We start from the raw sequence: 72,089 nt of genomic DNA, 5'->3' as shown, positions 1-72,089 counted from the left end.
GATATTAGAGGCCCTTCTCTTCCCATTTGAATTCCTCTTAAGTTACCTAGATTTTCCTCCCTATTTATCAACCTTGAGAGAACCTCACTTCCTATAATAAATAGAAAGGTAGAGAGAGGATCACCTTGCCTTAAACCACGCTTGGGCAAAAGATAGCCACAAGATTCACCATTGATTAAAACTGAATAAGTAACCAAAGAGATGCTAATTCTTATCCAATTAATCCATTTGTCATGAAATCCAAGGCAACTAAGAACTTTTAGAATATACTCTCACTCCATAAAATCAAAGGCTTTCTCCATGTCAATTTGTATAGCCATCAAACCTTTCTTTCTCCTAGATTTTTTCATTTAGTGAAAGATTTCTTGGGCTATTATTGTGTTCTCTTGGATCATTTTCCAGGGTTGAAAGTTGATTGATAAGGTGAGATAAAGGTACTGAGAACCTTTTTGAGTCTATTAGCAAGAATTTTGGCAATGATTTTATAACACACGTTGGAGAGACTGATTGGTCTATATTGATGGACAGTATTGGGAGAATAAGTTTTTGGAATAAAGTCAATGTGTATATGATTCATCTCTTGCAAGAATTGGCCATGAATAAAGAAATGTTTGACAACCCTAATGAGATCCACCTTTATAATCTCCCAAAAATGTTTATAAAAGAAGCCCGTGAATCCATCTGGGCTAGGGGCTTTGGAGGAGGGGATTTGCTTAATGGTCTCCAAGATTTCCTCTTCAGTGGGGATTTTACAAAGATTTTCATTCTCTTCAAAAGAGATTTTCTCAGAAAATAGATTCTCAAGGTCATTTGGGAAGATTGGATGGGAGGATTGATAGATTTGATTGAAATTATCTAAGAACATTGTTTTGATGACCTAAGGGTTTATCCATTGGTTCTCAAAGTTCTTTAGATGAGAAATGTTGTTTCTTCTTCTACGCATTGTAGAGGTCATATGGAAGAATTTCATATTGAGATTAGTGGTTGTCAACAACTGGATCTTAGATTTTTACCTCCACAAAATTTTCTCCCTCTTCAATTGCTCAGAGAGACAAGCTTTTAAGTTCTCTTCTAACTAAATGGAATAATCAGAGGGATCATCAGATTGAATCTGAGATAGTTGGTGATTCAGGTTTATGATAGAGGTCTGTATGTGGCCAAAGTTTAATCTATTCCAAACTTTGAGGCTTTCCTGACAATTTTCAACTTTTGAGACAGAATGAAGGAAAGGGAACCAATACCCTATTGTCCCAACTGTTCTTAACCACATTAAAACAACTTGGGTCCCGAGCCCAAAACTCCTCAAATTTAAAGAAATGACAAGCTTTTTTAGAGGTGGCAGTTTTAAGGAGTAAAGGGGCATGATCAGAGGAGTGCATGGGCAAATGTAGGATTTTTGTATTCGGAAATAAAAGAGACCAATTTGAATTAGCTATTCCTCTATCTAACCTTTCCCTAATATGACCAAAACCAATTCTGTTATTGGTCCAAGTAAACTTAGAACCACCATACCCGAGGTCCCCTAACCCATGTTGCTCCATGAAAAGCCTAAGATTAGTAGGATGAGAGGGGGACGCAAAGGACTTACCACCAAACTTTTCTGATTGACTAATAATTGAATTAAAATCACCTAATCCTAATATAGGACCTGAAAAAGTTGATGCTGTAGAGTTAATAAGATCCCAAAATTTCTGTTTATCAATTGGTTGAGTTGGGCAGTAGAGAAGTAACAGCAACCAAGGTGTATGCACTGGGTCCAAATACACTAACAAAACCATAATATTGCTATTAACATAAACAGGTTCAACAACAACCCCAGGTCGCCACATACGTAACAAGCCTCCCCATTTTCTCGGGGGAGGGATATGCAAATACAAGTGAAAACCTAGCCTATTAACAACACTAGCATTATTATTATCCAAGAGAAGAGTTTCATAAAGGAAAATTAAATCAAGGTGGTGAGACCTGATTTGTGCCATCAAACTACACATTGCAGGAGGCCGGACAATGCCTCTGCAATTCCAGACTATAAGTCTCATGTCTGGGGTGGTGGCAGGTTAGGGCCTGCCACCTTAGCCACATCGATTACAGTCTTATCTTTCTGAGAAGAAATTTTTTTTAACCGGGATCATGTTGACGATCTGCAGATTTGATTTACTTCTGCTGCTCCATCTTTTCTTTTTTTTATACCTTTCCGAAGACTTCTCCCTTTAGCCATCACAAAAAGTTTCTCCCCTGCATCTTCAATGTCCCCAATGTCAGCTTGAAAGGGGGAGCAAGATAAAAAGGGACGCAGAATAGTAGCTCTCTTTTTAGGGGGAATCTCATCCTTTGCATGAATCAAATTCCTCTTGTTGATTCGAATTTTTGTTTCCACTGGGTTGAGACAGGTGAGGTTTGGTTTAGGTTTCAGAGGGTTTCCAGAGGTTGCTGCTAGGTCCAAAGGGATGATTGTGGAGACTAATTTGGTAGAGATTGATTCCAGACTGCCAAAATCTCCATCTTTGTTAGAAGGATTAAACATTGTTTAATCATGCATCATGGTCGCCCACCCTTTTGGTATGCCTCTATTACTTCATACACTTCTACAACTATTTAATTTGATAGCATAATACTCATTCTTCAATTACAATAACAGTCAGTACTGACCATCCAAAAAAAATTTCTCACAGTAAATTAAATTTGAAAAAAGCTACTTTGCCCACCAAGTGTTACCACTCTAGTCGATTGCCCGGTCAACAATTTTTTTTTTTTTTTTTTTACACTTACTGATTAAGAAAGTGATTTTAAGTGTATTGGTGTATTTTTTTTAAAAAAAAAATTAAATATCTTAAAAAATGTGAATAGAAAAATGAAAAAAAAAAAGTTGCAAGCTACTATCGGTCAAGTGGAGCGGTACTACTCAGGCGGTAGAGTAGCACCACTCATTAAATTTTAGTGCTATCTCAGCCACATAATTGTAACTTGTTATTACCTATTAATAAGTGATGGTATTATATATGACTGCATATATATAATGATAATACCATCACTTATTAATTGCTTGACATATTTATATCTCAAGTTAATATATCTAGATTTTTCATTATAGACTTTACTATAGCCCCAGACATAGTAGCTTCACTATCACAATCAAAGAAATTGGCTCTTAGCCATTCTAGCTCTTTGCCAAGGCGGTAGCTGGCAAAGAGGGTGAGAAGTTAACCATTGTTTAGCCATTCAAATTCCATTGTTGAATATGAAATACACGTATGTTTATTATAAGTCCATGAAACAACTCCACTACCAAGGGTGAAAACCTAACCAGACGTAGCATTGTTACCACTTGCATTAGTCATACAACTAGCATCATAATATCCTTCTAGTACAACACGAATATTGGTCTAATACAATTCTAACAAACTAGTTCTTTTAAGGTACCCAATGGCTCAACCAATTGCTTTCCAATACTTCGTACGAGGATTACTCATATATCTAGAAAGTTTGTTTGCATGCTGCAGAGGAAATATCTCACTTAGTGCAATGCATTGCATATATTAAACTACCAATTTCACTAGCATATTCTAACTGTGCAACCACTTTGCCAGCATTCTTAATTAATTTAAATCAATAATCATATGGAGTGTTTGCTTCTTTAATTCTTAGGTGTTAGAGAAAATTGTAATAATTAGTAATGATTAGATGAAAAAGTAAGAAAGAGAAATTCAAAATTATTTGTGTTTGAAGAGTATTTAAATGTTGAGATGTAGGGTGAATTCAGTCTGATCCGGTTAGTCCAGAGAGGCATTTTAGGACAGGACCGAACACCCATAGGGACCGAACCAGGCCAATAGCTGTCGGTTCAGTCAGTCTGGGTCAGTTATTTTGTTAATTTTGTTTCATTCTTTTTTTTCAAACAAATTAATAAAAAAAATTATTTAAATTACTAAAATTAAAATTAAGTGAATTATGTAACTAACTCATTAAAAAATATGTCTAACTATAATTATATTTATGTTGTTGATAGTTACTACTTACTAACTTAGAATTTACTTTTTAATATGCATAATTATTAATAATGTTTCTACATTTTATATATAGTTAATGAGTACAAATAATTTCTTTGTACATAGATTATTCATATTTGCTTGCAACTTAGGTATTTAAACAAAAAATACTTAATTAATTTAATTAAGTGTAAATAGTAGAGCATGTATAAATGTATTATGTATATGCATATATATATGATTTATGATAGTATATATTATTTAACATTTTATATAGTCAATGATAATAAATTAAATGAAGATTATATAATTAACTTATACAACTACTATATTACTATATAAAATAATATATATTAATTCGGTTGGTTTCAATCTGGTCTAGTCCAAAAATCACAGATCTCGAGACTGAATTGAACCCCTCGAGTCCCATAAACGGTAGACCAAAACCGATCACACATTTTCAATCGGAATAAAAAATTCTTCAATCCTATTGAGATGACGAAACCAACTAACGGGCCTAAGCCAAGTTAGATAGGGCCGCTAGCCTGCCCATGGAGGCCACAAGTACGCGACATCATTGAGGCTCCAAGTACGCGATATTATCGAGTAAATCTATACATCAGCCCACTATTCACTAACACCGCATACCTGGCTTTTGTGTTTTATTTTTTCTTGTGAAATGTGCATTTTACTTCAGAAGGAAGAGCCCATTTTCAAAATTGATCAAACCTCCCACTCCCCGCGTTCATGGCTTCTTCTTTCCCTCTGCCCAGTGCCCCACCGTCTCGAGTTCGTGGATTCTCTTCCGCAGATTAGTACTCCAGTTCGTGGCTGATGATCACCTTCTCGCCTCCACTCGTGCTTCTTCTTCCCCAGTTGGTGAGATTTGTTTGGCCACCCCTCTGCCCAACTTCCTAGGTAACATTGGAGATATTTTTTTCTTATATTATGGTTATGGTTTCTACTTGTGTACTGAGGGAGGTGAAGAGAGGCTACGGTATTTTTGTGTTATGGGTTTTGGTGAGATGGGTATTGAAAATTTTGGGGCTTAGGATATTTTTCCTTCATGTAATCCAGCTCGCAGCTTCTTTGAGTAGTGTTTGTCGCATTGTTTGAGCACTAAGTTGGAAAACCCACTGGATATTGGTTGTAGTCTTCATCATAGCTTCTGACCTGTGCATTTGGATAGATTAATCTCATACCGTCAGTATACACATGGTTGTTGAACAATATAGATAGAGATGATTGAAAGAAGCATCAAATAAGATATATCCCTCTGATAAGCTTTCCTCTCGCACTCTCTCACCTGATAAAATAGACTTTGCAAATTTAAAAGCAATACAAAAACATGGCAAGAAGTTTTCTTTACCGTGTAATTCTGTACAAAACAAAATTTCATTAAAACATTCTTAACTCACTATCTACAACACATTAAATCATGAAAGTCCAAGGTTGCCTTCTCATACACATACAAATCACCTGCAATTACCCATGCAACACTAGTGCAACAACTGTTGAAAAGAGACAAGGTTAATCGAACCAGACATTTAGACTACTTGAATAAAAATAGTAACTACAAAAGGTCATGCGTGTGTGCAAGCTATTAGATACCAAATCACTTTTCATTTTTCCAACCTCAATGTCAGGGGCTGCGACAGTAGTGAAAAGAAAGGTTTCAAACTTAAGCTTTGCCTGGTATATGGAGCATACATCCAGAATTTACTAGTTGAAAGTTGTTCTATATATGTAACTACGCATGCATGTATGTGTATGTACGTACGTACGTATGTATGTATGTAAATTTTGACAGACTGATTTGCATACCCACACAAAATCAAGCAGTTATTTTTGAGATAGGATAAGAATATTTTTCTTGGATTATAGAATATTAAAATCCCTGTGTAAAGGCATTGTGAGAATTTTGAAGCAGGGTGAAGAACTGCATATTATCTCAACCAGATCAGAAAATGCATATATACAAGATAAATAAATAAATAAGAAACAATTGTGCATCCAAGAACTATACTAAACAAATACCGCCTGTGGAAGTAAATAATGATCATCCTGGGATAATCCTGAGGTGAGTTCCAAAAATTTAGTGGAATCTACCAACTATATCAACCAAATAAAAATCAGTGCATGGAATACATAGAATAATCCATAATATAGATTACATATAGCATTTTACTAAAGCATGGTTAACCTCAAACACTTCCTTTTTTTCTTTTATAGGTATATCCCTCAAACACTTCCCTGCAATATATCCAACTAAATTGAAATTTGATGTAGATGATTTTTATATTCATAAATAATACAAATTATACACAATACAATCGAAGAGACGTTTTCTTCAACACGCAACTGACTGGGGGATTGTCCAAAAATCAAGGAAATGCAGCCAGACTCAGCCGAATGTCTCTTGGTCAGCGCAAAAGGTTCACATAAGTGCACACTTCACCGCACACAACCTTGCTAGTTGGGCCGCTTCCCCCCCACACACACAAACACATATTTACCTCATTGCCAATATGAATAAATCTACTCAGCCCCCGGTTCTCTAACCGCACGCCACACTCCTAACGTGGTGAACCGGGTTCGTCGTCACATCACGGTTGAGTCATTCATCCCGAGCTGCTGCTTCATTCTCCCTCTTCTCCCTCGGACCTATTCTCTCCCTCAGACTCGACGCCAACCTTCATTCTCCCCCTCAAACCTCTCAATTCTCCCTCCTCCCTCTCGAACCTCTCACTCGAAGCTTCTGATATGACTATAAGCCTTAGACCCGTCTCTCTGACGCCTTCTTTCTCACCCCGACGCCCTCACCCCCTTCAATCCCGAACCCTAGAAAAATAAACGTGGAATTCAATGCTGCTAAAAATTATGTACGAGGTTCTTGGATGGTCACAGATAGAGAGAGAAATGCCTTCGTGGAATTCGATTCCGAAGTGATGTACCAAGTTCTGGGATGGACCGCTTGCCTATCATGGACTACGGCTGCCTATCCTCAAGTCATCTCCAATTTCCATCGGAAGAGGTAGTAGCAGTACTGTAAAAAATATATAACATGAACTATTGTCCCCTCCTTTTTTTTTCCTCGATCGGTACGAATATCATTTCCATGGTTTTTCAATCTTCTTGTTGCTTTCTGAAAAAGCAGTGGTTCTACACAACACTACACCTAGAGGGGGGGTGAATAGGTGTAATCTAATTTTTATGGCCTTTTGAAAATTATCAAACAAGCAGTTAATAAATAAATCAAATAACACAAATAATCAACACATGAATTTGTTCACGGAGTGGAAACTCATTTGAAGAACATCTTCAAAATCTAAAACCACTCCGGGTGTAAGACACCACCTCAAATCCACTATAGAAACTTTAGTTTGTTACAACCAATTTAGAGACACTCACAAAACCTTTGTAGTAGCTAAACTTGGCTTGCAACACCACGAGTGACCCACTCGATCTCTACACGCATGTAGTGTCGGAACTCCGACCTTCCTATAGCTTCCCACGAGAACCTCTCGATCTCTGCATCAACGGCAGCTCCGGACTCTTCCGGCCAACAAAAATGTCCACTTCAATGGACTCAAGTAAGAGTTGATTTTGTATGTGTTGTGATGGAGAAATATTTATCCAAGAAAGAATCAACCAAATGGGGGAGAGGTTGCTCTAAGAAGTTCTTGGAGGCCCTTAGGGTTTTTGCTCTGATTCTCCACTCATAGAACAGAAGCTAACATGTTCTATTTATAGTTCCCATCAAATGAGGCGTTCAAAACCCTACATTGTAAGTGATCTGGAACATTGGCTCGAGCGAAGTGTCGAGCGAAGGTCGAGCGCCGAAATCTGCCTGAGTTCGCTCGAGCGCCATGTCGAGCGGTCGACTCTGCCTGAGTTCGCTCGAGCTCAGTGTCGAGCGAGGGTCGAGCGACACACTCTGCCTGGGTTCGCTCGAGCTCAGTGTCGAGCGAGGGTCGAGCGGTTGAATCTGCCTGAGTTCGCTCGAGCGCTCTGTCGAGCGAGGGTCGAGCGAAGTCGCTTCTTTTGACCAATAATGAGCACACTTCAAGCCCATTTCAAGCCTTCCGCAACAACACTTGTTACAACACTATTTTACACAGGTTTTTCACAAGAATATGCCAACACGCTCATTTTTCCCTCAACAATCTCCCCCTTTGGCATTTCTGTGACAAAACCTCTAACCTATACATATGACCTAATCCTAGCACACCCAAATAGATCCATATTCTTGAATATGTTGAAAAATTTCTGCACACGCTTAGCAAACGGTTAAACATACCCATTCACATATGCACAAAAACGTATTTGCAATTCTCAAATCATACTTCTCAAATCAAATCATAATTAGAAAAGAAATACTTCATTAAGCAACAAATCAGGAGTTCAAGAAACATTTGTCAGACAATCAGCAGCTAACAAGAAATATAAATCAACAGAAATAACCAAAAGCTGCTATTCCCCCAAAACAAAAAAAAATGTGTTAGTACAAGTAACACTCCCCCTGAGTTAATACTGTACTACTCCCCCTCAACAATCAATCTCCCCCTTTTTGTCACAAGAAGCCAAGGGTCTCAATCATCACCATCGGCATCCTCATCATCCTCATTGAGCTGCCTCTCGATGTCATTGAAGCGTTGAGTCACAAGTTGTTGCAGGTTGTCAACTTTCACCTCAAGGCTGTCGAACCGGGCGTCAAGGCGAGCTAGATACTCAAGTACCTGCTGAAGACTGGGCTCCGACGAACCGGGGGCTGAGGAAGATGGCTGAGAGCTGGATGGGGCCGAGGTAGATGGCTGAGAGCTAGATGGTCGAGAGCTCGAAGGCTGAGAGGAGGGAGCGGGAGGGTGCTCAACACGGATAGGTTGTGGAGTTGTGTGAGCACGACTCAACTGGACCGTCCTACGACCAATAGGAGCCTTAAGTGCAATTCTAGGCTCCTGAGGATGGAAAGCAACAGATTGGGAGAGAGCTAGTCGGGTGATTAAACACGGTAAGGGCAAACCAGTCCGTGTTTTGGAGGACCGATACGCCTCAACAATAACCCGACACAAAAGACTTCCTAGATCAATGGAGACACCATTGATCAAGGCATACAGCAGACGGGCACGGTCAAGACCCACATCACTATTATGACCAGTAGGATCTAAGTTCGTAAGAACAATCCTACTGAGAATGAGGTGATCGGGGGTAAAACGAGCAGTTGAAATAGGGGTTGTCCCTTCCCAACTACTAGGTCGGCCACAAAGACAAGTAGCAATGACTTGTGGACTTGGAGGAGATGTCCGTGAGTAGGGAAACTCAGGATAGAGCTCACGAGGGGCATTTAGCAGAGTCGCTATCATGCCCGGAGTGACTCGGAAAACAACATTCCTGAGACTGACTTCAAATGAGTCATCAACAGATATGTCATGAATATTGGAGTAAAACTCCCTAACCAACTCCACAGAAGGAGTGGGATGACCAGTGGTCAATGCCTGCCACTGACGAGACTCAAAAATACGGGGAATTATAGTCTCGGTAAGCTCACCTAATGTCACTTCACGCTCGATTATGGGAGTACGATGCGAGAAGTTCTGAGAGTATAACTCTTGGGCTCGGGCACTATGGAATTGGGCTTGAGCGGGTGCAGGGGGGTTTTGGCGAGGACGAACACGTCGAGACATGGTTTCAGCTGTAGACAGAGTCAACGACGTTAGACAAGGCTAAGACAATGCAAAGATGTGATGAATGCATGCATGCTGACACAACAATGCCAACCAACAATGTAGGACTTGGTGCATGCCCGATGTCACTCTTCATTTTTCAAAACAATAATACATGCCAACCATTTGCAAGCCAATTCATGTGCATGACACATATGCAATGACAACCCACATGTAGGCCAATGCTAACCCATGTGCATGACTCTTATGCAATGACAATGCCAAGCCATTTACAAGCCAATTCCAACCCATTGGCAAGCGAAAGCCAAACCTCATGCATGACCCATGTGCAAACCAATGCCAATTCTAAACCAAAACACCTTCAAAACATAATGCAATCCTAGTTAAACGATGTCTCAAACCTAGGATAGACATGAAATAGGTATGTGAATAATGCTATGCCAATGCATGACGAAAAAGAGAAAACACAATTCATTTAGGCATTTTATCAAACACTTGGAGTGCATCCAAGTGTGAAACTCGGGCATAAGCCCATGGAATTTCCAAAAACTGCCTAAATACACTCAATCCCAACAATGGCTACACAAAAGCTTCAATAACCCAAAAGAAACGAAACAATTTCAACAAAAAAACTTTCAAAAACCCCAATCCGAACACCATTTTCAAACTACACGGAAATACCCAAAATAAAATCACCAAAACATGAAAATACACAAGAGAAAGGGATTTACCTTGGTTTGGAGATGATTTCGGAAGGAAAGAACTCGATTAACCGAGGAAATTTGAGAAAAGAAGGAGGAAAATCGCACGGAGGGGAGAAAACGCACGAAACAGAGCAGTCTGCTCGAGCGGCTCGAGCGGCGCTCGAGTTTTATAACAGTCGTTCGCTCGAGCGAACGTAAAACCCTCGAGCGGCTGTCGAGCGGGTTTCGCTCGAGCAGGGTCGAGCGAGGGTCGAGCGAGACCTCCAGAAAAACACATTTTGCCCAGTTTTGAAGCACACAACACTCACATGACACGAACAAATATTGGGAATGTCAATTTTCACACCTAGAGTACATATCAAATGTAGAGAAGCATCATATTCCCATACAACACGCAGTTTAAAACAAAGTATCACAAGTAATATAGACGTGTGTGTTTAAAGCGGTCCTTGCTCAATCAAGAAATTTCAACCTTAAGGCGTGAGCGGGGTTGGGCTGAACATGAAACCATAAGTGTTTGGGAAGCTCATTCAAGACACAGAAAGTCAAACCTAATGCTGCTAGGACCTGAATCTTTCTGTTAAAATACTTGTCTCAGTATGTTCAAGAAAACAGAAAACTTATTCTGTTTTTCACCCTCCTTTTTTTTTTTTTTTTTTTTATTTTATATATAATAACTTCACTTTTTCTTTTCTGTTTGAGATACCATATTTTTGCACAAGCGAACCATGATGAGGTCATCTAGCCCGTGGTCAATTCTGTATGAAGATAGAGCTTCCTACCACTTTTGATTGCCTCCCCAATAAACTCACAAGTGGTGAAATGTCAATCGACCGAATTTGGAGTGAAGTGTGTGATGCCAGTCACAGATTACACGAGATACTCATGTTCCAAACCTTTGTAAAATATAGATATATGATACAAATCTCAAAAGACACATGCACTTAGATTTTAGAATTAACAACCCCACTATTATATAGCGCAATCATGAAGTGCATGTACGAGCAGCAAACAACGACAAAGAAACTAGACAACAGCAAAAAAACAAACAACAACAAAATAAAACAAAAATGCATGTAATGTATGTAATGCATGTTATGCATGTTTCAGGCTTATGTCAAAGCACAAACCCCAATAGCCTTTCTAAGAAGTTCAAACCGAAGCTTATCCAAGGGTTTTGTAAAAAGGTCGGCTAGTTGATGTTCGGTGGGAACATACTCAAGGGTCATAACCTTCGTTTCCACAAGCTCCCGAATGAGATGGTGCCTAATGTCAATGTGCTTGGTCCTGGAGTGTTGGACAGGATTTTTTGAAATGTTAATAGCACTGGTATTGTCACAATAGACGCTCATCACTCCTTGGGCAATGCCATAGTCACATAGCATTTGCTTCATCCACAACAATTGCGTGCAACAACTCCCTGCAGCAATGTATTCAGCTTCAGCCGTAGACATGGAAATTGAGTTTTGTTTCTTACTCATCCAGGCTACCAAATTCGTCCCCACATAGAAACACCCACCAGAGGTGCTTTACCTATCATCTGCATTACCTGCCCAATCAGCATCTGAATAGCCTGCAAGTTCAGTGTTAGAGTCTCTAGAATACCAAATCCCATAGTTAATCGTCTCATTCACATAACGAAGTATGCGTTTGATAGCTATTAAATGTGATTCTTTTGGATTGGCTTGAAATCTAGCACACACCCCAACACTAAAAGCAATGTCAGGTCTACTTGCAGTGAGATACAGCAAACTCCCAATCATGCTCCTATACAATGATTGCTCAACATTCTTTCCTGACAGATCAGCGCTTAGCTTAACACTGGTGCTCATGGGAGTTCTAGCATGGCTTTTGCCATCTAATCCAAATTTTGTGATAAGATCTTTTGCATATTTGGATTGAGATATGAATAACCCATCATTCAACTGTTTTACTTGGAGTCCCAAGAAAAAGGTTAATTCACCTACCATGCTCATCTCAAATTCATTCTTCATCTCATCAGCAAACTCAAGAGCCAGAGTGTCAATAGAAGATCCAAAAACAATATCATCCACATAGATTTGAGCAATTGTTATGTCTTCTCCAGCTTTTCTGATGAATAATGTCCTATCAACACTTCCTCTCAAAAACTTGTGGTTCTCCAAATAGGAAGTTAGTCTTTCATACCAAGCTCTGGGAGCCTGTTTTAGGCCATAAAGAGCTTTCTTCAGCCTGTAGACATGACTAGGATATTTTGGATCCTTGAAACCCTTTGGTTGTTCAACATATACTTCTTCTTGGAGAACTCCATTCAGAAAAGCACTCTTGACGTCCATTTGATAAAGCTTGAAGCACATATGACAAGCGATGCTCAACAAAATTTGAATTGACTCAAGTTTGGCAACCGGAGCGAAAGTCTCATCGAAGTCTATACCCTCCATCTGGGCATACCCTTGAGCAACCAGTCTTGCTTTATTTCGCACAATGATTCCATTCTCATCAGACTTGTTCTTGAAAATCCATTTTGTGCCTACCACATTGTGACTTTCTGGTCTTGGCACCAAATACCACACATCGTTCCTCACAAATTGATTTATTTCATCATGCATAGCATTTAACCAATTCTCATCACTCAAAGCTTCTTCGACCCTTTTTGGCTCAATTTGTGAGATGTAACTTGAGTGAGCCAATTGATTTACCACTTTCCTTCTTAGTCTCATCCCTTCATCTATGTTTCCTATAATATTTTCTTGGGGATGATTCAACTTTACTCTTGAAGAAGGTTCCTTTTGGCTTCTTATCTTTTCATCTGACGCGAACTCCAAGTTTTCCCTTACTGCATCACTATCTTCTCTTTCAGCTCCACTTGGTAAGTGAGATAGCTCATCTTTATTCAATTTCTCTTCAGGAGCATCATTCACTACCACATTTATGGATTCTATTACAGTTCTGGTGTGCAGATTGTAGCATCTATACGCACGACTGTTTCTAGAGTATCCAAGAAAAATCCCTTCATCACTTTTGGGGTCAAACTTAGCTAAGTTTTCCCTATCTCTCAAAATGTAACATTGACTTCCAAACACCTTGAAGTACTTCACATTTGGTTTCTTTCCTTTCCACAGTTCATATGGTGTTTTGGAAGTGTTTGGTCTCGGATAGACTCTATTCACAATATGACATGCCGTGTTCACAGCTTCTCCCCAGAAATGGGTAGGAACATTCTTGCTGTGTATCATGACTCGAGCCATTTCTTGAATCACCCGGTTCTTTCTTTCAACCACTCCATTTTGCTGTGGAGTGATAGGGGCAGAAAATTCTTGACTGATGCCCTCTTCATCACAGAAACTCTCAAGATTTGAATTGTCAAATTCTCTTCCATGATCGCTCCTAATTCTAACTATTACCTTTCCTTGCTCATTTTGAAGCTTCTTGCACAAGATTTTAATCACATTAGGAGCTTCAGCTTTCTCTCTCAGAAATTCCACCCATGAATATCTGGTGAGGTCATACACCATTACTAGTATGTATCTCTTTCCCCCCAGGCTTTCAGTTCTAGAGGGTCCCATAAGATCTATGTGCAATAACTCCAAAGGTTGTTCAGTTAGGATAGCCGTAGTTTTCTTGTGAGCTGTTCTGACTTGTTTTCCCAATTGACATGACCCACACACAGGAGTCTCCACTTTACCCAGCTCAGGCAATCCTATCACCATATCTTTCTTGGCAATCTTGGACAGATTTTTATGATTCACGTGTCCAAGTCTTTGGTGCCACAGGTCTGTTGCCTCATTCTTAGCACTGTTGCAACTATGTTGAAAATTAGGAGTGATGCCATAACAATTGTCAGATGTCCTCGTTCCCTGCATCATGCAGTTTCCATCATTATCTGAAACAATGCATTTTTCTTTTGAAAAGCGAACCTCAGCACCATTGTCACACATTTGACTTATGCTGAGAAGATTTGCTTTTAATCCATCAACAAACAGTACTTCCCTCAAGACGGGTAGTCCAGGTATATCAATTTCACCTTTTCCAACTATATCAGCTTTTCCACCATCTCCAAAAGTTACTGTTCCACACTTGTATTCCTCAACAGTTTTAAACAAACTCCTATCACCTGACATGTGACGCGAGCATCCACTATCAAGGTACCACACATATGTGTCTCTAGTCTTTAGAGCAATGTGTGCCACATGACATGTGTTTCTTTCTCCAGTTCTGACCCACATCTTTCTAACTTTTGGAGAGCCACCCTTTTTGGTAGTTGACAGTTGGTCTAACTTGACATTCAGCATCTCATTTTGCCTAGTTAAGGCCATCACTTGACTCCAAAGATTCAGATGCCCTCTTCTTGGTTGTCTATCTCCATTTTTCATGTGATTCTTCCTAAGCTCATAGCAATTTGGTCGGATGTGGCCAGCCCTACCACAATTATGACACACACAGTTTTCTTTGCTATCTCTTTGTCTCCTGAATGAAGAGGTATACTTAGGAGCAGTTATGAGACGTTTACCCATGTTTGGAGGGTGCACACTTTTGCTTTGAGAAGGTGTATGTTCATACATGATGTATCTTTTCAGCTTAAAACACTCCGTTACAACATGACCTGTTTTACCACAGTGGTGACAAATAGGTCTTGCATTTCTAGTTCTTGGTTTCACATGAGACAGAACACCCATTTGGACATGAGATTTGCCCTTGTCAGATGGGTTAGTCTTTCCATTGACAGCTGATTCACGAACAAACACAGTCTTCTTCTCATTTTTGTGGGAGACCTTTGAGGTGGTTGCAGTCTCAGATTTTACTGCACCATATCCCAGACCACTCTTGTCACTATGGGGCTTTCCAAAGCTTAGAATTTCATCCAACTTTTGTTTCCCGCTGGAGAAGGATTTCAGCTTTTCCTTCAACAAGCTTATTTCACTTTCATGAGCTTTTAACTCATCTTCTAAGCAAACCTTCTTCATTTTAAAGTGATCAGCTAGAACAATGGCATCAGTTAATTTGCCTTGAAGCTCTTCATTTTCTCTTTTAATGAAGTCTATCTCTTCAATGTGCACTTTGTTGAGTTTCCTCAATTTAACACATTCCTTGTATAACTTCTCATAAACTTCTTGCAGCTCATCTTCATATTCAGATTCATTTCCAGACTTGCTCTCATCATCCGACACATTTTCACTGTGTTGACTTTTGCTATCTACCGAGACAGTGAATGCCATGTAATTCAGATTTCTTTTTGGGGAAGAGTTCCCTGATGAATCACTTGACTCCGATTCACTCTCACTTAGGGATGCAATTTTTGCTCTTTCTTTTGCCTTTTTGTAGTTTGGACATTCCAGGCGAATGTGTCCAAAACCACGGCATTCATGACACTGCACACTTGACTGACCCTTGTCTCTATTTGTTCTAGTGTGCTTTTCAAAGTTTCTATCCTTGTTCCCTGAACTTGAGCCTCTGTTGTATCTTTCAAACTTTTTCTTCTCTAGGCTCTGATTCTTTTTATTTCTAGCCACAAACATTTTCCTGAATTTCTTAGCATAGAATGCTATTTCTTTGTCACTCATAGCCAAATCATCGGATGACTCATCTGACTCCTCTCTAACAGTATTGAGGGCTATGGACTTGTGCTTTCTGTCCATTGGAAGTGTATGTTCATATGTTTGGAGGGAGCCCACCAATTCTTCAATTCTCATAGTATCCACATCTTTGCTTTCCTCAATAGCCGTAACCTTAGGACGAAATCTCTCAGGAAGAGATCTGAGAACTTTTCTCACAACTCTATTCTCAGGAATTCTGTCCCCTAGATTAAAGCGAGAGTTGACGATATCATTTAGTTTTGCATAGAAAGCATCAAATGTCTCATCATCCTTCATTCTCAACTCCTCAAAACTGGTGGTCAGCATTTGAAGTTTAGAATTCTTTACAGCCTTGGTACCTTCATGGGTAACCTCAAGAATGTCCCATGCCTCTTTGTAATTTTCACACATGGAGATTCTCTTGAACTCCTCCTGGGACACGGCCATGAACATTGCATTCAAGCCTTTGCTATTCCAACTACACTCATTGACTTCATCCCTAGAGTAATTTTCCACACTCTTGGGGGTTTGGACTCCTTCAATGACTACAACCGGTTCCTTCCATCCATTTGTTATGGAAGCCCACACTCGTTCATCCACAGACTTAAGGAAAGCTCTCATTCAAACTTTCCAATACGCATAGTTGCTTCCATCAAAAAATGGTGGAGATGTGAGTGATTGAGACCTATCCATTTAAACCACTACAACAGGATCACACTCAGGAACTAAATCCTAGCGGAGTGAACCCTCTCTGATACCAATTGAAAAAGCAGTGGTTCTACACAACACTACACCTAGAGGGGGGGTGAATAGGTGTAATCTAATTTTTATGGCCTTTTGAAAATTAATCAAACAAGCAGTTAATAAATAAATCAAATAACACAAATAATCAACACATGAATTTGTTCACGGAGTGGAAACTCATTTGAAGAACATCTTCAAAATCTAAAATCACTCCGGGTGTAAGACACCACCTCAAATCCACTATAGAAACTTTAGTTTGTTACAACCAATTTAGAGACACTCACAAAACCTTTGTAGTAGCTAAACTTGGCTTGCAACACCACGAGTAACCCACTCGATCTCTACACGCATGTAGTGTCGGAACTCCGACCTTCCTATAGCTTCCCACGAGAACCTCTCGATCTCTGCATCAACGGCAGCTCCGGACTCTTCCGGCCAACAAAAATGTCCACTTCAATGGACTCAAGTAAGAGTTGATTTTGTATGTGTTGTGATGGAGAAATATTTATCCAAGAAAGAATCAACTAAATGGGGGAGAGGTTGCTCTAAGAAGTTCTTGGAGGCCCTTAGGGTTTTTGCTCTGATTCTCCACTCATAGAACAGAAGCTAACATGTTCTATTTATAGTTCCCATCAAATGAGGCGTTCAAAACCCTACATTGTAAGTGATCTGGAACATTGGCTCGAGCGAAGTGTCGAGCGAAGGTCGAGCACCGAAATCTGCCTGAGTTCGCTCGAGCGCCATGTCGAGCGAGTATCGAGCGGTCGACTCTGCCTGAGTTCGCTCGAGCTCAGTGTCGAGCGAGGGTCGAGCGACACACTCTGCCTGGGTTCGCTCGAGCTCAGTGTCGAGCGAGGGTCGAGCGGTTGAATCTGCCTGAGTTCGCTCGAGCCGTATGTCGAGCGATGGTCGAGCGGTTGAATCTGCCTGAGTTCGCTCGAGCGCTCTGTCGAGCGAGGGTCGAGCGAAGTCGCTTCTTTTGACCAATAATGAGCACACTTCAAGCCCACTTCAAGCCTTCCGCAACAACACTTGTTACAACACTATTTTACACAGGTTTTTCACAAGAATATGCCAACACGCTCATTTTTCCCTCAACACTTTCTTTCTTTTTTCTTTTGGTGGGTGTGAACCTAGTGTGGTGGGGTTGAGCTTCGATTTCATGGTGCTGGATTTGACGAAGCACTCCTCATATCTCATATACAACGCATCCCTCTACTTTAGCTCCACTATTCAGAAGCAATACTATGAAAAATACAGCTACAATGGCGTTCCTGTGCTTTCTTCTTGTAGTGTTTAAAAAGCAGAAAAAGAGAGTGGAAGAAGAATAACGGTGAAAACAGAAGAGAAATAAGTTTTCGATTTAAAATCCCCTTGCGTTCAGAAATAGCTTCAATTTGAACACTGTTTGGAGGTTGTTTTTCGTAGTTTATTTTTCGATTCTTTGATCTTTGTTCTTGCCCATCACGTGTTTGACCGAAAGACTGAACCAAACAGCCTATTATGGATGTTAAATTTTGTGTTTGTGAGAATGGTAATGGATGTGTTAAATTGCTACATCCTCTCTGTTTGGATCGAGAGCATCAGATTACAGTGACTTGCACTTGCAAGAACTCCTCACTAGTAAATTGTTGGATTGGTGATTTTTCTTGCAGGTAATTGTATTTCTTGTTGTAAACAACCTGCTATTCTCTGTAATATCATTTCTCTGACCTATAGTAGCTTTTTGTTTAAGAGTGATTGTTTATTTTGAAACATGAGAAAGCCATCAATACAAACAAGAAGGTATTTTGTATTGGACTTAAATTGTAGTTGTTGAGGGAATAATATTAAAATACTTGATATATATGTTTTTGTGTTTATATTTCTTCAAGTATTTCGATATATACGTGTCTCAGATTTTAAAGGTTTATTATTCTGGAATGAAGGTCGGTTTTTAATGGATTCTAATTGAACATGTGCAGCAGTGTTATGCTTCTGTTAATTACTTTTGCTTTTACAGATGATGTTGGATGAGTTAGAAGTAGGGGGCAAAGTGTATCCGGTGATTGAACAGTCTAAACAACTACCCCAACTTCATGGTACTTCTGCAGATCTTGAAGTTACAACTGCGGGTTGTTAAATGGAAAATGAGGAGTGACCGGAAGGAAGAAGCATTGAGCGTGACCCAAACTTGAGATTTTATGGACTGCAAAAGATCCGTTGTTTTGTATCCCTTCATGTTTTTTAAACTCCAAACAGATTTTATCACTCTGTGTTTAATGCAATTATGGTGCATGTTGTAATTAGATGGATTATTCATCTATGTTAATAAAATGATAAAGTCCTCATGTGATAAAACCCACAAGTCTAAATTCTGAATGCGTTGGCTTTTTAAAATTTTCAATCCAAACCTCTTTACACAAATACAATTTCAAACCAACGTGACCATATCAATTATTCATTTGGGGCTATGCATGCGAGTTGGTTGTACAGAAACAAACCACCTTTAAGAAAATATTACCCCCTTTACACATCAAGAAAATATTAACCCCTTTACATATCATCTTACACTTCTTGAATGTATTACACTTGAAGAAAATATTACACATCCATTCTATTATCTGGTTTATCTCCCCTTTACAAACTCAATGTTAAAATTACATTAAAAAACAAACATAAGTCACAGGAACACCAAGTCAGCTGATTTCACAAACACATATACACATTAACATAAAGCACGCTCAATCTTCCTTTTTGTATGCTGAAAGCACCAATCTTTAGCACGCCAATATCTAATTTGACAGAGGCATATGCATAATGCATGCCCATTATGTGGTTTATACCTGTACCAACAATTCAAACTTCAAATAACTAAACATAGCACTAACTAACAGCTTGAAAAAATCAAATAAAATGTTGGTATTTATAACTGTACAAACAAATTAAAAATAAAATGCTAACTGAACATAAGTCTAACTAACTAACAGCTATGTAAATGCATGTTGCTTTAATACTTGAACCGTTTAATACATAAAACTAACTAACCATTTCTTTGAGAACAACAATTAATATCAACAACCAAACCAACTCATACATGCAGGAGTATATAGTTAGTGTCGCATTCAACAAAAGGCTCAAATTAGATCTCAATCACAGTGTATAAAAGAATGAATGAAAACAAAATCAGCAACTAGTCCAACTGCTGATTTAGAAATTAACTAGTATATCATTCAGCTCATTTGGAGTTGAAGACTTCACTTCAACTACACTCTTCTTAAACAGTCCAAAGATAAATATTCAAAGATGATTAGCTTTGATTCCAAAGTAGGTCCAATCCTGTTTTGATAATTTTTCATCATGACGATCTGGATTCATTACATCTGAACTTAGTTACCAGAAACAATGTTTTTTTATTTTTATTTATTTTTTCCCATGGCATGGATCCCTCACATCTGAACTTGTCCAAAATTTGCCAATTGCCCATCAGACAGTCCAAAGAATTTTCATGCAGATTTTACAATTCAAAAGTCACCCACATTCTAAAGTTTTTGATACATCTTGAATTTAGTTACTAGAAACATTGTTAGATCAATTGCAAAGTATACTATAAATAAGACGAAAAAGTCTTTTTCATTCCAAAAGACAAACCTATAATTTAGAGTTTGCATATTGATGTAGCAGCAAGCTCGGGAAACCAAACCCCACAAGACAGAAATAATAGAGACTTCCTTTTGTGCCTAAGCAAAGGCTAATATAGTGGCATCCAGCATATCATTTACCATAGTCCCTTCTCTCTTTTCCTTGTGTGTGTGTGTGTGTGTGTGTTGGGGGGCTGCTTCTACTAATTAAATTGACAAAAATAAAAATAAATGGGCCAAGTTTGAAGTGAATTGTTAAGGTTTTGAAACAACACTGAGGCCACCAAAACCCCACAAACTCACAAAAGCCCCCACAAAACAGAACACAAAACCCCACAAACTCACAGATCAACCAATGCCATGATTTCTAGACTGGCACAACAATGCTATGTCCAGTTGTAATCTTTAACGTTATAGACAAATATATAATGAACACAAATCACAGATCAACAAAAAACCCCACAAAAATTGCGAAAAAATCTGCAAGCTTTTCGGTTATTTATGCTAACTCACAAATCAACCAAAAATCCCACAAAACACAGATCAAAAAATAAAAACAAACTCATAGATCCATTAAATACATAAACACTCAATATACAAGAAATGGAGAGACCTCATTTCAAATAGAAAAATAAAAATCCTTTCTTTCATTTTTTACCCTTGTTGGCAGAGCACCAGGCGACAGATGGTGGGTATCGGCATCAAGATCAACCAGCTGGACAGAAGAGACGATGAGTTGGGCGGTAAGGGGAGAAAATGCCGAAGAGAAAACAGGGGGAGAACAACGCGGGGGGGTTTTTTATTTCAAAAATGGGTCATGGGCTAATGAAATGAAACGCGCGATTTTTTTAAAAAAAAAAAAAAAAAAAACCCACGTAGGCTGGAGTGCGGAGGTTGAGTAAAGAGTGGGTGGTTGTGTAGTATAACTCTTTCTCATATTATAAAGGTACATTCATCGAGAGTATGGGTGTACCAAAAAATCTGTTGTGACTGACACAGATTGACTGTTGGGGGTTGGAATCGGCCGGAATTGGTAGTGAACCAGTCGGTGGATGGCAACATTTTAGCAAAATTGACAGACATTGATTCAGTTGCATTTTGAGGTTGGCTCAAATTACTAAACTGGCCAATCCCATATACTATTATTTTTTTAAAAAAAAATTATACCTATTTAAAACGACACTATTAAGTGGAATAACGTCATTATACATCTAAAGTTATGTTTTAAACATAGCTAAATGACGCCGTTTGGTATTAAAATAAGTAAAACGACTAGCACCATCTTATCTATGAGGTACGGATAAAAAAGAGTAGAAAGATGTTGTTGGGTTTAAAACCAACCGGCATCGTTTGATTATTATATCGTCTTCTTCATTCGCTTATTCTTTCTCGTGATTCACTTCAGTTTTGCTCTCTCTTGATTCACTTCAGTTTTGCTCTCTCTCTCTACTCTCTCAGACGACCAGGGCTATTAGGAGAACCGAGAATCAATCGTGAATTGCCAGAGAACTGCTAGAGTCAATACGGCCAGTTTACGGTCATTTGCTCCATCCTATTTCATCTTGTCGGTTGGTATCGGTTTTATCCAAAAACTACGTCGAATGAGTCGATTTTCACCCCTAATTGAGAGTGTATTTGTTTTTTAATTTTTAAAAAATTTTTAAAATTCTCCTAAATATTTTTTTAAAAAGTAAAAACACAAATTAATTAAAAGAAACTTTATTAACTATTAGATTAAAAAAAAAAAAAAAAACACAAATCGGTGAATATCTTGATAACCACTCTCGTGAGCATATAAAACAAGTACTTTAATTTAATTTAATCACCATGAATAATCACTAAAGATAAATTTAACACGAAAATCTTACATTATATATTTCCAATTAATCAATATGTAATTTATCAGTTTTGTCATTTTACCTGCATAGTGCTTAAAGATGTGTGTGTTTAAAAAGAAAACAAAAATGATAAATTACATATCAATTAGGTGGATATATATGTGTAGCGTAAGGCTTACTTGTAGTATATATTTCTTATCACAAAAATATCTATCATATACCATTAATTAAGGAAAAATTATTTCTACAGTCTTAAAATGTATGAGTCTCGCTTACTGTCTTTAAAAGAATTGACAAATTTGAGATTCATATAAAAAATCTATCTTTTAATATAAAATTTTATTTTTTTCATATGGAGTGCATAGACTTACACACTACAAAATTATACATAATATTACTCATAACTAAACAAATCAACATCTCCATAATTTCAAGAACACACTTGTCAGAATTTGCTTAATTTTTATGTTTGAGCGTAATTGGATACCGCTATTTTGAGCCCTATTTTTTATTATTTAATTTAATTTTTTTGAAAAGCCCCTTTGTCAAATTTTATTGTGCGGTGGATCCAGTTCTTCGAGCTAGAGATGATTAGTAAAAGTGAATGATTAGCAGATCATGTGGTTCTTGAGTTTGTTGGAGACTTCGAAAGGAGGAAAAAAAGGGGTGAAAAGGGAGAAATTTTATGAGACAATAAGCAGTACCGTATTACTGCTTATTCTTATTATTTATTTTTATTTTTCTTTGTAAAGCTGGGCTTTTTACTCTGGGCCAGCTGGTTGTAACATTTCTGCTCTCTCCCTTCTCCCTGTTTGGCCATTTACCATTTGTTGCTCAACCGCGTCCTCTTTGAATTTGTTGGAGATTCTCCATGACTGTTACCCTTCCTCCATGTCCATGTAGAAGGAGGTTTCCATGTGGCTCTAGGAGGGGAGACGGAGAAGAGATAAGATAAGGAGTAGGGGAGGAGAGCAAATGGTCGAGGGGAAGAGGAATGAGAGCGTAAAAAAGGAAAATATGAGACGTTAAAAAACACAAATGCCTAATAATCTCTGCTCATTTGCAAGTAAAACGGTCCTCGAATTAATTCTAAATATGATTCGGAAACAGTGCTTAATTAGTGCTTTGTCCTTGCACAAGATGCTATAATGCACTTCCTCTTAGATTGGTTATCAAAACTGATTTCTACTTATAAGTCGGTTTAACTCCTCTTAGATTAGATCATTATCCTAATTTGATTTTAATAATTATCAAATGATTAAGATATTTAATTTTCATAATATTTATCTCATCTTAATGTAATTTCTCAATAAATAGGAACCAATTGTTTGTATTAAACTAAAATTGAGAATAGCAAAGATGTAGCCCTCAGTCTCTCTCCCTCGATCATTTTCCCTATATCTTCTTCATTTCAGTTTCTTTTATATTTTGTAATTTCTTTCATTACTTACAAATGAGAAGAAGAAATAAGGATTATCGTGGTCTGTTCAGATAGAAGTTTTGGGCTATAAATCGAAATCTTTGTAATATATAGCAAAAGTAAATAGTATAGAAAATCATGTTGGTGAGTCGAGTTCGTAGCAGAACATGCATGGCCTTGCAATGGGAAGCAAACATGTATTGACTCGGCCAATAATTCTAAAATCAAAATATTGATAATTTTTATTAGACTTAAATTATATTTAATGTATCATATTAGATAAACCCATAAGTGATAAATTATGGCGTTGAATACTAAATAATGGATTCGTGTTGCAGTTGCAACGAGTAAATCAGTAATAATATGAAAAACTTAGATCCATTTGGTTAGGCTAGCTTAAAAAGCTACACCCACTAGTGAAGACGTAAAGGAAGAAATTAATATACTAACTAAACAATGGAGTTAAAAATAGTAGTGATAACAAAAAACACAAAAATGTAAAATCTTAATACATCCAAGTCTTACAAACACACTAAACAAAGACTTCTACCAAACGAGAGAAATCTCTAAATTTTCTCTCAAGCCCTTAAACTCGTGAGATAATGAAGGAAGTTATGAACCTCTCTAATTCTTTTGATTGGCACGAACTTGAAGTCTTCTTCCTAGTAGCTTCAAAGTACAAGCATGCAATCTCTTCCATTGCCACCAAAGAGATCTTAAGTTTATATTGCAAAACACCATGTTGTACGATTGATTAGTTAAAATCAAGCTTCATCTTCCGATTGAAGTTGGGGGAAAAGCAGGTCAACTTGATCATATCTTTAAGAATGGGGAATTGAATCCATATGAAGAAGGTGACTGGAACACCAGCCAAACAAATGAGAGTAATTGCAGTCAGGAGTTGCTCATTTAGGATGATTAAAAGAGTAACAGAAAAGGCTACCATCATGGCCGCAATAGAGAAGAAAAGAGTGGAAAGACCTATTATCATCTTTCTCGGCAAAGACACAATAAAATCTTCTTCTGCATAACGTGATGTGAGGATTCCCAAAAACATCAACACTAAAGTTGAAGAAGAAAAAAGAGACAATGTATCGGATATTATAAAGACCTTAAACAATGTTTTCTTTGAAAATATTGGAAAGCCTGAAGTTTGGTCATTACCACCTGGAAGCGTAAAAGCTACAGCGAATGTAATAGTAATAATCAGAGCACCCACCACTGTACATGATGATGATGTATCCTTCATCCATTTCTCTCCCTTTTCCATCATGTTCTTATGATTCTTTGTAAATAGTTCTCGGGGAGTTAAACCATCTTTGTTAGTTGCTTCTTTGATCTTAGGATTGATAATTCTCTCCACCCCCTGCATTTTGTTAAAGTAATGCTACCAAAATCAATTACATAACTGTGATCAATATTAGAAAGACAAAAAACCTAACCTTAAACAAAATAATATATATATATATATATATTAAAATTCATTATTTTTATAGTTTTCAATACGAACACATAATATTTTCATCCTATTATAGGCTACCAGATATTTAAAAATTAGTACTTATGTAAGTAATGTCAGTGGTACAATATTTTGTTATAGAATTGAAATACCACATTATTCATGCTTTAGCATTTAATAAATTTTCAAACACTAAGTGAATTAGTCGTAACTAAACTTACTAAATGAAAAACACTCAATATAACTAAGTTGGTGTATGTTGAGGCATTATACAACAGATAGCTAGTTAGGCCCTCAAAAAAAAAAAAAAAAATAACATTTTGATTTACAGAATCTTGGTTGAATTCTCAGAATTCTATGTGGATTAAACTCTCCTTCCATTGAGCATTGCAATTTTAGGGCATGTTTGGACACTAAGAATTTTCAAAACTTTTTATAATTTTATTTTCAAATACAAAATACTTTTCAATTTCAAAGTTTTAAAATTTTCATCTAATCATTGCTTAATTATTATTCAAATATAAAAATCAATATAACTTTTACGAACTTCAAAATAAAAATAATATTAAAATGTTATATTCAAACAATTTTTTAACATTATAATATTTTTATTTAACTTGTTCTCTCTCCTATTCCAAAACTCAATAAAATATCCTTACTCAACCAATTTCACTATCATTCACAAAATTCTGAGATACTCCAAGTATCCAAACATTCCTACTTTTCAGACTGTGCAAAATTTGCTTAAGTGAAAAGGGCGATAAAAAAACTATTTATATAACATGCCCAAGGAAAAAAGACAAGAACAAAGGAGCACGTTTTCGGAAAATTAAAAGATTATTAACTTCAATTAAAGTAGAAATCTAGCCAAATATATCTGTACATATATATATATATATATATATATATATATATATATATGCCATTTTGATATAAAAACTTTCAGATGTGTAAATTGAAAAGGATAAAAAGACTAGGAATGATTAGAAGACCAATCCTAATGAGAGAGGGGAAGCGAGATGTTGTGATGAGGATTAAGTCTTGAGGGTTATCTATGAGAGATTGGGGGTTTATGGCCATCAGGAATAGCTCTACCGTCGAAGATCTAGGTACCCTACAACTCTGTTTTCCTATTAAATCCTTTGAAAGTTCGTTCTAAATACAAAGTTTTAGCCCTCAAAAAAGCATTGGTGCCTAAAGTTATTTTTGGTTGTCTTTTTGGAACTATCGATTTAAATAAGATCAGGTAACATGTTTTACTTTTAGTATGTCATATGTTAGGAAGAAAGTCTTATGTTTATCTAATTGCACTTGTATTTTGTCTTGAGCAGTGTCTTTATTGCTAACTCATTTCAGCCTTCTGAATTAGACTGCCTGTTTTATCTCTTGGGTCATCAGGGAGGACTGTAGATTTAATGCGCTCATGGGTTTTTTTTAATTAATTATACTATTTCTAAGTTTCATCTCTTGGGTGCATGGGTTTTTAGTTGTACTTAATTTTGAGTTTGCTCATGCGTATCTTGTTTCCTTTTTAGAATAAGAAAAACTTACTTACTAAAAGGGAGCAAGGGAAAATAAAATATGACAGAGAGAAAGAAAGATGACCTTAAACCATTGTAACTCTCCTTGCATCTGTAAAGCTGCACCAGAGATTTGATTAAATATTGTAGAATCTTCCGTCATCCCTGTCATATGTAACAAGTTATTGTCGCTGCGATCTACATAAGATGCCGAAATGTTCTTCATATCAAGGTTCCATATATGCCTAAAGATCTTATAATGACGATAGAGAACAGCAAGCATAAGTAGGTTCCTCGAATTGTTATATTTATTCTCCAGAAATCTTGGATCGAGCTCCACTGCCGCATAAACAAACTCAGGAATCCCATTCCTGACAGCACGGTTGATTGCATCATAAACCCCACCAATGTTTTCAAGTTGACCGCCAGTATGTATTAATGATGCTTGTATCTCCTTGCACATGCAGGAAAGAAGAACTTTGGATTGGGTATGGATCTTCTTCATGTCATATAATTGTTTGATTCCTTTGACAATTATTGAAACAATGCCAATTTAACGGGATGAAACCATAACAAAAGAACAAGAGTACAAAAATTTCAAACAAAAATTATCAAGATATGATTTTGATGTAGTGAGACGGTATACCCAACAAATTGCTGATAATTGATTTTGCTGGCACTGCAAAGTGAACAAAATCCTTTCAGTACTTGCGGGCATCATAAAAGTTATACCAAAACAAAGCTAGTAGAATATTTTGTGTTCAAATTAATTAATTTTTTGCAAGTTCCCATTACTAAAATCTCATCTAATAAGTACTTATAAGGAAATTTTCTTTGTATTATTTTTCTCTTTAAAAAAAGAAAAGAATTACTTATGCCTCATTTGGTAACATAGATGAGAAATCTGTAAATAATAATCAGATAATTTTGTGAATAATAATGATATGGTTTAAGTTAAGATGTTTTATGGGATTTTAGAAAAGAAGAGAGAATAAGTTGAATAAAAAATTATAAAATTAAAAGATGGTTAGAATATAAATTTTTAATAGTATTTTTTGTTTGGAAATTGAAAAGGTTAAATTGTTTTTGTATTTTTTTTTTTTTTGTAAATTTGATAAAGTTGTAATGATTAAGTAATTTAAAATTTTGAAAATTTGTAAATGAAAAAATATTTATGTTTAAATAGTATTTAAATATTGTGATAAGATGGTATGAAAAGTTTGTAAACCAAACCATATAAATCTTATAAAACTGGTGTTTGAAGCTATATGTCTGTCACTTTTCTTCCAATTGATTTTTTTTTAACTGAATGAATCTTCCAATTGCATTTTTGCATTAACTTTTTGTTGGGTAAAATTGACATGCAGTGGAGACAGTATACCCAGCAAATACTTGCGGACAGTTACTGAAACTAGATGGCGAAACAGTACTGCTGGCACTGCAAAATGAACAAAATCCTTTTCAGTACTTAGAGACATCATAGAAGTTACACCAAAACAAAGCTAGTTGAATAATATTTCTTCTTGAAAATAATATTGTACAATTATTATTTTTTTGCAAGTATCCATGCAAATTTTATAAGAAAATTGTTTATTTCTTGTTAATTATTTTTTACTAAAATAATTATTTCTTATTAAAATGAGTTCATTTTTACCGTAAATAATTATTTTTATATAAAATAAATCGTCACAAATATTCATTATTTTCTTGTATGAAAATTCAATAAAACTTAACCTTTATGTCAAATTTTCAGAAAAAATTTCGGTAACAAATTAATCTGACCAGACAGCTCATTAATTAACTCCGGAAAACCACTTAACCGAATATAACAAGCTGGCAGTAGTAGAAGCCTAGCTAGAACAATGATCAGCAATCGCTGCTACGTACGCAGGACGACAACAAAAACAGAACAAATTAACTCCAGGTAGAAGGCCGATTACTTGTTTATGATGGAAAGGAGACCTTGCTTTATTATTTGAACCTTTTTTTTTTTTTTTTGGGTAAGATAAAAGATATGAATCAAAATCACATGGCAGTTTACAAGAGAGAGATCTACATAAATAATGAAAACTAAAGTTTCAAATTAAAATAAATGATATTTCTGATCAAATGTTACAAGCCAAGAATTAGGAAAAGTTAATAGTTAAGGCAGAAAGATACCCAATTCGATCGTTACAACTTGATTGCATTGGCGGCCATTTTCAATGTTGGGAATGCTCAAACGAATTTCAGAGCTAGTTGAAGGAGCCGGTTGATCAATGTGCATACCTTTAAACAAGAAGGGCCAACAAGTCTTAAGTCCATGACAATCGGATAGATCAAGTACTGTCAATCCAGGTCTTGGGTGAACAATAATAATAGCATGCACATATAACATTGGCTCTATCCAGTATATATATATATATATATATTTATATATTTTGAAGCCTTCAAACGAACGAAGCATATATAGCATTAATTCATGATTCATTAGAAAATGTGTTTTGATTCTCTATCAGCCACAATGTGCAATAATTAACATATATTGTTGAAGGTAGTGGCAAGTAGTCTAGTAATGAGAAAGAGAGTATTGAGCCTTCCACATTGGATTCCAAATCACAAGTGACATGGCAAGACTTGCACACATCAACCACAGCTCCAGAATCTTCAGGAATTACATAGATAGGTTGGTGCGTGTCATCTGGACACTGCTGTAACTGAATTGGATGAGGAATTCAACAAACTCTGCATAGTGCCGTGTATTCTGGCAATGCACGTTCTCTGTTTGTAAAATTGCCCAGGCAAAAGATTCTTTTTGTACTACTATAAAAGACACCCTGTATATCTCTTTTCTATTAATGAGAATTCTGAATATTCATCTTCTTTAAAAGTCTATCAGAGAGAGATAGAGAGAGAGTGGTACTAACCGAAATAGATCCATTTTTTCCAACACACGAGCCGCTTTCCACTCCGAAATGCGGGGCGCACAGAAGCCAATGCTAAGAAGGGGGACTCGCCACGGTCGTCAAGAGCAAGTGTCAAACTTGGATATTTCTTGATTAAATCTAAAGCAAGATCTGTTGACAGTTGCGTTGTGCGAGAGGCGTACAAGAAAAGGATCATGAATATCAAAAAATGAATTAATTAATTATAATGCCGACAAGATTAATGAACGGAAGTAACGGAGAATAATAAATGATGGTAAAACAAAGAGTATGTTGTTACCCAAATTTGTGGTATATATTGCACGGGTAAGAAGATTAGCTACTTTGCGAACTTTTTCTGCAAGCACCAGATCATGATTCCACGAAATGGAAGGATACAAATGGCTCACCAGTTTGGATCTTCCATACACAAGAGCCTTCATTAGAGCTGTGTAACCGTCACCATCTTCAATTTCTAAGTCTTCTACCGACATTCGACGCGCCAACTCCTCGACTATTGCGTCACGTCCAGCAGTAACAGCAATGTGAAGAGCCGTTTCGCCTTTATATGTGATTGCCTTTCTTACTGCCTCTGGTTGAGAAACAAAAAAGTCCTTTGCAGCAATCAAGTTACCCTCAAGCACTGCCCTATACAAGTCCGCATACTGAAGATAGCTATTGTCAATGTCGCCCGTATCTGCAATTATTTTCTTTTTTTCATAAGATGTTCTTTTTCCGTGTCTGCAATTAATTTTGGTCTTTTTCCGATCCCCATTTAGAAACGGTTGGATTAATAATCTCAAAAGCAATTAATCTGGCCACTATGAGTATAGGACGGAGCCCACCAGGAAATACTCCAATTTGAATCTACCATATTCGGAAACCATATCTAGTATTATACACTCTTTTTAAACAAGAGTAAGGTACATTATTAAAAATTAATTTTTTTTTAATGTAAATTTCATTTATTCACCCTTTTAAAAAAAGTATGTGATATTATAATTTATGACAGTAAATATATTCATCATTTTTTAAATATTCTTGCGATCGTTGGGAATAATTAACTATGACAATTTTAAAACCTTTTGAATTTAGTTTTGAATAGAGTTACCATTGTAACGCAATCTTTAAGCAATTTTTTAGCGTACGCGGCCATGTTGAGAGAGAGAAACTGACTTACCAGCTGGAAGATACTTCCTTTTCAAAGTTTGCCAAGCAGTGTCGGCTGAACGAATTGTGCTAATCTTGGAAAAGGCGTCTGGCCCGCATGAAGTCTGGATCACATGTAAAGCCATGAAGTTCCTCCTCCTCCGAACCTTAATAGCATCTCCATCATCATTTTCATTCTGAGAAGGTGCTGCTGTTGCGTTTTCGTTATCGTCAATGATGTCCTCCCAAAGATCTTGACCCTCCAAGTAGGTTCGTACCAGAATCGCCCATTTCTCATAATTATGTTTGTCAAGCAATTCAGGAACAGGAACAGCAGCAGAAAAGACAGTACTCTTTGTTTCCATCTTAATCTATCAACATATATTATAATCTTATCTGGTAAGCAGAAATATTAGAAGAGGAAGGTGATCATGTGTTCAAGAGTATAAAGAGACCGCAAATTTCATATAGAATATATAATCCTCAACATGGATTCTCTTAGTACATTAATTAATTACAGTCCTAATTTTATAAATAACTTGAAAGTGAAATCTAATACTAATATCATTGACTTGATGAGAAATAGCATGATTTTTCTTAACTTATATGACTGGTCAAATTGAAGGATAAAGAGATGAAGTAATTACTCGCGAGGCAGCTAGCAAGCTGGAAGACGGGATATTTTCCAAAACTTTCGCTCGTGGCTTTAAGTTTCACTTGGCTGTTGTGGTCACTGGTACTCTATGAAGAAATGATGGCTGCACAGCTAACCAGTGGTTATTATAACATGATCCTCTCTCGCTCTATATATAAGAGGCTTGAGTAATAATATATACAATTTTAAGATAAATATACTTTTTTCTAAAAAAAAAAAGTGATCGTTGTAATCACTGATTATACTTTCAAAGATTGCCGCACAACTAACGCGTGGTTACCATGAAATCCAGTACCATATCCATACCGCCTTATGTCAATCATCATGATGTTTATAATATTTGTTTCTATTCAAAATTATCATTTTATAATATTATTATAAGAAAATTAGTCAGTTATTATTATATATTTTTTATAAAAATATTTTAATAAAAAATAATTATTTTCACAAAAAATTGGTGACAATAATTACCTAATTTTCTTATAATGTTTTTGTATGTATCAGATCGAGTATAATTACCTAATTTTCTTATACGGTATCTGATTGATTGCCCTTCTTTTGATTGTACGTAATCTTTTGTGGCCAAATTGGCATATGGATGCAGCTGAAACCGAAAGAGTCTATCTTAGAGCACTCCCAATAGTTTATCTATTTTATTCTTTAAAATATATCATTAAAATTTACTTTTTCTATTTTACATATTAACTTTTATAATATACCATACATCAATTTATTTATTTATTTTTCATATTATTTAAATGTTATATTATTTAATAGTTTGTTTGAAAAAAAATACAAAGAGAGAGAAATTAGTGTGGGCAACAAAGTACATGAAAAGAGAATAAATAGATAAAATATTTTTACATTTGTATACAGTTCATATTACATGTAGCTGAACACTGTATCAAAATAAAAAATACATTTTCAAATACATAATCCATTAGAAGCAAGTTTAAGCTATTTTTATTTAAATTTTACATAAAAATAAGTTTTACACAACTCATTGAAAGTGCTCTTATCTGATCATGTCTTCCTCGCTAGCTGTAATATGCACTGGCAAATATAGGCTGGCATCTTGATCACGTCTTCCTCATTCTAAATTTCTAATGCATTGATCATGGTTTCAAGGATGATGTCATTTTAATGACGTCGGCCTCTTCGCAGATTAAATGAGACTGTCTAGCTAGTGTACGACCTTCATTGCCTAGTTGTCCATTCATGGTGAAAGCAGCCAATTTTAACAATAAATATTCAAAATAAATAAATAATATTATAGTTATAGTTATACAAATATCGTATAGTCTTTTTAAAAAAAATATGTTAATACAAAACTCATATAAAAAAATTAAATTTTTAATCATAAATTTTATTCTTTTTTTAAAGTAATTATGCGATATTTACACACTCCACAATTGTATGTAGCATTATTCAAATATTAAGTAAAATTATTTAATTATTTAAAAAAATAAAATAATTTTAAAAAAAATAAAAGAAAATGTGGTGTGTAGTGTGAGATTTATAAATAGCAAAACTCTAAATATTATAATTAGGTTTGTGTATGGAGACTTAAAATTTTTATTTTATTTTATCTTATAATTATAATTTTTATACAAAATATAATAAATTAATTAATTTTTTTAAATTTTAATTTAATTATTTTAATTTTAAAATAATAATAATATTAAAATATAATATTTTAAAATAATAATATTATTAATAATAATATTTTAATTTTAAAAATATCAACTTAAATAAATAGTAATAAATAGTAAAATTTGACAATAAACAATATATGAAGTGATAAACAGTAAAATTTAAAAGTAAACAGTGAGTAAACATTATAGTAATTGTGTGTGAACAAGAATAAACAATACACAATTAGGTTGCAAAATTAAAATAATGGAAGCCACATCTTTTCTTTGACAATTTGAGATTAAAGTTGAAAGTTAAATAAAATATTATTAAAATATATTATTTTTATATTAAAATTTTTTAAAAATTAAATTATTTCTTTTATTTTATGTAAAAATTTAAAAATATTATAATGATAATGAAAAATAACAGTGTCAAGTAAATTACTTGCGAGGCAGCTAGCCAGAAGACGGGATATATGTTTTCCAAAACCGTCTCTCGTAGCTTCAAGTTTCACTTGGCTGTTGCATGTACTCACAGGTAGTCCATGAAGAAATGATGGCTGCACAGCTAACCAGTGGTTACCATAACATGATCCTCTCTTTATAGAGTGGTTCTACAGCTGCACATAGAATCTCGACAGTGCAAAAGAATTATTATTTTTATTTACTTTAATGTATTTTCTTAATACCTTTAATATTTTTTAAAAATAAAAAAATTACAATATTATTAAAAAATACTATTTAATTACTAAATAAAAAAAAATTACACTATCCAGATCTCAATGTATAGCTTCAGCATTTCTTTTATATATATATATATATATATATATATATATATATATTGTTTTAAGTAATGATATATATAAAGTTTAAGATTTATAAGTTCTATATATATATATATGTTTTTTTTTTTAAGTGATGGTTGTAGCCACTGATAATACTTTTGAAAATGATAGCCGCACAGCTGGTTACCATGAGATCCAGTACCATATCCATACTGACTTATGTCCATCAACTTGTGATATTTATAATATTTGTTTCCTTTCATAATTTTCATTTATAATATATTTTTTATACGCAGTTAATATCATGTATAATATATATATATATATACACACACTCGAGTTATCTCATTGATTGGCCTTGTTTTGATCGTGCGTAATCTTTTGGAACGAGGCCAAATGGACATGCATGCAGCTGACACTGAAAGAATCTTATTAAATTATGTCTTCCTCGCCAGCTGTAATATGCAGTACTGGCATGGACTTGACTTCCGAGTACTGGCATGTGAATCCCCAAACACGGGCCGAACAGTGGGGGCAGGCTAGCCTCGCTAGACTGGTCCTGCTTTAACATAAAGAGAACTCGTTTTCAGACGTTCGGTAAAACAGATGTATCTCGACTGTTCTGGCTATTCAATTATTTCCTTCCCACCTGATCCGACCAAAAAACATAAAAGAAAAAAATATATATATATATTTATAAACTAGTAAAGCAGCTGATGCACGTGTACCCAGTCGATATTTTTTTTAAGTGTAACAATTTAAAAATTTTTCAATTTAGTTATAAATAGACAGAATTTCATTTATATTTTAACAATTTTCTTCCTCTTCATAATAAACATATAAACAACAAAATATTACACTGCACAGATATAAACAACAAAATGAGTTATGGATTTATTTTTCTGTCTAGGTATCATTTGATAAGTAAGTGTCGGTTAGAAGTTAATGAGAAATGAGGGATTCTCCATCACTGACCTGAAATTCAGAAGCTATTTCACTATGTGCTTTTGCTCTTCTGAGAACACTAAAGCATATCAATAATTTGTAGAAGCAGATAATAGCACAAATTGATTAGGAAATGTGTTGATTACATATAACATAGCAAATTACTTCATTTTAGTACACTGCAGGTAGAATTCCATGCATATTATGCAGTAGTCATCAGTTCATCTTTAATTATGTTATTACTACAATAAATGGCAAAAGTTCAAAATGTCCTAAAATAAAGAACAAAAGAAATAAGTACATCTCATTCAGTATACTGAAGCAACTGAGGTTATTCATGTGAATCAACATGTTTAACAGGAGAGCAGCAACACTGTCATGATTGTTGATATCTTGATCCACTGGAATTTTTTCAAATAACAAGCAAAGATTTTACAAGTGAATTGTAACTAAAAAATTTGTAAAATGACAAGTTTCAATTGGGATTTAGAGAACATTCATGGAGGAGATGAATAAAATTATTAGATCTAAAATACCATCTCTTAAATACAATTAGTATTTCAGATTCATATTACGGTTTTGTAAGAAATTGTGCATTATTAAAGGAAAAATAAAATGAAACACATAGAAGATCTAACAGAAGATAGAAATACAAATATGAATATTTGTGAAGTATTATTTTATTATGTCGAAACAAAATTACAGAAATTTGAGGCTTTTCGCCTCAATCTTTAAACGCTCTTGCTCTTCAAAAATCTGCATACCTTTCCTATCTAAAGGAGTAGCCACTCGAAAAGAAGATTTAAGCAAAGATTTTAAATCTCTGTTATCTCGCTTTAGTGCTTCCATCTTCATGTTGGACTCCATAAGAAGCCGCTGAAGGATAGCAATATTCTCGTGGAGTTTGTCAACCCCACCAGTCCTGGATTGTAGTCGCTGAGAATATGCGACAATGGCTGATGAGTATCGGGTACCGAGACTCACAAGCTCGTAGATAAGTTCATTATCTGACTTATTAGTCAGATCATTATTAGATTGCATAATAGCACCTACGGAAGAAGCAAAAACAACTGGTGAACGAGGTGCAGAATACCTCATGTAGTGGTAATGAGAAGATTGTTGAGCCATTGCAAAGTGAGAAAGCAGAAAGAGATTGCAGAGTAAGAATGTAAACTAATTTCAGAAAAGTAAAGAAGATGAGATGCGAAAGAAGATGAACTGAATAATTCTTTTATAGAGAAAATTATGACGACTCATCTCTTGTGAAGTATTTCTCTACAATAGACAAGAGCAATGTAGTATCATAGCTGCGGTGCCTGACATCTACAGAAGAGCAAAGTAGTGTCATAGCTATGCGGTGCCTAACAACTACAGAAGAACAACGTAGTATCATAGCTGCGGCGCCTGACAACTACAGAAGAGCAACGTAGTATCATAGCTGAGGCGCCTAATAGCTATAGAAGACCTGTAAAAATTCTACGGATCAGAGTTGTCTGGTCTAAAACAAAGGGCCACCGTTTTTGTTGAAAAAAACAGAGAAAGAGACAGAGGTTAACGGCTTAATTTTGATGAATTCTCTACTAACTATGTCATTTAGAAGAATATTTAAAGTATATCGCTTATGTTTTTCTAAGGCAATCGAGAGCTTACCACTGAAATCGAAAATCTTAGACATGGGTACAGCTAAAAAAACCCAGGAGGTCGAATCCGCACCGTTTTCCACCAGAAAACCCTCCAAAGAAAACAAAAAAGAGAAACCCAAAGAAGACAACGGCCAAAATCTCTTTGTACAGAGCTTTAGGGCAGGAGTTCATGAGAGTAACAAAACTATCAGGACATGAAAACCCTATGAGATAGGGCAAAAAAAAGTAGAGAAAAGAAGTGAGAGGAAAGAGAAGGTGAGGAGCGAAATGATAGAAGTCGGGGTGGCTCAATGGGGAATACTTTTATGAGTTTTGTTATATGCAAGCACAGTCGCGTACTAATCTGTGTACCAATACTGATTCATTCATACTTCAAATTTAAATTAACATTGTTTTCAATAAAATCTACTTTTTGATCAATCACATCACATTGGTGTATAGATCAGTACACAATTGTGCTTACAACTATATTTTTCCTACTTTTATTTCGTTAGAGTAATGTGGGAGGTTTGTGTACGTGACAATACACACAAGAGAAACCCACATGCAATATTTTTGTGCTGAGAAGTGGATTCTGTCCCACCAAATGAAAACCAGTCGTCCTTAAAACGGTTTTCGGTTTTTTTTTTTTTTTTTTTTTTGTGAATTACGACTTGTTTGGATGCTCAACTAAGTCTGTCTTCGACCCGTTACATTGTTAGATTAACTACTCTACTCGCAACACTATGAACATGATATAACATCATATTTAATACATTATGCTACCCGTTTATTATATTTTCTGAAATTGTCTATCTTTATTTTTTAAAACTAACAAATATAATAGTACTTAACAAATATAATAGGTCTTTGTCTCCTCAAAACCAAATCCGAGCGAAAGCTCTTAGATGTGTCGGTAGGAGGGAGCTTTCGAGAAAGGGACTTAGCACTAACTTTCCCTGTAAACTTTTTTATTCGATAGAGATTAGATGAGCATCATGAAAGTTTTAAAAAATTCACGTAATGGGTTTTCAACTATTCAAACGATGACTTCTCCATTGTTCTTATCCGATTCCACCTGTACCGCCAAGAAATAGAATAGTTTTATTCACCATTAATAAGGATCCTTGACGTTTATCCGCTAATTTTCGTTTTGAATTGTGTTAATTTCGTGTTGAGAATTTGTAAATTTGAATTCAAAGCTGTCGATCATTATATAATTCAATTATTTATGGGCTCCATCGTTACAAACGCCCAAAATTATCGAATGTAGATTAGCACAAACACTACAAGAAATATGTTATTTAGTCACGATTTTCCTCCCCATGACAACCGCTGGTGGGAAATAGATGGCTTATGCCACAACAAGTCAACAACGAAATGGATATTTTGTTTAGTTTTTTAATAGTAGTATATTTCCTTCAGGAAAAAAAAAAAAAAAAAAAAAAAAAAAAAAAACAAAGCTCGTGGCCGGAGCAAAACATGTGATAACTTAAAAAAGATGGCTTGGGGCATATGAAAAGTCTTATGGCTTTTTGTGGCGTTGGTTCAGTATTTATTTTTTTAGTTATTTACTTTTTTTTAAAATAATAATAATTAAGCCTTAGATTTGATAAATTATGATCAAACCCTAAAATTTTTATGTGTAGTTATTTTTACGTATTTTTTATATACTATATTAATATGATTTTAGTAAGCCAGCTAGCCTTACATTTTCATTATTCTATTTGGTTGATTATGATATATAATCAAGATCATCCCCTGCATGCTAGCTTCTGAAAACAAATCCATCGCCATCATCATGCAGCAGCTACCTAGAGAAAATAGCCGGTATTGAGATACATAATTATAAGGGTAGTTGTTGAAGTGCATCCATCTAGCTTGACTTGGTCAATGCATGCATCATTTACCCAAAAAAAAAAGGTATATAAATGAAGAAAAATGCACATGGAGGAGTACGAAATAAAGAGACAGTGATGTAAATGATATATATAGTAGTTGATTAGATGCTAATTATAAAAAATTATACAAAATAAATAGAGGGATCACACGTGAATAACACTGGAGAATCTCCATGCATGCCAACTCGATTATCGATAGATGATGGGATTCAAGACTTGATTTAGTTTATGATACCCATTATGGGAACCAACTACTCACGTGCCCACTGCCATTCAACTAACCCTTCGTCACTTTAGGACTTTGTTTCCATATAATATCTTTATATTAATAAGTGCATATAATATCTTTATATTAATAAGTGTCTTGATCTACAGTGTTTTCGTCTAATATTTTTATTTCTAATTTTACCCTTAACTTTATTCCAAAATTACGGGGAGTTTGTTTTTATTTCTGTTTTGTCCATTCTCCCTTTAAAATAGTCCAAATTAGCCCTAACAATTTAAAAAAATATATAATAGTATAAAATAATAAAAAAAAGTAAGGAACCCACAAGAAGGAAGATATGTTTGCTTTGATTACGGAGGACAAGGCGGGACCAACATTGAATAAGGATTTGTCATCTACTTTCCAATGACAATTCGAATCCACACGTCTAATATCAGTTATCCATTGCACTATCACTATTGATAAAAAAATTTTTAATATACGTAATCCCTGACATCATTTCGGTGGAAAAAATCATTTAGCTCGATTCTTTTTCATCCATGTAATTTGGCACCCTTGAGCTTCCTTTTATTGTTGCATGTGAGACTAAACATTATATATATTGTTTAGTCTATATAAAATGTGAAAATTTTCCAAGTGTTGAAAATTTGAAATTGTCCATATCTTAAAAGACTACCACTTACCATCTCAGAAAAGAATCAAGTAGTCTTGCTCATATTGGACATTTGAAACTGATCGTATTTAAAACCTTATCCCACGTGAATAGTAACTGATACTTTTTATAAGATGGGTTCGAATAATTGAGTGGATCAGATTAGGAAACGTGCTGGTTGGAGATTGAAATAAACTGATCATGATCAACTCAGTTCATTATTAATTATTATTCATGTTATGCAAGAAAAATTTATACTATTATATTAATTAGCTCTAAAAATCATTAATATTTTTATATATAAAATCGTATCCAATATTTTCTTATACAATTTTCTGCTCAATAATTGCGCACTATAAGCATCAATCTATGTATCAAGCTATCATATATAGCAGCCAGGAGAGAGAAATTTAATGCTCCAATGAAGACCTTGTACAAAGATCTCTGTTTGGAACTTTTGAAACATAGAAGATGATTTAGTGAGAAAATATTATAGTGAAAGTAGGGCCCAGTAGGGTGGGTAGGTGGGTGAGTTAATATAAAAAAATATATATTAAGAAGATTATATCAATAAATTAGATAGCTTTCACGTATCTAGATTGTCTGTGTATATAGAGTTCGTGAAACTTCTGAGTAGACCCCATTCGATTAGTAACATCATTATAAAAAAATAAAAAAACATTAATTATGATAAAAAAATAAAAAATAAAAAATAAAAATTGTGCTTCTAAGTTAAAGAAAGAAAATGAGAGAGAAGTCGACAACTATTAATATAGATTTAACCCAACTTTCCTCCAGTTTTTCAGGCCTAGAGTCCCTTCAAAGATCCCACCCATGATTTTTTCAAACTTTCAAGCTGGCACTGAAAGGATCGATAAAGATGCCCAACTTTTACCCCCCAGTGTGCATGCATGGTTAATCTTAGATCATGTTAATCTTTCTCTGATATAATATATAAATATATATATTTATGTATGTATGTATATTGCTGGCTAGCAATGAGAAGAACGAGGAACTTCCAATCAGGACATAAAGACAAGAGAAGCATCACATGCCCTTGCAATTATTTTTCGGAAAAAAGAAGCCCACTTTATCAAAAGGCACCAAGGTCACAAATATATGATTATGGATATGACTATGATTTCTTGAACCTTCGCAGCCCCACGCGATGCAGAGCAGTCGAGCCCACAGCTGCCTAACGCTCCACGATGGCCTGTGGTCCGAGACTCAAAGGAGCCGACACGGTGGGAAATGATTAAGTCTTAACAAAAGTCTCATGAGCTGCCTCCTCTTTATTTTTTTCACTGCAGTCTGGTCCTTTACATGAGTAGTACCTTTGTTCTTTGCTGGCGAAGAAATGCTTTTTCGGCCATGATCAGAATTATCAACGTCGACCTGATGATCAATGAGAGAGAGAGAGGTTCAGCAAGAAAAAAGTAGAAAGAAAAAAATAAACAAAAAGACATGGAGATGAAATTACCATGATCTTCAAGCCCACGTCCAAGCAATCAATGAGATTGAGCTCTGCATCAAACCCACAATCGGATTGATCCTCATGACTACATGAAAAAAGCGGTGACCGAGAAAACGTGAGAAATCAATACCGGATATCGCAGATCCTGATCGATCGTCATGGCTTTTGTAGGTGAGTAATCTTCTGGGTAGTAAAAAGTTTGAACTTTTTGGTGAGGTGGAGTGGATCTTGAGGCTTTGGCAGAGAGCTGGGTTCGTGAGCTTCAGAGAGAGAGAGAGAGAGAGAGAGAGAGAGAGAGAGAGAGGTTTGTGAGAAATGAGTGGGAGCTGAGGAAGAAATAAAAGATTATAAATGTAAAAAGACTAAAACATCTGTCGGCAAAACAGAAATAAAAGAAACTGCCTGTAATTTTGGAATAAATTAAGGGCAAAATTGGAAATAAAAATATTAGACGAAAACACTGTAGCTCAAGCTATTGGCACTTATTGATAATAAGATATCAAATACCATACACTATTCTTTATATTATTTTTTTAACATATACTATTCTTTTTATTATTTTTTTAACTCTTTTTTCTTATTAAATTGAATTAAGATTTAAAAATGTAATATTATAATATTTGTTTTATTATATGTTAAAATTTAAAAAATATTAATATATATTTATTAATATATTGTAGTTATTAAAAAATATAAATTTTTACTTTTATTTAAAATTATATTAATCAAATCAAATCAGTTATATCTTTCAATTTTATTTATTTATATAAAATGAATAAATTTAAATGAGTGCTAATATATTTTTAATTAATTATTAACTTAATAAAAAAGAATGCCATCGTACGACTCATTATCTAATTAAATTGAATTAAGATTTAAAAATGTGATTCATTTAACTTAATAGATTATATTCCTATTGATTTATATAATTAAATATTCATAATTTAAATAGGAATTAAAACACGATTTGCCTACCCTTAAACTTGCCTACCCTCTTTCACCAGTTGTCCATTGGTGGTGAAACAACTGTCTGCCATCTTATTGGATCATGAATTACGTTTTCAGGGTGATGTCATTCTAAGGACGTCCTCTCAACGAATTAAACGCAGAAATGCTAAAATTACCGAATTCGGACCAAAAAATTCTACCGAATCCTTTTTTTTTTCAAATTTTTTTTTTAAGTTAGTGTTTAAGTAATTTTTTTAAGTGATGATATAATTTTTTAAAAAAAAAAATTTAAGAATATAAAAAAATTAAAAAAAAAGGTTCCATTCAATAAGAATTCAGACTACACGAAAGGTGAATATAGCACCGCTCAATTAAATGAGACTGTACTGTACGACCTTATTGACTAGTTGTCCATTGATTAGACTATTTTCTTGGCCGAGCATTTCTATTTTAAAAAAATTAAGAATATTAAGAAAATAGAATGAAAAAAAAAAAAAAAAATTTTGCTACATACAAACACAGTCGCACACTAATCTGTATATTAATACTGATTTATTTATACTTAAAATTTAAATTAACACTATTTTTAATAAAATTTATTTTTTGATCAATCACATCACATTAATACACATATTAATATATAATTATACTTACAATTATATTTTTCCAAAAAAAAAATTACCTTGTCAATTATTAGATCCCAAGCATTTCTCGACAATGAATCCGTGGGGCATGCAGCTTGAATTTATAAAGATAATGGATCAAAAGATCCCGACCATCAATCAAAAAGCAAAACTGTACAATTGTGTCATCATTCCCACATGCGAACCAACTGGTCACGAAAACTTATTTGTTTTGTAGTGTCGGGAGAATCTCTGGATATTCCCGATCGCCCACCCTTGTTTTATTTTCAAAATTCATGTTTCTTTGTTTGTCTTCTTGCTATAATTTACTGGTGTCAATCACTATGTAGATATAATTTAATAATAATGTTACGTATAATTATTTTTATATATTTTTTACATATTTTATTAATATGATTAATTACGTTAATTTTTTTTAATATTTAATCAATTACATAATTAGAATGTATAAAAAAATATATAAAAGTGATTATACATAAAATTTTTGTAATTATTATCCATTTTTGACAAACCTATGCAGGACAATAGGCAATGTACACCTTAGAGAGGATATAATGGCTGAGGAGGCCTAAGTAGATTTGGGCCATTAGCCAGCCCATGGCCCACCTCACTATACAAGCTCTTATCAGTTTTGAGGAATCTCGGCCCGTTTCCAATAACAACGAGATAACTATCTAGTAGTAACATTGGCACATGTTTATTTAAAGAAAAGCAGTAGCACCTCGCAGATGCAAATGTTTATTTAGTGAGAGTTTTTAGAGCTTTTGACAACACAAATTTTATCATATGGATAGATTCTGTAATAACATCGGATAATATTTCTATATTTTTCAAGAATTAAATAATTAATTAATTAATAGAGTCCAATATCAGCATCACTAGATTGCGAAAAAAGCGGACAAAAAATAAAAGCAAACGTGCCGAAGTGATTTTAATTAAGATGTTTGGTGATGTCAGTATCCGAATTTACTGCTGAGATGCCATTTTCCTCATTGATGACTTCCCCAACCCTCTTCTAATGTTCAGTTATTGTCTTTTGCTGTTTTCATTGTCTGACCACCGAGTACAGAGCCAACTATGATTCTCAGTTCTCACATGGTACATTTTGACGCATGCATTCATGGCTTATGTTTTTACTTTTTTCCCCCCTCTTGGGCAGTTGAAGTTTTTACTTGAAATGATATTTCGTCTCTATTCAAACTGATTTCTTTAATAAGCTAATTCAATCAATATCATCCAAACTTACAAGAAAAATAAAAAGATTTGTAAGTTTTTTCGAAAGCAATTCTCGAAGTTACTCCTTTATTTTTCTTTTTCCCATTTGTTAGCTGGTGTATATATATATATATATATATTTATATATATATATCGGTGGACATAAAATTAAAGACTTTTGCATCAGAAATTTTATCTAAGTTCCATGCATATTTTTTAAAATGTCGGAGTACTATGTGAAAATAAACCAATTCATCAATTTCCTCTTTCAGATGTAACGTTAATAAATATTTAAAGAATTTGAATGAATATCCCATCATCGTTGAAGTGAACACGGCCAATATTATTTCAAACACTCTTCCAGTACTTATGGACGGGGAAAAATAGTCCATTGTTTCCCTTCAAAACCATTAATGTCAATGAATCATGGCATACTGTTGAAACTTTTGCGCTCATAATAATTCCCGATAAAACATTTTGCTGGCCAAAATTCATCATGGATCGATTCAATAAGAATTTGTTGCGATTGCTATTATTATTATTATTATTATTATTATTATTATTAGATTTTCAATAATACTTGGACTAATAAATTTTCTTCCTCTTGTGTTTGGCTTCGTGAAATGCCATTTTGTCAAATAACGCTCTAAGGAAGGCAAAGAGCAATGCAACTCCAAAGTCCAACCTCTGCCATATGTTTTATCAAATTTTATTTGAATTTAAATAATAATTATTCTTTTTTTTGCAGGCTACTGAGGCCTCGAGCTTCAACATGATTCCGCAAATGCATACAAAGTTATCTTGGTTTGTAAACTTACTTTTATAAGATTTGTTTCGTAACCCTTTTCAAAAGAAAATAATCCTTCTTTTACATTTTTTTGTTGTTTTAGTTCCACCCACCTTAGCCGCATGTTTTCTTTCTTTAGTGAATGAAATCAAAGGAAAAAAGAAGGAAGATTGGTTTAATAGTCGGTTAGTTTTCTCATAAGTTAGATTTTTTAATGAGAAATACTTTTTGCAGTCGGGAAATGCAGTCGGCATGCAGTCGTAGAGAAAAAAGTGAATTAATACGAAACTTACATGAAAAAAAAATTATTTTTATAACTTTTTTTTATTCATGTAGGTCTCCCTGAATATAAAATAATTTTTTTATAATTTTTTTTATTTATTCCGTACAACCGACTGCACGCCGACTGCATTTCCCGACTGTATCTAGTAAAGCCTTTTTTTAATTACCTTTTTGCTTGGTCGGTGTCTAACTAACCTTTAATTTGTTTAAATATTCGCGTGAACAAATCATACATGCATATGATTCAAAGAAATTTCATAAGCATGAAATAATTCGAGGAAACCATTTCTTGTTTGTCGGTCTCTCTTTATTCTACTCTCCTCTCATTGTTATATTTAATTTTTTTGTTTTTATTTTTACTTTAAATTTTATTGAATATCTCGTTGTCGGTGGAGTGATCAACACACTACAAGAAATTTAATTTTTAGGGACGAAATTTCTTAGGGACGAAATTAATTTCATCCCTAAAAGTACTTTTTTGAGACGAAATTTTAATTTCGTCTCAGAACATGGAAAACCTTATAAATCCATTCGAACTAAAAAAAATTAGTTCGAACTTGAGATTTTGAGACGAATTAGGTCGTCTCCAAAAATCTATACCGTTCGAACTAATTAAATTTAATTCGAACAGAAAATTAATTAATTCGAATGCAATATTATTTGTTCGAATTAGTATTAACGTGTTCGAACGGTATTATTTAATTGAAAAGATATATTGTTAAAATTGTAAGAATACATATTTTTTCTATTAATTTTTTTATCATTTCCAAAGTAAATAAAAAGTTCTATATATTATATATTATGATTTACAATGAATTAAAATATTTACAAATTCATAAATAATTAATTTTATGTAATTAATTTAAAAATATTTTAGTTAACTAAATATTAATTTAAAGATAGTGTCATTTTTTCAATTATCGTGAACACTAAGTATAATGAGAAGAAATGTGTTATTAACAATAAAGACTAGGCTAGCAAACACTAAAAATAAAAACTATACTGCATTAATAATTATATTCCAAAATGAGTTAGACGTTCTATACAACATAAAAAAGTAAAAAAATTACTAATAATATTTATTTATTATATAAATCAAAATCCTCCTGTAAAGTTTGCAAGCGTCCTTCTAGGTCCTTAAGCTTCTCCATCATGGGCTGAATGAAGTCCCTCAATAAAATGTCGCGGTGGTCCGCCAATATAGCTCGTACCTCATCTGGAGTAGCCCCAGCAGGGTGTCTCTCAATAGGGGCAGCAGCAGTAGAAGTTGGATCAGTAGGCAGAGGCTGATCCTGTAGGACTGGACGAGTTTTCGACAAGTGACCCTTGCTCTTACTGAATGTGATCTTGTTAACGGGCCCCATCTGTGGCGACCTCCGCTCAGTCAAAGTCACTGTAACTCCTGAATGGAGTAAGAGGTTAGATATCAAAAGCGCAAATGGTAGACTACCTCCACCCGAATAGCGTGACTCTGTGCGAATGCAGAGGAAGAAATATAATGCTAGATCAATCGGCTCTCCCTGTGCTAACCGTAACAAAAATCTGGCCCGCTCGATCCCAAAATCAGTCTTGTGTTTTTTCGGATCAATGTTATACACAACAATCAAATTAAGCATTCTGAAAAATGCTATACAGTCGGCCTGTCTGATCACTTTACTGCCATCATATGGAGGAGCCTCAGGGTCTCGCACTAGGTCACGAACCTGATCGTCTGTGAGACCATCATCAGGTACCTCATCACCGCTCTCGCTATCATCCGAGCTAGCATCCAGCTCTGCGGTCTGTACATTCGGCACTGGCGATGAGGATGCGACTGTTGTGTCCTCTCCAGATGGTGCAGTCGTTGATCTCGCAGCTGCTCTCGTTGCTGCTGTTGCAGGATAGGCACCGGGCTCTCGTCGCAAATCTAGAAACTCAGCAATAACGCGGGGAGAGAATATAATACTCACTCCCCGGACCACTAAGTTATAGCATAGAGCATCACCAGGCTGCTCACCCATGGCACGGTAAAACTCACCGACCATCTCAGGATATGCTGTGCCACTCTGTCGACAGATCGGGGTCCATCCACGATCGGTGATGATGTCATGTATGCTCCGCCCCTCCCAAGTGAGGTCACGGAAGTCACCTAGAATGATCTCCCGCTCAACTAGTATAGGCCTGACGGCCGGCTGAGAAGGAGATGCGGAGGTACTTTCTACTGTCTGGGGTCTGGAACGTTTTCTTCCGCTGCTGCTTGCCATTAGTATACTGTTGATGTATAAAAGATATATGTGATCTAATTAAATTTAATTAGAGGAATGATGATGTTGTGCTATCATGGTTGACAACTGCTTATTCGAAGGGCCTTTAATTCCATTCGAATTAAATTATATTCATTCGAATGAAATTTAAATTCATTCGAATGAACATAAAATTAATTCGAATGACCTCAGATATTGCCATTCGAATTAACCTAAAATCCATTCGAATAAAATTATATCCCATTCGAATGAACATAAATTTAATTCGAATGGACTTGAATTCAATTCGAATGGAATTTATATTCATTCGAACGGACCTGAGCCAAACAGACATGGCTGAGTCGACTCAGAACCGAACCGACACATTCATTTTTATGAAGGAATCCAATATTTTAATCGGTAGAAATGATTTAGGAGTAAATCCCTATCATTTCTACCGATTATAATTGTGTCATTTGCCCCCAAAACAACAAAATGGGGCCGGATTGATTCAAAATCCGAACCCCCCAAAACTAACTAAAAAACTAATGAAAATAAAGCACCTTTAACCCATACCTCTTGTTCTAGGAGATTTGAGGAGTTGGTCGGAGTTGGTGGCGGCGTTGTGGCTGCTAACGGCGGAGGAATCGAAGAGTTCGAATGAGAGGAGGAACGAAATGATCCGGAAAGGAAACTGGTTCGCGGCTTAAATAACGTGATTTCGTTCGAATGGAAGAATAATTAGTTCGAACTAAAAGGGTATAAGTTCGAATTAGTAGGGTATAAGTTCGAATGAATTATATAATAGTTCATAAAAATATATATATATATATATATATATAAGTACAAGAGGTAAAACAATTGAGAAGTATTAGTAATAATAGTATATAATACAGAGTATACTAGTACTAATAAAAAATTTAGTTCCAAGTATATATAATAATATATATTAGATAACTATATATCAATAGTATAGAGTTTTATACTAGTTACTTATATATATTGTAAGTATCTAGTATATATATATGTAATAGTATATATATTATGGATTAGATGAGTATAAAATAGTATTGTCTAAAGCATTGCATTATAAAGTAAATATAGTAAGTATATAGTAAAACATTGCATTAATTATATGTATAAAAAACATATTTCTAATATATTTAGTTTGTATATTAATAATAAACCAAGTACTTGGACTATATTATAAAGTATTACAGTATTATTAGTTTTCATATTTTGATGGTATCTATACTTTAATATCACTTAGTATTATACTATTAGTGATACTTAGTATTATACTTATAGTGATACTAACTTATAAGTATAACACTATTAGTGATTGTAAATAAAATATTATACTATTTTAAATACATAATATTATAGATTGATAAGAAACTTAGTATTATGATATTAGTGACACTTAGTATTATATAGTCTATATAATTTTTACATATACACATAATAATATTGGGTGTATTATGTGTATAGTTATATATTTATCTAATTATCTGTTCGAACTAATATGCAGTTAGTTCGAATAGAGATAATTTATGTTCGAACAAATATTTTTTTGTTTGGAGGGAAAATTCGCGCCAAGTTATCAGTATATGCTGGAGAATATTCCTTTTTCTGTTCGAACTGGAAAAATATTAATTCGAACGGGAAAAATTGTGGGAAAAATTAGCGGTATTTGGATTTTCGCGTTCGAACTGATTAAAAGTTAGTTCGAACTGAAATGCACATATTATTAATCCGATCCTTTCACTTCATTTTCACTCGGATTGAAGATTGAGAAAAGGAGAGAGAGCGTGGCAGAGGCTGTGAGAGAGTGTTGTGGAGAGAGAGAGCTTGAAAGCGTTGAGAGAGAAGAGATTCTTGAGAGAGAAAGGAGAAGGACAAGAGGTAAGTTGTGTTTTTTTGTATTTTTCATTCCGATTTTCGTTTACAAATATCTATAGAGTTTTTGCATTTATTTGTTGGGATAGAACAACAGTTTAATGTGTTTTATGTAAATATATAGGTATTGTGGATTGACTAAAGTTTGAATTGCTAGTACAAGAGGTAAGTTTTATTAGTTTTCTAAGTTGTTTAATAATCATATTTAGATATATTCATATAGTTTTGAGTTTGTTGTATTGAAATATGGCATCATGAATGCAGAAATTGTGTTTTGTTTATCAGTTTTGTGCTCTGTTTCGTGATTGGTTTCTGGGTTGGTTTAATTCGAACGCTCTGAATACCGTTCGAATTAATTTTTATTTGTTCGAACGGAATAAAACTCGACCAGCGTTCCATTCGAACTTATAGAGTGTTTGTTCGAACAGTATCACAGAATTAAATACTTATTATTTGCAGTGATAATTAAATAGTTTAATACTCCAAATATAATAATAAGATATTTAATTAAAAAATTATAATTAAATATGTGAAGATATTTAAGTACTCAAGTAATAAGATTATTAATACATAATGTATAATTAATTATATCTAAGTACACTAATTAAATAGCTTAATACTCCAAATATAATAATAAGATATTTAATTAAAAAATTATAATTAAATATGTGAAGATATTTAAGTACTCAAGTAATAAGATTATTAATACATAATGTATAATTAATTATATCTAAGTACACTGATTAAATAGCTTAATACTCCAAATATAATAATAAGATATTTAATTAAAAAATTATAATTAAATATTTGAACATAAGTAAGTACTCAAGTAATAAGATTATTAATACATAATGTATAATTAATAATATCTAAGTACACTAATTAAATAGCTTAATACTCCAAATATAATAATAAGATATTTAATTAAAAAATTATAATTAAATATGTGAAGATATTTAAGTACTCAAGTAATAAGATTATTAATACATAATGTATAATTAATTATATCTAAGTACACTAATTAAATAGCTTAATACTCCAAATATAATAATAAGATATTTAATTAAAAAATTATAATTAAATATGTGAAGATATTTAAGTACTCAAGTAATAAGATTATTAATACATAATGTATAATTAATTATATCTAAGTACACTGATTAAATAGCTTAATACTCCAAATATAATAATAAGATATTTAATTAAAAAATTATAATTAAATATTTGAACATAAGTAAGTACTCAAGTATTAAATATTTCAAAATCTTTAATGGCCCATCATGTATACTTGTAATGTAATCTTCCCATGTGATGTATGCTTGTTATGTTTACTACTGAGTGTTTGGATTTTGTAGTTATTTTACATGTAGTTAAACCTTAGACCCGTTCGAGAGTTGTGGCCAAATATTCTCTTAAAGAATATTTGGGTATAACTCTTGAATTGTCCAAAGTGGACAGTTTGGGATTCTATCATCTATATGGCATATATACTTAGTTATAACTCCTGTGTTAGTCAATTTAAATTTTGGTTTAGCATTTTTCTACATTCTTCGAGTATGTAGTTCATAAGCTTCTCGGCTCCTGAATAGGGTCGACGGCTTATCGTGACTAGCATACTTGGAGAATTGTAGGGAAATGCTGCCGAAATTTTTACTAACATACGAGTTCTAGACTGAGTATATATGCGATATAGATGATAGTCTCTCGAATGGGATAGGACCAACTACCTTAAGGGTAATTAAACACATGTATTGTAATAGTTGAATGATAGTGTTTATCCCATGATTATGGTTTTCTTTTATAGATGGACAAAAGTTGGATGTTGTTGGGAGATAGACTTGGTCAAGACTATAAGCAATATGCACAAGGGGTGAAGTCTTTCTTAGAATTTGCTTGTGGGAGTGTTGATAGTCGAGGATTTATAAGATGCCCATGTAAGAAGTGCAAAAACCTTAGTTCTTATAATATGACGGCTGTGGAGGATCATTTATTCGTAAATGGAATTGATGGTAAATATTCACATTGGGTTTTACATGGAGAACCATTTCCCCAAGGAGTTAGATTTGGCAGTCACACCAACCAGATGGATGAATGTAACGAGATCGACACGGAGGACATAAATGTTGATATTTCTGATGATGGTTATGATAATGGAGAAGATATGACTGAAATGTTAGGAGATCTTGGTGCAGGCATATTTGGTGCCAGGGTTGGAGAAGGAACATCTACCCAGTCATTTGGGGGAAATGAAGACTTTGGATCATTGTGGGAGGATGCACAACGAGAATTGTACGAAGGGTGCACCCGTCATAGCAAGTTGTCATTCACTGTCAGGTTGCTCCATATAAAGTCTATTTGTCGTATTTCTGCAAAGGCTGTCGATATGCTGCTTGAATTATTTAAAGAGGCTCTGCCAGAGGATAACGTAGTACCTCGAAATTTTTATGAAGCGAAGAAATTGAAGCGAGGGTTAGGATTTGATTATAATATCATCCATGCATGTAAGAATGATTGTGTTCTCTTCTGGAAGCAATATGCAGAATGTGAATCATGTCCGGTGTGTCTTGAGTCAAGATGGACATCATATAAGCGTAATGTACCCCAGAAAGTGCTAAGACATTTTTCGCTTATTCCTCGACTTCAAAGATTATTTACTTCCCGGATGACTGCGAAAGATATGACTTGGCATCACACAGAAAGAGTTCAAAATGATCAATTTCTCACTCATCCTGCAGATTCCTTACAATGGAAGAAATTTGATGACGAGTATCCATGGTTTGCTGAAGAACCTCGCAATGTACGTCTTGGTTTAGCAACTGATGGGTTTAATCCATTTGGCAACATGAGCACTTCTCATAGCACTTGGCCTGTCATAGTAATGCCTTATAATTTGCCACCATGGAAGTGTATGAAGGATCCTTATTTTATGATGACTCTATTGATTCCAGGGCCAAGGTCACCAGGAAATGAAATAGATGTATATTTGCAACCAATGATGGAAGAGTTGAAAGAGTTGTGGGAACAGGGTGTCAATACATATGATGTGGCCTCTTCGCGTGAATTCAAAATGCATGCTGCAGTACTTTGGACAATTAATGATTTTCCGGCATACGGAAACTTGTCTGGGTGGAGCACAAAGGGAAAAATGGCTTGTCCTGTTTGTAACAAAGATACACAGTCTCAGTGGTTAGCGAATGGCCGGAAATTATGTTTCATGGGACACCGTCGATATCTACCTCATGATCATAGATGGCGAAACAATAGGGTAATGTTTGATGGAACGGTTGATCGTAGGTCATCACCGCCAGAGTATTCTGGCAGTGATATTCTCACTCAATTGGCAGATGTCCCAGACAACAGATTTGGAAAGAATGCAAGATGCCGAAAGAGGAAAAGACAAGCAGTGGAATTGAATTGGACCAAAAAAAGTATTTTTTTTGAGTTGCCATACTGGTCTACCTTAACACTGCGTCACAATCTAGACGTAATGCACATTGAAAAAAATATATGTGAGAATATTTTGGGTACCCTGATGTCAATACAAGGAAAAACAAAAGATACAGTCAACTCTCGTAAAGATTTGAAAGAGTTGGGAATCAGATCAGAGTTGCATTTGCAAGATACTAGGTCATCAGCTTATATGCCCATTGGATGGTATACACTTTCAAGTGATGAGAGAAAGAAATTCTGTGATTGGTTTATGACAATCAAATTACCCGATGGTTATGCTTCGAACATGTCAAGATGTGTCCGACCTCATGATTGGAAGATAACTGGTCTAAAAAGTCACGACTGCCATATATTTTTACAGCGATTGTTGCCAGTTGGTGTGCGCGGAAAGCTTACTCCAGATGTTCGTACAGCTATCACAGAATTAGGGCAATTTTTCAGAAATATTTGCAGTAGAACGTTGAAAGTTGATGCCTTATTAAAAATGGAAGCTGACATTGCATTGATATTGTGTAAATTGGAGAGTTTGTACCCGCCTTCATTCTTTGATGTAATGGTTCATTTGGCTGTGCATCTCCCTCATGAGGCTTTAGTTGCTGGCCCCGTTCAGTATAGATGGATGTATCCTATTGAACGGTTTTTGGAAAAACTTAAGCGATCTGTGGGGAATAAGGCTCGTCCGGAAGGATCGATCGCAGAGTCATATATTCATAATGAGTGGCATACATTTTGTTCAATGTATTTTCGTGGGATTGATACTAGATTTACGAGACCGGATCGAAATTATGAAGGTGGACAAATGGGAGTTTCGTCAGCATTTACCGTGTTTTCCCAGAAAGTATGACCTATAGGTGCACAAGGGGGCTATGACCTATGTGGGCGAGAGTTTGAAAGAGCTCGATGGTATGTCTTAAATAATTGTGAAGAAATTGAACAGTATTTGAGGTTCGTGATGATCATCTAATTTGGTAGTAGTATTAAGTGCATTTCTAATAATATAGTATATATTTATACAAATTAATAACTCACATTAACATATACAGCGAACATATACAACTACTTCGCACGAATGGTGTGACTGACGTAGAAAAGACGCATGAAGAAGAATTTGCCTCATGGTTTGAACATACGGTATTATTCGGGAAAAAATTATGCTTGAAAGTATTTTAAACTTTATTTAATTTGTAGGTGTCATCATATTTATATATGATATTGATATAAGTAGAATAAAATTTATTTATGTAGGTTGCATCGAAATATAATGAACATTCAAGTGAAATCTCACCAGAAGTATATGCTTTGGCATGTGGTCCGTCTAAGCGGGCTATCCAATATTCAGGATGTTTGGTGCGTGGATATAGATTTCACACAGCAGACAGAGAACGATATAGGAAAACTCAAAATTGTGGGGTTGTTGTCGAAGGAAGCCATGGGGATGAAAATATTGATTTTTACGGAATTGTGGAGAATATCATAGCATTAAAGTATGTGGGGGGATATATGGTCTGGTTATTTAAATGTAATTGGTGGGATGTCTCGAATCCTAGATTGGGAGTGCGTAAGGATGAATATTTTGTAAGTGTCAATACATCTCGCAAATGGTATGAGGACGACCCATTTGTTCTCGTATGCCAAGCAAATCAAGTTTTTTATTTAGATGATCCGGAGTTTGGAAATCCATGGAGAATAGTCGAGAAATTTGCGCCAAGAAATGTGTATGATTATATTCCAGAGGTAGACAAACCACATGAAGAAGTTGATAGTCCAGACGATGAAGAAGCATATCAAGAAAATGAATCAGGCATCAATCTATTTGTTGATCTAAGCCATTATGACATGGTCCCATTGCGCAGAGAAGATGTTCAACCCGAAGTAATTGAAGGTGACATGTCGGAAGAACATGAATCAACTGAAGTGTCTACTGAGGATGAGAGCGATTGGTCCAGCAATACTGATACCGAATGATTTTCAAACAGATATGCGTGTAGGTAAAATTCTTATAAAAATATTTCATGTATTTTGTTCGAATAATAATTTATTATAATTTCAAACAATATGCCTCCTAAACGCAAAAGAACACGTGAGCCATCCCCACCACTTAGCGAATCCCCGTGTGCTTCACCTGCCAACAATGGTGGGCCACCGTCACCAGAACCAGAACAAGGTATTTTTTCAATGTATATCTTTCAAATACGATTAATTTAATTAAAATATATTCTAAGCCATTTGTATATATAGCTGTTGTAAACCAGCGCCGAGTTAGAGGCATTACAAGGGGTGTCTGCATAGAAAAGGTAAGGAAAGTAGGTAAAATTAAAGTTGATATATCTGATGATCACACCGGTGGCTCTGGGGATTCGGCAGCTTGGCTTGCTTCTTATGTTGGTACACTTACTCGCACGTATGTACCGATGGCTACATCATCCTGGGCTAAAGTTCCCCAAGATGTGAAAGACCACATCAAAAATCGTTGTCTGGTAATAAGTTACTTTGTATAACATTTTTATTTAAATGCGAATGTTTGAAATTATACTAATTGTTTATAATTCTTTGAAGGACGAGTTTGAATTAAATTTTGGTCGGCGGGAGGATCGACTAACGATTGAAGAACTCATGTCGAATGCATTTCGGAGGTACAAAGGTCGATGCCATGCACACTACCAGAAGTTCAGTACTACGACAGAGGCGCGTCAAAATCCATTCCAAGCAATGCCACCAAACGAATGGGAGAAAGTTTGTGATCTGTTTGAAGATCCTACTTATCAGGTAATTTCGCTACTATTTTTTTTTAATAATATATAATAGATGTATTAAATAAAAATTATAATTCTTTTTTTTAGAAACGGAGTACAGTGAACAAAACAAATAGATCAAATTTAACGATACACCATCACGCGGGTTCTCGATCTTTTCATCGCTTGTCAAAAAAAATGGTTAGTTCTTATTGTCTCCAATAAATCTTAATATATACACTTTTTTCGTATAAATTATAATATTAATTTTCATTTTGCAGCAAGAAGAAAATCCTACTGATTATGATCTGACCCAATTGTATGCTAAAGCACATAAAAATCGTGATGGTGTTTGGAGCAATCCTGAGGCAGAGGCAAATTATGTAAGTTTAAGTTTATTTAATTTCATTGTCTAAACATATTTTTGTTACATATACTAATTTTAATGTTTTTCTTTTTCCAGGACAAGATGATATCTCTTAAAGACACTGTTGCGGATCCATCTGATGAATCATCTGTCAACGATGCTCAAATCTTTTCTCAAGTTCTTGGATCACGTTCTGGATATTTGAGGGGCTTAGGACGTTGCGTGAAGCCATCCTCAACATCTTCATCATCTTCTAAAGCTAGATCGAATGACGACAACACTAAAAAATTAGAGGAAGCTGCACTTGAGATAGAACGATTGAGATCGAAGGAAAAAGAGTTGTTGACCCGATTAGATCAAGCAGCAGATTTAGAAGCAAGATTAGAAGAGAGGCTACAATTAAATAACCAAAAAATGTTTGAACAATTTCAATTAATGATGTCCCAAAACCCTATACCACCACCACCACCACAATCATAATTCATTTGTTTTTTTTTAATAGCCTTTAATATTTACGATGTTTGTAAACATTTGAATAATTGATGTATATAGATTACAATTTGTATTAGTATCAATTTCATTTTGTTTGATCAATGCCGTTTGAATGGTAAATTACCATTTCTGCATACATTCGAACAAAAACATATCCATTCGAACCAATAAATTCCCATTCGAACAAAAATATACCCATTCGAACTTACCGGGAAATACAATCCTTGCGTTCGTTCGAACAAATAAATATTCATTCGAATAAATTCATTTCTAAAAGTCCGTTCGAACAGAAGATTTCTGTAAATAGATTATTTGTTCGAACAGTTAATATTTTTCTTCGAACTAAAGTCGCTTACGAACTTTTTTGTTCGAACGGACTTGGTCAGATATGGTTATTGGTTCGAATTAACATTTCATGTTGTTCGAACAAAAATATTCCCGTTCGAACTTGATTCTGAGACGACATTTTTTTGTCTCAGAAAAAATTTCCCGTTCGAACGGTTTCGACCGGTTCCGCCCAATTTCGTCCCTAAAAATACTTTTCGGAGACGAAAATCAATTTTCGTCTCCGAAAACATTCTGAGACAGCCTTTTTGAGACAAAATAGAGACGAAATTTTTTCGTCTCCCAAAACTTTTAGGGACGAAATTTCCATTTTTTGAGACAAAATTTTTTGTCTCAAAAAATCATATCTCTTGTAGTGACACTTGGCTTGGAACACTCGATCTCTTTCAGTATTTATAGAGCTTAGAACATTGGCAATTGCTTATGCATCTTCATATTCATGTTTATATTTACATGATATTTTTTTAAATTAGTCTATATTAGATTATGTATCTTTAAAATTTTAAAGAATTATAAATAGTGTTTATTCAAGTTTGAAAAACCACAATTGACTCTTCAAACATTATTTTATTATTTTCTCTCTCTCTCGTACCTATTAAAATCAATTTTGTGAAATTTGTATTAAGATGATTTTAATATATTAAATTTATATTAAGTTGATGATATAAAGTGTTTTTTTAGTATATATTAATGTTTATTGATAGAAGTGGTCATTTTGATATATAAAATTGATAATATTTAGATATATGAAATTTGTATTTTTGAGCACATTGTGTTAATAGTATTGGCATGTGAATCCCCAAACACGGGCCGAACAGTGGGGGCAGGCTAGTCTGGCTAGACTGGTCCTGCTTTAACCTAAAGATAACTCGTTTTCAGACATTCGGTAAAACAGATGTATGTCGACTGTTATCGCTATTTAATTACGAGGAATACTACGTATCATTTTACATAACATATTTTATATATTAAAATATTATTTTTTATTTTTTATTTTATTTTTATTAAAATAATTAAATTATTTTATTTATCATTCACACACTACATATTTATTATATAAAAAATAAAAAAAATTAAAATAAGTGTGATGTGTGAAGTGTGAGAATGACAAGAAGAATTTTCCTTCAATTATTGCCTTCCCACCTGATCTAGAACCAAAAAACATAAAAGAAAAAAAAAATTATTTATAAATATCAAATACCATACACTATTCTTTTTATTATTTTTTTAATTCTTTTTTCTTATTAAATATATAGTATATAGATAATAAACAGAATAATTTAATTATTTTTAAAAAAATAAAACTTAAAAAAATTTAAAAAATAAAAAATTATATAATATGTAGTTTATAAGACTTATAAATAGCAACATTTGTATAAGATTATCAATACAATTACAATATGAGATACTATCAGTAAATTAAACAGAACATGATATAAACTTAATAAATTTAGATTTAATATTAACGGATTGAGATTAAAATAGATTTACTCGTTAATATAAGATTTATAAACAAATCAATCTATTTACACAAAATTAATCATTTTTTATATAATTAAATTGAATTAAGATTTAAAAATGTGATACATTTAACTTAAAAGATTATATTCCAATTGATTTATATAATTAAATATTCATAATTTAAACACGAATAGGAATTAAAACACGACTTGCCTACCGTCTTTCACCAGTTGTCCATTGATGGTGAAACAACTGTCTGCATCTTATTGGATCACGACGTCCTCTCAACAAATTAAATGCAGAAATGCTAAAATTACCGAATTCGGACCAAAAAATTCTACCGAATCTTTTTTAAGAATTCAGACTACACGAAGGGTGGATATAGCAAAGTAAAAACTCTCACTAAATAAACATTTGCATCTGCGAGGTGCTACTGCTTTTCTTTCTTTAAATTGTACTGTAAACTATGAAACTTGGAAATTTACATCATAACCAACTAAAGCCTGAAAATTTGCCCACATGAACAATAAAAATAATTACGGGGATGCATTAAATGGTGAATGGGGGTAAAATGTATTTATCTGGATTGTCATCTCTCTCATCTTTAAAAGCAGTATCCAGTGGTAGGCCATCTCATCAGAGTCAGGACAAGCATTCTGCAACTTCTCTGGCTACTCTTAGGGTGGAATTGATAGTTCTTGTGAAATTGTGAAACTCACCACCAATCAATAAATGATTAATGACCAGAGCATGTGTTAACTGATACATAAATTAATAAAAGGCTGAGAAATAAGTCATTATTTGATTAATGACCAGAGCATGTGTTAACTGATGCATAAATTAATAAAAGATTGAGAAATAAGTCATTATTTTCTACCCTTCTGTAAATACTGAAATAGAATATTTGAAATATTAACCGTGTTCTCTCTACCAACAACGGGATAGTCACCACTTATAATGCCTTGTCAGACTTTTTCTTCTCAAGTAGCCCATTTTACTTCTAAGATGAAGTACTTACTTTCTACGCCATGAATTTTTGAAGAGAAACAATGGAAAATGGTTGGGGGAGCTCATCAATGAAGAAAATGTTATCTGAGCAGTGAGCAGCAATTTACTAGACGTCCCAACTGGCCGGAAATAATTATATGATTCCAAATACCTTTTCAGTGTTACAGTACGGATAAAGATGATTTAAAAGATTTATGTTCCCAATGCATTTGGAATCTCAGGCCGGCTGCTTTAATCAGAAAAAAGAAATCATGAGTGGAGACCCCAAATGGATTAGTTCAATTATTTGGATTACGATCATTTGAAGAGCACCGCTCAATTAAATGAGACTGTACTGTACGACCTCATTGACTAGTTGTCTATTGATGGTGAAAGTAGCTATGTTTGGTTTCGCCACTTTTAAATTTTGATATGAGAATTTAAAATTTTATATATAAAGATTAAAATATTATATTTTAATATTATTATCGTATTCAAATTTAAAAAAATTAAAAAAAATTAAATTATTTATTATATTTTACATAAAAATTTAAAAAAATTATAATGATGAGATAAAAATTTTATATTTAAGATAAAAAATTTTATATGATCATATGGCTCGTGAGCAAATAAAACAAGGCCTATAATTTAATTTAATCACCATGAATAATATCTAAAGATATATTTAACACGAAAGTTTTACATAAGACATTTTCATATAATTAATATGTGATTTATCAATTTTACTATTCTACTTTAATGCTTAAAGATGTGTATATTTAAATAGAAAATATAAAATAATAAATTAAATGTAAAGGTGTAGAAACATAAGCAATCAAACATTTATTTTGAGATCAAGTTAGCTTTATATGCTCTGTTTGGTTACACAGATGAGATGAGATGAGATAAAATGTTTTAAATAATAATGAATAAAATATTGTTATAATATAATTTTGTAATGTTAATTTTGTATTAGGATTTGAAAAAGTAAAATTATTTGTTATATTTTGTATGAGGATTTGAAAAAGTTGTAATGATGAGTTGAGATGAATTTTTTAATTTTGTGTAACCAATCCGGGCAGCGCTTTTGGTTTTGTCAGTGCCTGAAACAATTTTGTCTTTTCCATATTGCTATATCTCTAGAGTTAATAATCTTATATGAGGAATTACTGAACTTAATCACTTGTTGTCGTTCCTCTTCAGTTTTCTATTGAGGTCTATCCTGTAGAGGTACTCAAATTGGATCAGTGATCGATTTCTAGGTTTCGTTGTAAACCTAATTGGTTACTTTCAATTACGTAAATCAATAATTCAAACCGCACTCAAAGGTAGGGCATTTCCTATTTTTATAGGAACTTCTGTATTAGAAACAATAGTATCTCCAATTGTAGCCCCTTTGGGATGTAAAATATATTTTTTCTCACTATCCCCATAGTGTATGAGACGAATGTATGCATTTCGATTAGGATCGTATTCTATGGTTACGATTATACCATATATGTCTTTTTCATTCCGTCGAAAATCAATTTTACGATATAGACGCTTATGACCTCCCCCTCTATGCCCTGCGGTAATGATTCCTCAGAAATTATGACCTTTACCATAATAATGCTGTCCATAAATCAAATTATTTCGTGAATTGGATTTCACTTGACTGTCTACGACCCCATTGTGTGTGCTCGGGATAGAAGTTTTTGTTATCTTCACTTAAAAGATAACAAAAAATACCTAAAATGATAAACACAAAAATAAAAATAGATTAATAGAGCTACGGATGCAAGTTGTTTAAATATATAGCCATATATGACATGTATGCATGCCAAGCTTACTCCGTGTTCCTGTATTTAAGCTTTTGACAAAACGGTTTCGCCGAAAAAAAAAAAAAAAAAAAAGAGCACTCAAAATAAATTAGTTTAATATTTAATATAACTCAAAGATCAAGATACCTCGGTATCCAATTCTGCTCAAATATACAAATTAAACAAATTCTGACAGTATGTATATATTTGTTCTTGAAATTACAGAGAAATTGATTTGTTTATTTAAGAGTAATGGTACATATAATTTGGTAGTGAGCAAATCTTACGTGTTCTTTATGAAAAATTAAAATTTATTATTAAAAAGAAGATATTTTATGTAAATTTAAAATTTATCTAATTTTTTTTAAGGAATTGAACGAGACTTATATAGTCTAAGGCTATAAAAATCATTTCACCTTCATAATTAATTGTGTGGTAGACATTTTCGTGATTATTCATGGTGCACACCACCCTTAATATATACACACACACGCGAGGTATCTCATTGATTGGCCTCGTGTTGATCGTGCGTAATCTTTTGGAACGAGGCCAAATGGACATGCATGCAGCTGACACTGAAAGAATCTTATTAAATCATGTCTTCCTCGCTAGCTATAATATGCAGTACTGGCATGGACTTGACTTCCGAGTACTGGCAATGGAATCCCAAACACGGGCCGAACATTGCGGGTAGGCTAGTCTGGCTAGTCTGGTCCTGCTTTAACCTAAGAGCATTCACGTTGGTTTATGTATATGCATATGTAAAATTATATTTTTTAGAGATTCAATTTACCATACAAGCAAAACTTCCACATTGACTTATGCAAATTTGAGAACAAAATAATAATAAAATATTATCATTTTATTATTTTTTTTGCATTTTTTTTAATAGGGTTTGATCTTCAAATATGTAAAATATTTGAGTAAAATATTTTTTAGAGAATGAATGAATAAAATATGTAGTAAAATATTTAAAAGTAAAATATGTAGAAAGAAAGTGGGAGGAGAGAAAAAGAATGAATAAAATATGTTTTGAAGAGTGAATAGTTGATCTTTAAACATGTAAATGTACTGTTCATAGCTATGCAAATATTTGAAGATGCATAATCTAATGTAGATGAATTTAAACTCATATTATGCAAATATAATTTTGCATATGCATATGCATAGACCAATGTGAATGCTCTAAAGAGAACTCGTTTTCAGACGTTCGGTAAAACAAATGTATGTAGACTGTTCTCGCTATTCAATTATTTCCTTCCCACCTGATCTAGAACCAAAAAACATAAAAGAAAAAAAAAATATTTATAAATATCAAATACCATACACTATTCTTTTTATTATTATTTTAATTCTTTTTTCTTATTAAATATATAGTATATAGATAATAAACAGAATAATTTAATTATTTGAAAAAAGATAAAACTTAAAAAAATTTAAAAAATAAAAAATTATATAATATGTAGTTTATAAGACTTATAAATAGCAAAATTTGTATAAGATTATCAGTACAGTTACAATATGAGATACTATCAGTAAATTAAACAGAACATGATATAAACTTAATAAATTTAGATTTAATATTAACGGATTGAGATTAAAATAGATTTACTTGTTAATAAAATATTTATAAACAAATCAATCTATTTACACAAAATTAATCATTTTTTACCCGTTTATAATTTATTTTAAAATTAAAATTTTATTATAGTTAAATTATAATATGGATATTTATCAGTATGTTTATGTTTGTATTTTTTTTATTATTGAAATTATAATTTTAGACCTATACTTAAATTTATTATTATAGAATTTGTAATATTTGTTTTATTACATGTTCAAATTTAAAAAATATTAATATATATTTATTAATATATTGTAGTTATTAATAAATATAAATTTTTATTTTTATTTAAAATTATATTAATTAAACCAAATCAGTTATATGTTTCAATTTTATTTATTTATATAAAATAAATAAATTTAAATGAGTGATAATTTGTTAATTAATTATTAACTTAATAAAAAAGAATGCCCTCGTACGATCCATTATCTAATTAAATTGAATTAAGATTTAAAAATGTGATATATTTAACTTAACAGGTTATATTCGAATTGATTTATATAATTAAATATTCATAATTTAAACACGAATAGGAATTAAAACACGATTTGCCTACACCTAAACTTGCCTACCCTCTTTCACCAGTTGTCCATTGGTGGTGAAACAACTGTCTGCCATCTTATTGGATCATGAATTACGTTTTCAGGGTGATGTCATTCTAAGGACGTCCTCTCAACGAATTAAACGCAGAAATGCTAAAATTACCGAATTCGGACCAAAAATTTCTACCGAATCCTTTTTTTTTTCAATTTTTTTTTCTAAGTTAGTGATTAAGTAATTTTTTTAAGTGATGATATAATTTTTTTTTTTAAATTTTTTTTAAAAATATAAAAAAAATTAAAAAAAAGGATTCCATTCAATAGGAATTCAGACTACACGAGGGGTGGATATAGCACTGCTCAATTAAATGAGACTACTGTACGACCTTATTGATTAGTTGTCTATTGATTAGACTATTTTCTTGGCCGGGCATTTCTATTTTAAAAAAATTAAGAATATTAAGAAAATAGAATGAAAAAAAAAAAATACCTCGTCGATTATTGGATCCCAAGCATATCTCGAATGAATCCGTGGGGCATGCAGCTTGAATTTATAAAGATAATGGATCAAAAGATCCCGACCATCAATCAAAAAGCAAAACTGTACAATTGTGTCACCATTCCCACATGCGAACCAACTGGTCACAAAAACTTATTTGTTTTGTAGTGGATCGGGAGAATCTCTGGATATTCCCGGTAGCTGTAGTGCCACCCTTGTTTAATTTTCATAATTCATGTTTGTTTGTCTTCTTGCTATAATTTACTTGTGTCAATCGCTATGTAGATATAAAGAAAAGAATTTGCACCTCGCAGATGCAAATGTTTATTTGGTGAGAGTTTTTAGAGCTTTTGACAACACAAATTTTATCACATGGATAGACTCTGTAATAACATCGGATAATATTTCTATATTTTTCAAGAATTAAATAAATAAATAATTAATTAATAGAGTCCAATATCAGCAACACTAGATTGCGAAAAAAGCGGACAAAAAATAAAAGCAAACGTGCCGAAGTGATTTTAATTAAGATGTTTGGTGATGTCAGTATCTGAATTTACTGCTGAGATGCCATTTTCCTCATTGATGAGTTCCCCAACCCTCTTCTAATGTTCAGTTATTGTCTTTTGCTGTTTTCATTGTCTGACTCCACCGAGTACGGAGCCAAGTATGATTCTCAGTTCTCACATGGTACATTTTGACGCATGCATTCATGGCTTATGTTTTTACTTTTTTCCCCGCAGTTGAAGTTTTTACTTGAAATGATATCTCGTCTCTATTCAAACTGATTTCTTTAATAAGCTAATCCAATCAATATCATCCAAACTTACAAGAAAAATAAAAAGATTTGCAAGTTTTTTCGAAAGCAATTCTCGAAGTTACTCCTTTATTTTTCTTTTTCCCATTTGTTAGCTGGTATATATATATATATATATATCGGTAGACATAAAATTAAAGACTTTTGCATCAGAAATTTTATCTAAGTTCCATGCATATTTTTTAAAATGTCGGAGTACTATGTGAAAATAAACCAATTCATCAATTTCCTCTTTCAGATGTAACGTTAATAAATATTTAAAGAATTTGAATGAATATCCCATCATTGTTGAAGTGAACACGGCCAATATTATTTCAAACACTCTTCCAGTACTTATGGAGGGGGAAAAATAGTCTATTGTTTCCCTTCAAAACCATTAATGTCAATGAATCATGGCATATTGTCGAAACTTTTGCGCTCATAATAATTCCCGATAAAACACGTGAATCATGGCATATTATTATTATTAGATTTTCAATAATACTTGAACTAATAAATTTTCTTCCTCTTGTGAATGACTTCGTAAAATGCCATTTTGTCAAATAACGCTCCAAGGAAGGCAAAGAGCAATGCAACTCCAAAGTCTAACCTCAGCCATATGTTTTATCAATTTTTATTTGAATTTAAATAATAATAATTATTTTTTTGGAGGCTATGGAGGACTCGAGCTTCAACATGATTCCGCAAATGCATACAAAGTTACGTTGGTTTGTAAACTTACTTTTATAAGATCTGTTTCGTAACCCTTTTCAAAAGAAAATAATCATTCTTTTTGTTATGAACTGAATGAAAAGAGAGAGTTTCAAGAGATTTAGAGAGAACGAGAGAGGAGATTCTCTTATTGATCTGTATATCATATAACATCAATATACCCATATATATAAGGTTACAAAAGAGATTATGCTTTTGACGACTAGCACTATGCATTTGACGGCTAACTAAATGTGGTCATACAATTCAAGATAGTTTATAACACTTCCCCTTTGGATGACCATATTTAAAGAATATGCCTCGTTAAAACCTTGCCAAGGAAAAACCCTATGGAAAAAAAAAAACAATGGCGAAGGAAAAATAGTACAGTATTCATGTGTACCGTCGAGTGCTTTAGGATTGCCTCATTAAAACCTTGCAAAGGAAAACCCAGTGGGATAAAACCTTAGCGAAGGAAAAAATCAGCACAAGTCTTCAAGACATTACTTCCCCTGAAAAGTGTATGATAACAGGTCTTCAAATCTTCGCATTCCAATGTTTTGCACAATTTTCTTAAATGTTGCAGTTGGTAATGTTTTTGTGAATAAATCTGCCAGATTATCACTTGATCGTATCTGCTTGATATTAATTTCACCTTTTTCCTGAAATTCATGAGTATAAAAGAATTTAGGTGAAATATGTTTGGTTTTATCACCTTTGATATATCCTCCTCTAATTTGAGAAATACAAGTAGCATTATCTTCGTTTAAAGTTGTTGGACTATCATTAATCACTGAAAGACCACACTTTTCTTGAATATGTTGGATCATTGATCTTAGCCAAATGCATTCTCGACTTGCCTTATGAATTGCAATGATCTCTGAGTGATTTGAAGAGGTAGCAGATAGTGTTTGTTTGACAGATCTCCATGATATAACAGAATTTCCATAAATAAATACATATCCAGTTTGAGATCTACCTCTGTGTGGATCTGAAAGATAACTTGCATCTGCATATCCAACTAATTGTGGACTTGAACCATGTTGATAAAATAATCACAACTGGATCTTTCTGCTCATCACTATTCTTCTAGAGTTGTCCTCTTTTGGAGTTCTTGTAAATAACACAGTTAGTAGAGAATTCATCAATATTAAACCGCTAACCTCATTTTTCAATAAAAACGGTGGCCAACCTTTTTAGATCAGACAAGCACCGCGGATTTTCAACTCTTCTGTAGGTGTCAGGCGTGCTGTCAGGCGCCGCAGAGCTATGAAACTATATTTCGTCTCTTTTCTCTTACTTCACAAGAAATGCAGTATCATAATTTTCTCTATAAAAGAGATATTCAGCTCATTTTCATTCGCTTCTCATCTTCTTCACATTTCTGTAATCATACTGCATTTTTACTCTGCAATCTCTTTCTGCATTCTTATCCTATAATGGCTCAACGATCTTCTCATAGCCAATATATGAGATACTCTGCACCTCGTTCATCAGCTGTTCCTGCTTCTACCACAGGTGCTATCATGCAATATAATGATCTGACTCATAGGTCAGATAATGAAGCTATCTATGAGCTTGTGAGTCTTGGTACCCGATACTCATCATCTATTGTCGCATTTTCTCAGCGACTGCAATCCAGAACTTGTGGAGTTGACAATCTCTACGAGAATATTGCTATACTTCAGCGACTTCTTCTGGAGTCCAACATGAAGATAGAATCAATAAAGCAAGAGAATAGGAATTTAAAATCCTTGCTTAAATCTTCTTTTCGATTGCCCACCCCTTTAGATAGGGATGCCATGCAAATTCTTGAAGAACAAGAGCGTTTGAAGAATGAGGCAAAGTGCCTCAAATTTCTATAATTCTTGCTTCAAGATAATAATATTTCACAAATATTCATATTTATGTTTCTATCTTTTGGTAGATGTTCTGTGTGCTCCCTTTTATTTCTTCTTTAATAATGCACACTTTATATCAAACCCATAATATGAATCTGAAATACTAATTGTATTAAAAGATGGTATTTCATGACTAATAACATCATTCATTTTCCCCTTGAAGCCGCAAGGGTTTCAGTTTTCATGAAATCTTCTGGAACTTTAATGACATTTAAATTATATATATAAACTGCAATAATAACTTGTTTCCATTTGCGTTTGGATTGCTTTAGATCATATAAGGATATTTGAAACTTGATAGAATACATATTTCCAGATGTATTCATATTAGAAGTTTCAGACATTTTTTATCCTTCAGGGATTTTCATATATATATATATATCATGATCTAATGATCCATATAAATATGTAGTTAATCATGTATATCCAAACTCTCGGTAACTTTCAAACTAATAAAAATTTCAATATGATTTCAACCACTTTAAAATCATATCAATATTGTTTCTTCGAGAAACTCACTTGTGATTTCTATATCACATTTTCATATTAAAAGATTCAGGCTTTTTATATCATGTATATAAATATCCACTGATATTTAACAAAAATTACCTCTTTAGGTGTTTGGACTTCAAGTCCATATTTATCACATTTTACTTTGTGATATCAATTCTGCAGGAATTGAGAAACTGATTCGTGATTTATATATCACACTTTTATTTCCTTTCTATAAATACCCACTGATATTCAACAAGCATCACCTCTTTAGGTGTTTGGACTATAAGTCCCGATGCATCATATTTTACTAGTGAATCAATTCTGTAGGAATTATTTCTTTCAAATTTGGCCAATATTTTACGTCGTATTCTTTGACGATTCTTGATTCACTTTCATCATTACTTCTTGTAATGTCAATTGCCATCTCATATGGAAATACGTTGTCGACAACGATTTTATTTCTCTCCATAATTTCTTCAATATTCATGAAATGTATTGAGATCTCGTTATTTTCAGGTACCTGTCCCTCTTCAAAGGAAGACATTTTCATGAAAAATCTCTTCAGGAGGCACTCTTCAGGAGATTTATACTCTTCAAGAGTTTATATAGGAGAATTTTATACAGAAAATTTGGATGAACTTTATTGCTTGTTCTGTGGGTATGGCCTCTTCAGGAGCACCAAATTATTTGTGCCTTTCTCTTTTGAGATGCTCTATCTTTTGTATCAATAAGTCTCACATGCTTTTAGACATGTCTTTAGACTGCTGAATTTCTTAATTGTCCTACAGGGTCTTCAATCCTCGCTGGGATTTTAGCAGCTAGAATATGAGACATTTTTATCTTATTGCATCCAAAATTTAATTATCATCTGAACTTCTGGTTCACATCAAGATAACGTCAAATTATTTCATCTTATTTGCTTCTGGCAAATTTTTCTTTCCACTTCTGGTGGTAAGACTTTATAGTAAAAGAATCTTCTGGTTCTTTTATGAACGTCCATATGAAAATCATTCGACTTATCGTAATTGATTTTAGATGATCAAGATAACCATTAAAAGATACAAATATTTTGAATCATATCACCTTTGATGCATCATAATATTTGATTCAATAATTTGTATAATATCATCTCAAAGAGAAAGCTCATAGCTTTTTCAATACGAGCTTCTGGCCCGAAATCATATAACGTCTAATCTCTTAGTTTTTTTGAATAAAACGCATCATTCTTTTCACTTCAGGGAATAGAATGATATAAATTCATTATCATTCACTTCAGGGAATGATGTAAATCTAGTAAGACGTGACTAATGATTCTTATCAAAAGCTCATTATTTTACTTAGTCATTGAAAGACCAGATATAAATTTAGAATATATTGTGAACGTTTGCATTTCATATTGCTACTTCAGGAGCATACTCGATATTGCTACTTCAAGAGCACGTTCGAGACGTTCATTCAAATATATATTCTTTCTACAATTTTAATTATGCAACTTCAGGTGCATAAATCACAATGAGCTTTTGGTACAAGTATCACTCATATGAGATACTCAATAAAATTATTGATTTAGGGCGATCCTTCAGGGATGTTCCATCATATCATCAATAATTTATAACAAGTATAAAAGAATAAATAAAATTTGTATCTTAGAGATTTCAAATAATATATTGAAAAATTTACTTGATGTCCAACATCATATAAGTAGAAAAGTTGCTGATGAGAAGAAAAATTAATTCACCATCATCATCATCATAACGTCTCAAAAGGAAACCTGTAACAAAAAGAAAAAGAAAAGAAAGATTTTTCTTGCAATTAGATTTTGGTAATATATACTGTCTACGTTAAAGATTAGGCCAAATAATTAGAAGCAGTGGACAGCCATTTTTGACTGGAGGATGATAAGCAGCCCATTATTGTTGTCCTCTTTTCAAGTTTCTCCATTCTTTTTCTTCCCGGACCCGCAGTCTATGGTCATGCAAGAGAACTTCCTATATTTTATACAAAATAATGTCTTCTTGGAATAATAAAAGTAGTTGGACCCACCAACACCAATTATTCATGAGTCTTTTGATCATGAGAAATAGCTTTACCCACGACACCCTTCAACAAAAGATGGTAGAAACAAGCCCTAATTGTTGACTTTATGGCATTAAGCTGAAATAGTAAGGGTCCCACCCTTATGTGCCTTTCTGTAAATCTTTTTTTTATTTTGGATTCTTTCTCCCGAGTTTCTCAGAGACAACTCTGACAACAGGAAAAGATCTGGTGTTGATGGACTGAATTTTGTTGATCTAAACGATGACGATACTGCCTGCCCGAAGAAGAATCCTCTTGGGGACTTTGTGAGGATTATAGTGGGTTTTGATACTAGCTGCTTCTCAAATCTCTCTGGATTTATCAACGTCTCTCTTTATTTTTCCTGTGTTCGAAATCTCCATCTGCAACATTTTGCAAATGAGATATGTGAGCTCTTCTAGACGGAGTTCTCCCATGGCCATCGGTATTAGCAGCAGCACCATCAACGTCGGCTCATGGTTTTGTTGAGGCCCACACTTAGTAACTTCCGGCTGGGCCACGAGCGGCTTTCGATCTGGATTTGGACGTTCCCCGTGGCACCAATAGAGCTGTCGATACATGTACTGGTGCTTTAACATCGTGAACTTCTTCTCATAGTCTACATAGGCTTCGGCTCTGCTCTGTTGAATTGCAAGGAATCTGCGCAGTAGATGGATGATTTTGGATGAACCGGATATACCTCTGGTATCTTGGGCCTCCATCCCTCGTATCGATTCCCTTCGTACAGAGGATCAGACGGTGGAGGCGAGATTAACGATCGTCGTGACAACATGCGCCGATAATGTGGTTAGCGAGGTTATCGCAGACTTTGAGGCTCTCGATCTCCCCGAATTTGCCGAGCTCCTTGAAGATACCCTCGTAGAAGTCCTCGAAATGCTCTTGGATCTTGCGAGGGTCGATGGGCTGGCCCTGGGCATCCACGCAGGGTGTGATCATGTCCGGGCGCTGGTACATGTTGGAGAGGATGAGGGTCGGCGAGAGTCTTGTAGGCGATTTTCAGATCTGAATCGCCGGCGCAGGTCGAAACTAGATCAACTTGTGGTATTGTACATGTGACGCCCCCAAATTCCGTTTGGGATCGGACGGACATTTGAAGCGTCGAGACATGCAACACAAGGTTACCTGCCCCCGTTCATGACATATAAGATGCAATAATCCTAACATGCATCTAACATTATGCAATATTCGCAGCGGATAATTTTTTTCTTTAGCAATACTATGCACCAAACTGAAAATATCCCAATACTTAAAACATACTTCATACATAAAGATCCATTGAATAACTAAGATCACAGCACTATTCCAAAATAGTTATGATCCAAAAGTACTGGAGATGCAACTCCATCGTACAAGTAGTAATTTAACTACTATATTAACATTAACGACGCACCGTCGTTCAGTCGACTGTGTCTAGTTGGTCAGCTCCTGATCCTCCTTCAGGTCCTGTAACAAGATCTACCATTCGGGGGGAATGGTAGTTGGGACTACCACAGTGAGATTTGATTACAAATCTCAGCAAGTTAACAAAAAAACTTCCATACAGACTAATGATGCATGTATGACAGTAAAAGCATAAATGCATAATCAAATTTATAAGTAATTAAAGCATAACTTAGCGTACAACATAGCATAATTGACATAGCTTAAATTGAATCATGAACTGAACTTGACTTGACATGAACTTGATCTGAAACTTGACTTAGCATGAACTTGCTCTGAAACTTGAATTAACATGAAAAATACATACTCCACAGTTGTTGTGGCCCCATGTATTCTACGTGTAAATACATACTCCACAGTTGTTGTGGCCCCATGTATTCTACACAAACTTGACTTAACATTAAAAATACATACTCCACAGTTGTTGTGGCCCCATGTATTCTATGTGTAAATACATACTCCACAGCTGTTGTGGCCCCATGTATTCTATACATCACTATGCAGTTAAATACATACTCCACAGTTGTTGTGGCCCCATGTATTCTACATAAACTGAATATACTCAAGATGAAACGTGACTGGAATATGAAAGGACTGAAGCCCTGACGTAACATAACGTGACTTGAACATAATTTGAAATATATAACCAACTTGAGATAGTAACATTTCGTAACATGGCATAACATATAACAAACAACATATTTAGCATGACATATTTGTAATGTATAGTAATACATGACAGAATATATTGTGTAACAGATAAAAATTGATGACAGAATAAATTCTGTATAATAGACAATTACATGATAACTTGGCATGGCATGACATATATGATAACATACATACATACATTGTAATTCTTTTACTTAGCACACATACACAGTAGACTGCTAGTAAGTTAAAAGCTAACTTACCTCGATCTCCGCGTTTCTTATAAAACTTCAAGTGCGATCACGAGGAACTGTAATTAGTGATTCTAAAAGTTAGAACTAAATCACTAATAATTTGAAATATGGAAAATACTAACTTAAAGAGTAAAATTTTCATTTTACTCTCTACATGTGGGAAAATGACCGTTTTACCCATAACTTAAGGATTTTGCATACTAACTCCAAAAGTTTTCAAAATTTACATTCCTCATGTAAATCTTGTCCTAAACTTAAATATCAACTCAGAAAAATTTAAAACAAAACACAACTATGAAGAACACACTATGGTCAAAACATGCATAGGCCATTTCCCTTTATTTTTGTTGCAATTCCTTCCAACTTCAAAACTCATGCTTAAACCAAAATTTTGCAACAAACATCTTCCAATTCTAAGTTCAAAACCATACTTAAAACATCCATTTAAAAAAAAACTAATAATCAACACCAAACTTTTTTGTAAAAAGATCCAAGCACTTGAATCACAAGTTTTGACCTTAAATCAAAACATCTCCAAGAATTTCAAAAATCAAATCTTACTTCTAACATATTCATAATATCATCCTAACATCAACCATGCTTTAAATCATCAAACTAAAGTCACCAAAATCACAAAATAACATTTGGAGTTTTTGGTTTTACACTTAGTCCAAAAACATAAACTTTTCCCTCAACTAGTTTTGATAAATCTCTTGATCTATGACTTATAAATATATGATCTTCAAACCAAACCATCACATGGTTTAAAAAGATGTCCTAAAACATATATAAGCTTCTAATTCAAGATCATATGGTTAGAAATTAACCAAAACATAAATTTAGCCAAGAATATCCACACTTTGACTTATTTGAATATCTCTTTGCATAAAATTTCATATATTTGAAACTAACATCAAATATCTTCAAAATAATAATATAACATGTATATAAGATGTTTAGGATCCTCCAATAAAATTATCAAAGTCATTAGAATAGGTTT

General features: G+C 33.9%; 1 protein-coding gene and 1 long non-coding RNA gene across 5 annotated transcripts; both read right to left on the bottom strand.

Moving 5' to 3' along the window:
• Positions 1 to 23,991: 23,991 nt before the first annotated feature.
• LOC122293191 lies at positions 23,992 to 31,386 on the bottom strand. Of its 4 annotated transcripts, XM_043101685.1 has the most exons (10): positions 31,227 to 31,386; positions 30,611 to 30,950; positions 29,732 to 30,127; positions 29,434 to 29,583; positions 28,688 to 28,795; positions 27,909 to 27,965; positions 27,174 to 27,206; positions 26,613 to 27,052; positions 24,768 to 24,914; positions 23,992 to 24,406 (listed from the first exon to the last, which is right to left on the bottom strand). In XM_043101685.1, the coding sequence occupies exons 2-10, from the start codon at positions 30,942 to 30,944 to the stop codon at positions 24,362 to 24,364; spliced, it is 1,710 nt and encodes a 569-aa protein (XP_042957619.1). In that variant the 5' UTR covers positions 30,945 to 30,950; positions 31,227 to 31,386; the 3' UTR covers positions 23,992 to 24,361. The 4 variants fall into 4 exon arrangements, with proteins under 4 accessions (XP_042957619.1, XP_042957616.1, XP_042957617.1 ...); XM_043101682.1 differs by having other exon boundaries at positions 23,992 to 24,914; XM_043101683.1 differs by having other exon boundaries at positions 23,992 to 24,914; positions 30,611 to 30,975; positions 31,227 to 31,374.
• Positions 31,387 to 40,029: 8,643 nt separating this feature from the next.
• On the bottom strand, positions 40,030 to 40,820 carry LOC122294766. Its single transcript, XR_006237713.1, has 2 exons — positions 40,480 to 40,820; positions 40,030 to 40,394 (listed from the first exon to the last, which is right to left on the bottom strand). It is a non-coding gene; the product is annotated as an uncharacterized LOC122294766 (long non-coding RNA).
• Positions 40,821 to 72,089: the final 31,269 nt, after the last annotated feature.

This window comes from Carya illinoinensis, chromosome 14, assembly GCF_018687715.1.
Source record: "Carya illinoinensis cultivar Pawnee chromosome 14, C.illinoinensisPawnee_v1, whole genome shotgun sequence".
NCBI lineage: Eukaryota > Viridiplantae > Streptophyta > Magnoliopsida > Fagales > Juglandaceae > Carya > Carya illinoinensis.
The sequence above is the reverse complement of the archived record's forward strand: the minus strand, read 5'-3'. Positions and strand labels throughout refer to the sequence as shown.

Bases quoted from the DNA above. Each gene is read 5' to 3' on its own strand.
- LOC122293191 (XM_043101682.1), bottom strand. From the start codon at position 30,944: ATGGAAACAAAGAGTACTGTCTTTTCTGCTGCTGTTCCTGTTCCTGAA. The intron at 27,207-27,908 runs GTATACTGTCTC...TTCACTTTGCAG, and splicing joins TGTCCGCAAGTATTTGCTGG to TGCCAGCAAAATCAATTATC. The intron at 24,915-26,612 runs GTCATCTTTCTT...AACAAAATGCAG, and splicing joins GAGAGTTACAATGGTTTAAG to GGGGTGGAGAGAATTATCAA.